A 68,623-nucleotide genomic window follows, 5' to 3' on the forward strand; every position below is an offset into this window, starting at 1 on the left:
TTGTGGGTGCTCAGTGAGCCCTGCAAAGGTGACAGCATGCCCCTCCTCCTCACCCCCAAGACCCCCGCCCGCAGCCCGGCCCCCCAGCCTCTTCCACAACAGGGTGAGCTGCTGTCCCTTGCTGTATCTTTGTCACCAGTTCCCCTTCCCGGGATGGCCCTTGTCACAGAGCGCTGCCGTCTGCCCGCCCACTCCCTAAATGCCTGCAGCAGCCAGCGCCCGCCAGGCTGAAGCCAGCAGCCTGGGCTCTGTGCAGGTCTCTTACAAGGGTGGCGGGGACCCAGGTACTTGAGTCTCCACCTGCTGCCTCCCAGGGCCTGCAGGAAGCTGGGATCGCGGATAGAGCCACGACTCGAACCCAGGCCCTCACTCTGATAAGGGTGGGGGTGTTTCAGCTGGCATCTCAAAGGCTATGCGGACACCAGCCGCTGCCCTGCAGCTCTGGGCATCTTTCTACTGAGCTGTCCACGTGCACAGGGAAGCGCGGAGTCCCTGCTGCCTACTTGTTCAGACGGCCGCGAAGCGCAGCTCCCCCGGGCTGGGTTCCGAGCCAGGCCTTCCTCTGGGGGAAAGGGAGCGTTGTGTCTGCGCCATTGCTCCACGAAAGAGCCTGCTGTGTCCCCAGCCCCAAGAACTGAGTGCCTGACGCTGCGTATCATAGAACCTTTATTATTGTTCCTCTAAATCCTTAGAAACTGACATAACGCCCGTGCTCTGGTTATGACACCATTTATAGACATTTAAAACGCATCTTCATTTATAAATATTTTACATTTGGTCCATAGAACAGATAATTTTACTAAATAATACTGTCTTTTTTTTTAAACAGGCTCTGTATATAGTTTGAATATGTATATATTACATATATTTTTATATAGAGATAGATTTACTTGGTGTTCTGAGAATAAATCCTTATTGCAAAAAAAAGCATATATGATAATACAGTATCTTTCCCTCCTCCTGGGCAAATACTAAAAAAAAAAAACCACACACACATATTCACAGTTCTCACAGCAAGTGTACGACACGGAGTATTGTGCTCTATGAAGTTGGCCTGGGCAGAGATCGGTTAGGGGATCCCTTGCCACATACCACAGTTAGAATCGCTCAGGGACGGGAGAAATACTGCATTTAGCGGAGAGAGACTGGACTTGTTTCACATGGAAGAACGAGGAGGAAGTGAGCAGTCTTCTTGCCCTTAGCCTAAAGGAATTCACACACGGGCGGGGAGGGGGACCAGGAGACACAGTGTGGGGTCTGCTGGAGACCCTGGCGTGGGACAGTCCACGTGTGCTTGGGTCCTGGCCTCTCCACGTGGCGGCTGGGGTGTCTTAGCGCTGAGACTACGGCACACACTTCCTACGCGGACCACATGGGGTCCCACACGCCACGCGTGGGGGCAAGCACGGCTGGGTGCACGTCGGTAGTAGACGCAGATTTTTTTCTCTACAATACTGTGCTTAATACTCTGAGGGTGATAGCTTATTGCAAGATCTGGTGTGCTGGTCACTTTCAGGTAGGACAAGTCACAGTTATTACCACACTTACTAGGGATTAATCATCGAACACAGTCTGAGCTACGCGCTAAGGAGCTACGGGGCACAAGGACGCGCTGCTGCACGGGAACCCCTGTCCCGGCACGCCAGCGGCCGCAGCTGCAGCACACGCACTCCGTGGATCCCAACTCCAGGAAGGAGCGCGGGGTGCGGCCTCAGGGTTGGCGGGGCTGGGGAGGTCTGAGTGCCAGCAGGAATCTGCAGGAAGGGGAGGAGGCAGCAGCTCGCCACGGGCTGGCAGTGAGTCCGCTCGTTTCCGACAGAAGCCGGGGTCGACGGCATGTGCCCCGACTCCCAGGCGGCGCCCTCCCCGGGGCTTCCTCCGCAGACCCTCCATGCTTGGCCAAACTGGGCATCGAAAGAGAAGCGGCTCCCCGAGGGGTGTGCTTGGGCGCCTGGGGAGAGGGGCGGAGCACCCAGCTGCAGAGCTGCGGTTCCTGCTGCTACTCATTCACGGGGTGGGGTGGGGTGGGGTGGGGAGGGCAGCGGCACTGCAGACCTGGACTGCGGTCTGCGGGGGCCTCGTGAAGCTGCCTCGGGAAGAAGGGGCCAGAAAATGGAGGTGAGAGCTGCGCCAGAGCCCGCGTGCACCAGACGCCGCTCACACGCGTGCAGGCCGAACCCCTCCAAGTCCGGGATAACAGTCATGGGTCTGGGCGGGGAGAGAACAGTCGGGAAAGCGCTGGAAGCCAGGAGGGCGTGGCCCGGCGGGCAGGCTCGCCGGCAGGACGGAAAGGATATGGCCGCAGCAGGTGCAACACAGCCACCTGATGCTTACAGGGGTCTCCGTGGGAAAGGATGCCAGCCTGCCAATTGCTGGAAGCCCAGGCGAGCCCCCCACTCCCACCCCGGGCTGGCTGTGCCCACCTCCCCTGCATGTGAGGGGATGGGTCCAGACTCGCCACCCGAGGTAGGTTCAGAGAGAAGGGATCCTCAGACGTCAAGTGGTGGTCACGCTCAGCCGGGCCGGGGGGAGAGCGTCGCTCGGCAGGCGGCCGCAGCCCTAGATGTAGGCCTCCTTGCTGGCAGAGCTGCTGGCCTGGGGCTGCTCGGGGCCATTCTCGGGGCGCACGAGGTCCTCGCTGGGCTGGATCATGACCTGGATGCGCTGTGGGCATCGCGGGCGGGCGTGAGGCTCAGCCCAGTAGCTCCGCCCCCACCCCGTCGTCTGCTCTGCCTTCAGCCACGCTGCAGCTCCAGCCAGCCCCCACATGCACATCCTCTGCCCTCCGCCCCTGGGTCCAGCCCAGCCCCCATCCCTTCCCACCCCTCCTCGTGCCCTGCTCCCGACACAGCAGCAGGGGGTCCCTGAGCCACCACTGAGAGACTGCGCCCTCCACCTGCCGGGACCCCTAAGAGCTGCTGTTTGACCACAAGAGCAATCTAGGCCCACAGGGCCTGCCACCAATCTGGGCGCTGTCCGTCACAGGCCTCCGCGTCACCGCCCCCGCCCATCAGGTACCAGGCAGGCTCCTGGCCAGGGCCTCTGCAGCTGCAGTGCCTCCTCTGGCCTCAGCTCAGCTGTGTCGCCTCCCCGCCGAGGCCCCAGCACACCCAAGCCTGCCCCCCACTGCTCAGAGCCCACGGCCCACCTCATGTGGCTTCACTGTGCTCAGGGCTCCTCTCCCCTCTGCAGCTGGCATTCCCGCTCACTCCCTCTGCAGCTGAGCCCCCAGCACGGACGACAGTGAGCGGCACACAGCAGGTACTGAGTGCTGAGTCCCAGTACCTCTGCTGCAGGCACCCCCTGCTCCTGCTCTGCCCACCACAGGCCTGGGCAAAGGCCGAGCCTGCCTCTGCACGGGCACCCCTCCTCCCTGAGCTCTGGACGCTCCACGGAAAACAAAAGCCTTGGACGCAGCGTTGCAGGAGCAGGATGCAAGCCCTGGCTCTTCAACAACAGACTGCGGGCCTGGGGAAGCAGCCCCCGCTCAGGGCCTCTGGTCCCATCGGGGGGGGGGGTGGGCCCCCACCTCAGACCTGAGCACGCCCCTCCTGGCCGCCAGTGGCAGGGGCACCACAACCAAGTGGGCGGTGACCCCGGGTTCTGGCTGTGGCCCTGCACATCCCGACCCCACCTGGCCTCAGGGAGGCCTCGCCCGAAGCATCGCCGACCATCGCCGACCAGCGGCCATCTCTTCTGCCCAGCACCTCCCTCCTGCCTCGGTTCCCTCTCAGCGTCAGCACAAGTCCACAGAGAGCGCGTGGACTCAGCACAGCCTGAGCAACCCTTACCCGAAAACCCAAATCCAAAATGCACCAACATCTGAAACTCTGGGGCATTCACGTGGAGCCACAAGTGGAGAATTCCACTCCTCCCCTCCCACGAGGTCACCTTCAAATCACAGGTGCACTGAGAATGCCGCACAGCGCCACCTTCAGACAGCGTGTGCAAAGTGCAGGGGAAACCTAAACAAGCTCCTTTTACACTGGGTCCCATCCCGCGTCTACGTGCAGAACTCCAACACCCCAAAGATCCCGGTCCCAACACGTCTGGTCTCAACCATTTCCAACAAGGGATCCTCAACCTGTGCCTCAGGGTGGGGCCCTGTGGGGGGAGTGTCTGTGTATGATGGTGGGGCCCTGTTGGGGGAGTGTCTGTGTAGGATGGTGGGGCCCTGGGGGGGGAGCATCCGGGTATGATGGTGGGGCCCTGGGGGGCAGTGTCTGTGTATGATGGTGGGGCCCTGGGGGGGAGTGTCTGTGTATGATGGTGGGGTCCTGGGGGGTGTGTCTGTATGATGGTGGGGCCCTGGGGGGGGGGAGTGTCAGTGTAGGATGGTGGGGCCCTGTGGAGGGAGTGTCCGTGTATGATAGTGGGGCCCCGTGTGGGGGAGCATCCGTGTATGATGGTGGGGCCCTGGGGGGGGGAGTGTCTGTGTATAATGGTGGGGCCCTGGTGGGGGAGCATCGTGTAGGATGGTGGGGCCCTGGGGGGGGGAGTGTCAGTGTATGATGGTGGGGCCCTGTGGGGGAGAGTCAGTGTATGATGGTGGGGCCCTGTGGGGGGGGAGTGTCCGGGTATGATGGTGGGGCCCTGTGTGTGGGGGGTGTCAGTGTATGATGGTGGAGCTGGGGGGGGAGTGTCTGTGTATGATGGTGGGGCCCTGGGGGGGGGAGTGTCCGCGTATGATGGTGGGGCCCTGGGGGGGAGTGTCTGTGTATGATGGTGGGGCCCTGGGGGGGAGTGTCTGTGTATGATGGTGGGGCCCTGGGGGGGGAGTGTCAGTGTATGATGGTGGAGCTGGGGGGGGAGTGTCTGTGTATGATGGTGGGGCCCTGTGTGTGGGGGGTGTCAGTGTATGATGGTGGAGCTGGGGGGGGAGTGTCTGTGTATGATGGTGGGGCCCTGGGGGGGGGTGTCAGTGTATGATGGTGGAGCCCTGGGGGGGAGTGTCAGTGTATGATGGTGGGGCCCTGGGGGGGGGGGGAGTGTCCGCGTATGATGGTGGGGCCCTGGGGGGGAGTGTCTGTGTATGATGGTGGGGCCCTGGGGGGGGGAGTGTCAGTGTATGATGGTGGGGCCCTGGGGGGGAGTGTCCGTGTAGGATGGTGGGCCCTGGGGGGGATGTCCTTGTATAATGGTGTGGCCCCGGAGGGGTGTCAGTGTATGATGGTGGGGCCCTGGGGGGGGAGTGTCAGTGTATGATGGTGGGGCCCTGTGTCGGAGGAGAGTCAGTGTATGATGGTGGGGCCCTGTGGAGGGAGTGTCTGTGTATGATGGTGGGGCCCTGGGGGGGGAGTGTCTGTGTATGATGGTGGGGCCCTGGGGGGGGAGTGTCTGTGTATGATGGTGGGGCCCTGGGGGGGAGTGTCCGTGTATAATGGTGGGGCCCTGTGGGGGGAGTGTCTGCATATGATGTGGAACCCTGTGTGGGGGGTGTCAGTGTAGGATGGTGGGGCCCTGGGGGGGAGTGTCCGTGTATGATGGTGGGGCCCTGGGGGGGAGTGTCTGTGTATGATGGTGGGGTCCTGGGAGGAGTGTCCGTGTATTTTGGTGGGTTTCCTGCTGGGGGCCACATATGGCACATGATGTGGGGCCCTGCACGGAGGTCAATGTGTCTTTCCTTGAGGAGAAAACATCTGGTCTACAGCAAGTCCGTAGGTGAGACACAGGGAAGTGACTTTGCTACTCCAGTCTCACCCCTCATGGGCTCAAACCCGCCTGCTCTCAGGCTGAGTCCCCCGTTCCTGTTCTGGCCTTCAAAAAACTCCTTCACAACCTTGCCTGACCTCTTCCCGCCCCTGCCCCATTTCTTATCACAAACCCTGAGCCCTCCCACCCTGACCTCACTCCCGCTCACCAAAGGCAGCTAACACCCCTGGGCCTTTGCATCCCCCCCTCCCCGCCCCCCGAAACATCCTTTCTGCATCTACTTTGAACTCTGGCTTTCCCCAGAGGCCTCCTCTGAGCTACCCCCTCCAAGGCTCCACAGAGACAGGAGCCTCCAACCCTGTCCCTGGCGGCCCCCTTCACGGTGCCATCGGCTCTGCAGCTGTCTCCCTGCTGGGCGGGGGCTGTGCCGGGCGTGCTGAGGCCTTACCTGCTTCAGGGAGCCCTTCAGGGTGAGGAACATGTAGGCCATGTAGCCGGGGATGAGGACCATGGAGGACAGAGCCATGAGCCAGCCCACTCCCTGGCCCCACTTGGGGAACACGTAGCTGCCCATGGTGAGAGGGGTCATCTGCACGGCGCTGAAGAGGAACACGCCCTGCGGAGGGGGAGGGGCGGGGTGGTCAGCCTCCCAGGCCAGCCACCAAGGCCCCGCAGCCTGGGCAGACCCTTCCCGGGGCTCGGCACCTGGGGCCCCCACACGCAAGGCCCCTTTCCACGAGGGCCTCGGAGAAAAGCCCCTCCAGCCTGTGGACTCCCCTTCCCCGGGGTAACCCACCCCGGCCCCAGGACCAGGGCCGACGTCAGCAGCCTGGCCTCCACCTCCCGGAGCCTGCCGGCCGCCTCGGACAGCTCAGCCCTTGCGGGCGGCACGGCAGGGGCGGGGCGAACCGAACCTGGGCCCGAGGGCCTCCCCTGCCTGCCCTCGATTCCAGAAGTTTCTCCCTGGGGGGAGCCGCCCCACCCCCAGGCGTGCAGCCCCAGCCTTACCGCCACGATGATGGGGGTGAAGAAGGACCAGCACAGCTTCCACCAGATGCAGGGCCTGGAGCCCACCATCTCCTGGATGTTGTCGTAGAAACGGTTCACACCTGCGACAGGGGCGCAAGGGCGGGGCACACGGCTGAGCCGTGGGGTCCGCAGGCCGCCGCCCCCAGCACCCTTCGAACCGTCAACCCCCATAGCACGTGTGCCAGGGAGAAAAGCCGCGCCCCTCCAGGTGGAGACATTCACTGGCCATGGACAGTCAGGGGTCGCAGGTCCCCTCCCACAGTCCCCGCCTCTCCTCAAAGGTAAGGCTAGGCGGGCCGGAAGTGCAGCCCACCGCGGAGATCTGCGCGTGTCTACGGAGAACCCTAAGCCTCGCGAGAGTGCTTCAAGAGCGCACTGCGCATGCGAAGTCCCAAGGGCAGGCGGTCTGGGTCTGGTCGGACGGAAACGGGGCAGGGCGAGGCCTGGGGGCTGCGGCGCCGCCCGTCTCCATCCACGCTCTGGGCTCTCTGGGTCCCAGCAGAGAGGCAGGGAAGTGCGGCCTCGGACCCTTGGGCCCTGGGCTCCGGAGATTTGGGCCAGGATGGAAAGGAAACCCTGATTCCTTCGCTTTTTGGCTCAGGGACGATGTACACTTCCCATCATGGCAGCTTTTGTCGAATGATGTCAGATCTATACTTCTGTCACCCCTTTTCCAGACCCAGCGTGAAACAAGCCTTTTTATCCCACAACGCATACTAGTTGGCTCCCAGCTTACGTGAAATTATTTGTTCTTTGTGGAGTCGTATGTATTTGAGACAGAGCGATGGACAGGAATCTTCCCTGTCCGCAGCAGCGGGGACAGGGCACCGCCTCAGCCAAGAACCTGGAACTCAGCAGAGGTCCCCACCGTGGCCAGCAGGGACCCAAGCCCCTGTGCCATCACCAGCTGTCTCCCTGAGGTGCACACTGGCAGGAAGCTAGAACTGGACGTGGAGCCCGGTCTTGAACCCTAACACGTACGGGTGCCCCACGCAGCCCCTTAGCCTCTCTGCCGCACGCCCACACCCTAACTGTTGCTCTGTCTTCTGCACACGGACCTCGTGCACCAACCGCACTGAGCTGTGGAGCACAGCGATTGAACAGTGCAGGGAGAGGGCCTGCTGTCCTGGCTGCTTCTGTTGAAGTACGAATGAGTGAATGAATGAATGAAGGAGGAGGGGTGGAGGCTCACCGTAGAACCAGGAGATGGAGACGCATTCGAAGAATACGAGGAACAGCAAGCTCATGCCGCTGGCGGAGTAGTAGTCGAAGAGTTTGAAGACGTAAATGCCCCCCTGTGAGAGGAAGGGAGGGAGCGTGAGAGTGGCCTCCCGCACCTGCACCTGCAACTGGGCCCCTGGCACCCAGCACCGCCTGGAGAACGGGCTCAGGGTAGGCTGCAGGTAGCCCCGGGGGCCTCATGAGCAGGCCAGGCCCGGGGGCCGCTCCCCAGTGCCGTCTGTCCATGCGTGACTCGGTCCTGCCTCTCCCCTGCTGTGAACCTCCCAGCACATACATAATAACATGGTATATAAGCAAGCAGGGAGACGTCAAATCAAGTCTAACTCAGATGGCCTGGCCTGCCAGGCTCTGCTCCGCTCCCCGCCACACTGGCTTCCTTTCTGCCCCTCGCCCTCGGGGCCTTAGTGCCTGCCATGCTCTCCTCCCCTCCCTGGCTGTCCCTCCTCATCTAGGTCTCCGCTCACCTGTCACTTCCTTAGAGACCTCCTCCACTATCCCCTGTCCCAGGTAGAGGCCTCCCGGGCCCCTGCTGGCCATTTCCCGTCCTGCTGTATCCACTCTGCTCCACTGCACCTGGCACCTCTTCTGTCAGCCTCGTCCCCACTGGAACTCAGGCTCCAAGAGGGCAGACTTGGCAGTGGCTGTCACACTGTTGCTGGATTCCCAGTGTCACACATGTGACCCACAGCAGGTGCTCCCAAGTGCGAGCGAGGGAACGAATCAACACCGTCAACACCCGGGATCACAGTGGTTCCTGGGCCCACAGGACGGTGAGTGCACAGGTCACAGATACGTGTTCATGGACGCAACAAGAGGCAGTGTTCACTTCGAAGGCCCGACTCCGGGTGGCTGCTGGGAGCAGAGGCCAGGCTGCCTGCTGCAGTCTCTGGCTCTGTCCGACGCTGTCTGGCTCAGCGTCTGTCTCTGACAGCCAGGGAACGCTCAGAAGGCAGGACGCCGTCTGCCTCAGCGCCGTGTGTCCTGGGCTCGGCAGAGAGACAGAGCTCCATGGAGCGGGGAAGGGCCGAGGAGAGGGGCCGTTGAAAGGGCCCCAGGGCAGCAGCGGAGCCCACCTGGGTGATGTTGGAGAGGCCGATCAGGTAGGAGACGATGCAGACGGCGGCGATGAAGAGCTCCCGGCGGTTGCGCAGCAGTCTGGGGTACTCGTCCACCAGGGCCGTGATGAAGCCCTCCACGGTGCAGAACTGCAGGGGGGCGGGGTCAGCTGCCCACCGCCCACAGCCTGAGCAGCACCCAGACGGCAGGGCTGGGGGGCGGGGGGAGGGTGGCCCAGGGTCCAGCCTGACGCTGCCCCTGCGGCCCTGGGGGCCTCAGCGGAGTCCCCTCCCTCTGGGTTTCCGTTTCCCATGCTGGACTTGGCCAGTCCACAGGGCTGCTTCGGGATATTCTAGGGGTCTGAGATTCTGAGTCCTCCTCCGGGGGGAGGGGTCCGGGGGAGGGGCGGTCACCTGGCTGTCGATGCCCAGCATCAGGAGCATGGAGAAGAAGAGGATGGCCCAGAGCGGAGAGATGGGCAGCTGGGTCACCGCCTCCGGGTACGCCAGGAATGCCAGCCCCGGGCCTGCGGGAACGAGGGGCAGCGTGGTGGGCATCCGTGGCAGCCCCAGCACAGCCCCCAGTCCCTAAGCCTCACATCAGAGTCACCGCTGGGCAGCCGGGCCGCGGTGCAGGCTGCAGGTGAGCGGCTCCCTGTCCAGGCGGGGACTGCAGCGGCCTGGCCAGCGGCAGGGGCGGGGCACGTGCAGAGGCGGCCCCTGCTGGGGATACTTGGGGGGCCAAAGGCTGCAGGCTGGGGGTGAGGGGAGAACACAGGGCAATGCTGAGGTTTCTGGCCCAGGCACTGGATGGGGACCCTTCTCACAAGGGGGACCACAGGCTGGGGGAAGGCATGGGAGGTGTGTCCAGGACAGGTGGTGTTTGAGGGTCTGGCCGGGGTGTCCAGGAGCAGGGGAAAGACAGAATGAGGAGCAAAGACATCGGAGCCACCTGGGTGTGGCTCTGTAGGGGCCGGGGAGGCCTGGGGGGGGGGGCTGCCATTGTCCAGGAGCTCAACGTCCTTTCCCCAGGCCCCGCCCAGTGCTCCGGGGGACAATCCCTGTCCCCTCCAGACGGCTCAGGGACGCCTTTGTGCACAAAGTGGCCCTCCTGCCTGCTGCTGGCCTGGCCCCTGGGTAGGGGGGCGGCTGTCTGCGGTTTCCCTGGGCCCTGGGGCACTGAGACTGTGGCGAGCTAAGTGGGCACAGCCCACCTGGAGAGACTGTTCTGGGAGCCAGGACAAAAGCAGACTTAGGGAGTTTGCATCATGGCTGGAAACCTGGCGCGGTTAGATCAAGCCTTAAAGGCCCAGGCACAGGAGTGGGTCTTTTCCCCTACAAAATCCAGGGCCGTGCAGGAAGCACCAGGGTGGCTGGGAGACAAAGAGCCCAGGTTTTACAGTCAAACCGATCTGGGCACAAACCCCTTTCGAGCTCTGAGCTTGGGCAGGCGGCTTTGGTGAGCCTTGGTTTTCCCACCTGTGACATGGGGACATAGCATCTACTGCAGAGCTGGGAAGATCAGGGGGCAGTGTCTGGCAGGCAGTGAGTGCTCTGCCACCCACAGGGTGAGGGGGACAATGCAAGCCCCACTGCCAACCCCGGGCCCCGAGCGGGGCAGCGCTGACCTGAGGCCGCCACGTCAGCAATGGACCGCTTGGTGACGTGGGCCATGAAGCCCACGATGGAGAAGATGACGAAGCCGGCGAACATGCTGGTGCAGGAGTTGATGCAGCAGACGATGATGGAGTCCCTGGAGGGAGGTGGGGCGGGGTCAGGGAGGGCAGAGGTCAGGGGGCGGGGCCAGGGAGAGCAGTGACAGGGACCCAGGGGAAAGCCAGGGAGGGCAGGGCCGGGAAGGAGGGGGCTCTGGGCTGCCGCTGGCACCTGTACACGTTGTTGTGGAACGAGTTGTAACTGCCCAGGGCAATCAGGGAGCCCAGGCCCAGCCCATAGGAGAAGAAGATCTGCGTAGCCGCGTCCAGCCACACCTACAGGCAGAAATGTCCAGTGGTCATCGCAGCCACGGGCCCCAAGGCCCCTGTCCGCACCAGTCGGCTGCCCCCGGCACACCCCAGGCTGCTCACCTCGGAGTCGGACAGCTTGCGGAAGTTGGGCGTGACGTAGAACAGGATGCCCTCCTTGGCGCCAGGCAGTGTGACTCCACGGAAGAACAGGATGATGAGCATGACGTAGGGGTACGTGGCCGAGAAGTAGACCACCTGGAGGGGACAGGGAGGGGCGCGTAAGCCTGCCCGCGGCCCCGCCCCTTGCACCCGCCTGTGCTGCCAGTGCCTCTTCCTCCAGGAAGCCTGCTCTGCTTGGCTGCCCGTGGAGTCTGAACCAAGCAGCTCAGCACCTGGTTTTACCTTCCCCGTTCCCTGTGATTCTTAACTGATGTCTAAATTATCCAAGCAATGCTTTTGTTGGCAGGAAACATTGAAAGTTACATAGGAACACACACATGTGCACAAACACACACACACACAGTTCCCTTCCATAGCCCCTAGGATCGACGTCACACAAGGCACAGGGTTTGGGTCTCTCACTTCTGCTTTCTGATGTCTAGAACAGTCCATGGTATACAGTAGACACTCAATCAATGTCTGAAAAATGCACAACCACAGGGCTGTGAGCATTTTACTGTTCCTTCTTAGACACCTTCTTCGGCATAGATGATCACGTCTCAGAAAACTGGGCTCCAGTCAGCCACTTGCTTTCTCAGTGGGCAGCTTTCAAGGTAAAAAACAGCGCGCTCGGTCTGCTCTCTGAAGACCGTCTGCCACCTGAACAGTGAGTTTTAATTCTACAAACGGTCCCCAGGGAGGGCCCCCACCCTCTCCCAGCAGCCCCGCTGTTAGCCATTTGGGTGACTTCCAATCTTCCGCGCCTCATTGAACACCCCTGTTTATAAACCTTTATCTACAGAATGGCTGTATCACTCCTGGGAGAGACGTCTGGATGTGGAATCATCAAGCAGAAAGCGATGGCTTCTCAAGGGCTTTTGATGCGTCTGAGCATCGCCCGATCCTTCCAGAATCGGCACTTCGGGGTGGCGGTGCTATTGTGGTGCACTGGGTTACACAGGCCGGGGTGACACCGGCATCCCACACTGCTCCACTCCTGGTCCAGCTCCCTGCCAATGTGTTCAAAAAAGCAGCAGGAGCTGGCCCAGTGCCACCCATGGGGGAGACTCAGATGGAGCTCCAGGCTCCTGGCTTCCGCCTGACCCAGCCCTGGCCATTACAGCCATTTGGGGAGTGAACCAGTGGCTCGACGACCTCTCTCTCTCTCTCTCTCTCTCTCTCTCTCTCTCTCTCTCTCTCTCCCTCTCCCTCTCTATCTCTCTCGCCCTCCTCTCTCTGTAATTATGCCTTTCATTTTTTTTAAAATCAATTTTGACAGATACAGTTGTAGACAGTGAGAAAGAGACAGAGAGAAAGGTCTTTCTTCTGTTGGTTCACTCCCCAAATGGCTGCTATGGCCGGAACTGCACCAATCTGAAGGCAGAAACCAGGAGCTTCCTCCTGGTCTCCCATGCGGGTGCAGGGCCCAAGCACTTGGGCCATCCTCCACTGCACTCCCGGGCCACAGCAGAGAGCTGGACTGGAAGAGGAGCAACCGGGACTAGAACCAGCGCCCATATGGGATGCCGGCGTTGCAGGCGGAGGATTAACCAAGGGAGCCACGGTGTCAGCCCCTCAATTTTTTCATTCTAAAGAAAGCAAATGGCACTTCCTCCAGCGTGGCACAGGGTGGCTCCCTTGCAGTGCCAACTCTGAGCATAATCATTTGAAAAACCCGTTTTTGCCAAATTGGTCATCAAAAGCCTGCAATGGTTTCTCTGCTCGCTGGTGTGGAACAGCGGTTTCAGACTCAATGTCAGGGCTCAGGGGCCCCTGGCTCCCGGCCAGCGTGGGTCTCCCTCGGGGCAGCTTTCTCTCCCTCCCTGCACTCTGGGCTTCTTCAGGACCAGGGAAGCTGCTTGCTGTCTGCACAAACCATTGTCCCTGAGATTGGGAAGAGGGGATAAAATGAAGCCGCTGGGTCAGTGTCTCAGTGCTCTGAGCCCCAGTTTCTCTCGTCTGGAAAATGGGTTCAATCAGCCCGGCTGCTCGGACAGGAGAGCTGTGATGAGCCCACAAGGTGCTGGCACAGGGAGCACACAGCAGTGCACAGCTGTACACGGGGGACAGCAGCTCCCAGGGGCTTCCACCGCCCTTCAAGCTACCCTTTCCTGCTCCCTGAAGCTGGAGCGGGAGACACCAGGCCCTGCCCAGCTCTCCCTCGTCCCAGGCACGGGTCCGAGACGTGGGCACCAGCCTTGGGTCTGGGTCTTCGGTTTTCAGTGCCTCTGCCCAGGCCCATGTGTCGGCTTTGTAAGGCTCTGTTTTGTCTCTTTCTGCACCTTCTTCTGGAAAGTTCTGCCAGCTTTTTGGCGGGTTCTGGCCCTGCCCCAACCTGTCCCTAGCCTTCTTCTGTTCCCGTCTCTCTGCTGCCCCTCTCCCTGCGAGACCTGGAGACCTCGGACAGCACACCTGCCCCTCCGCTTCCTGCAGGAAACGCAGGAATTTCGGGCCTCAGCCCCCAGCATAAGGCCTGAGAGGCAGGGAGGGGAGGGAGCTGCGGCCAGTTCTGTCCTGCCAGACGTCCCTGGACGGGGCACCCGGCTTGCAGTCGCTCTGTACTTGCTGACCTGATCATAAAGACAAAACAGCAACAGCCCCTTGCTAGGTGCTGAGAGCTGTCTAGAATCACCGGTGGCAGGGCCGGCACGGTGGGGGCCACTGTTTGTGACAGTGCCGGCTGTGGTCCTGACTGCTCTGCTTCCAATCCAGCTCCCTGCTCATGCGCCTGGGAAGGCAGCGGATGATAGCCCAGGTACACGGGAGACCCAGGTGGAGTTCCTGGCTCTGGAGTTTGGCCTGGTCTAGCCTTAGCCTTTGTGGCCATTTGGGGAGTGAGCCAGCAGATGGAAGATCCCTCTGTCTCTGCTGCTCTGCCTGTCAAGCAAATAAATAAATAAATAAATCTTTAAAACAAACCCAACAGGGTCCACCATTGTGGTGCAGAATGTTAAGCCAGATGCCGGCATCCCGTGTGGGCACCAGTGGGAGTCCTGGCTGCTCCAGTTCTCAGCCGGCTCCCTGCTAAGGCGCCTGGGAAAGCAGCAGGTCATGGCCCGAGTCTGTGGGAACCCGGGATGGAGTTCTCGCCTCCCGGCTCTGGCTCGGCCCAGCCTGGACCACTGTGGCCACTGGGGAGTGAACTGGCAGACAGAAAATCTCTCTCTCTCCCCCCCTCCCTCCCTTCCTCCTTTCTTCCCTCCCTCCTGCCCATCTCTATGTTACTTTCTGTCTCTTTTTCTCTCTCTCCCCTCTGCCTGTCTCTCTGTCACTCTTTTTGTCAAATAAACAAATCTTAAGAAAAGAGAAGCGAACAGCAACGGATGTATGTAAGCACCAGCCCCATCCTGCAGAGGGGAAGCGGAGCTTCGGAGAGAAACGGCTTCCTTCAGGTCACCCAGCCAGGAATCAGCCCCACTGGGGTCTGAACTCGGACCTGTTTGCAAACACGGCCTGAGGACTTCGTCACAACCTGCTCGCCTGTGTTCCTCATCGCAGGAGCCCCTGCGCCCGGAACTGAGGCCCTGTGCCTGGGGCAAGTTGGCTGAGTGGCCCATGAGCGGCACCTGCCCGGGGCTGCAGAACGCCAGGGTCCCACCGTGAGCTGAGCTGTGAGCCCGACCTGTGTCAGCTCCTGCATCCTCTCTGCTCTAGAAAGTAGGAGGCGCCCTTATGCCCACTGTGCAGGGGAGGGAGTTGAGGTCCAGAGAGCCTGCGCGTGCCCAGGTTGGAAGGGGCTCCAGGAGCTGTGGACTCCCTGCCTGAGCAGAGCTCCCTCGGCAGCCCAGGCCCTTACCTTTCCGGTCCAGCCCACACCTTTCCAGATGCAGAAGTACACCAGGACCCAGGCGATGGCCAGGGTGATGGCCAGCGGCCAGCGGATCTGGCCTGGCTTGTCCAGCCCGTCAGTCATCTGATGCATGTTGCGCCTGCTCAGAGAGGAGGGGGCAGAATGTCACAAGGGCCGCTGGGACTTGGGGGGGCTGGGGCATGGGCAGGGATGTGGTCTACCCCAGGGATCGTGTCGGAACCAGGGGCAACGACCAAGGAGAGCAGGTGCTGCAGCTGCCTCTGCTCTGCCCTGCGCCAGCCCAGGAGCCCTCTGGGCGCAGGTGGCTGGCGTGGTCCTGCCACGGACGGACAGCTCCCGCTCCTTTGCAGAATGAGGCTGCACTCCCTGGCTGGCCTCCTGAGCCGGCTCCGTGTCTGCAGTCTCAGGGCTCTGCCGTGCGGCCGGGCCACGTGCCACCCATCCACCTGTCCCTGGCCTGCTCTCACCTCCTCCATGCCTTGGTGCACTGCCTCCCACCAGCTGCCCAGCACAAGGGATCCCTCCACACCACAGAGACTTGGACCCCAGCACCTCGTTTGTTGTAAGGCCCCAACACACATCTGTGAGGTGCCCCCCTGGGAAACAGAATCAGCGCAGCCTTCCCAGAGACAGAATGTGTGTCTCTGTGTGTGCCTGCACATGAGCTGAACGTGCGTGTAGGCAGGTGTGCCAGTGTATGTCCATGTCATGTGTGAACATGTGTGTTCACATGTGTTCATGTGTGTTGGCGTGCAGGTGTCTGTGTGAATGTGTTTACATGTGCACTGTCTGCATCACGTGCATGTGTGTGTGCATGCATGAATGTGAACACAGGTGTATGTGTCTGCATGTGTGTGCACATGTGCTCACTCCAGGCGACCTGGGTTTATCAGTACACGCTCCCCCAGTGTCCGCAGGAGGCTGCTTCCGGAGCCTCTTGCAGATGAAAGCCCTGCAGGTGCCCAAGCTCCCACCAGAAAACAGTGCCCGTGTGCACAGAAGCTGCCCACGGCCTCCCGTGGGCGTGGAGTCACCTCTGCACGACGGCCTAGCTCCGTGTCCACACCACGGAAACAGCTGCGATACTGCACTGCTCCCCGAAAGACCACAAGAGGAAAGCCCGTGCGCACTCGGCACAGACGCAATTTTTTCTCAACTATCTTGGGTCCACTGTCCGCTGGACTGCCTATGGGACCCAGGACGCAGGGGCCAACTGGGCCTGGGCTGGTCCTCCAGACGGGTCCTCACTGGCCTCTCCAGGAGCCCCGCTCAGCGTGCTGGCTCCTCCCTGCCCTGCGGCCCCCTCTGTCCACGCACCACCTTCTCCACCCTGCACTGCGCCCCAGGAGGTGACTGCTCCGGCCACCTCACAGGTCCCTCGGCTTCTGGCTAGCACTGGGTGGCCACTGGGGGTGCTGGCAGGGGGCGAGAGGCAGAGGGCAGGATGCCACGGCCAGGTGTCCCCAGCTGCTGCACAGCTCGGTCTCCAGCTGGGCTTCTCTACCCGCGGCCATGGCTTGCATCAGGTGCCTGGTCCTCTGTCCAGCTCTCTTTAGGAAAGGGGAGGCGCCGCCCGTGCCGGTGCCCTGTCCATGCTGCACATAGTCCCCTCACCTGATCTGGAGGGCTGCAGTGTCCCCTGCAGGCCCCGCCCACCCTGGCACCCCATGCCACCGTACTCACTCCCAGAACTCCACCACGGCGCTGGTCATGTTGGTGGTGTTGACGATGCTGTAGTTGGAGAAGCAGCGGTCGGTGTTCCAGGGGTTGTCACACTGTTTCCATGGCAGCGTCTGCGAGGACACAGATGTGTGACCAAACCCCACTGGGGCCCCAGGGGCTGGCACACGGCCCGGCTCTCCCTGGCCGCCCTCAGGGTATCCCAAACCTCCTGGAAGCCACAGTCCCGCCTCTCGTTGCCAACGGCTTGGGTGGGCAGGTGGCACCGTGATCACAACGGGGCAGCATCTTGCTCCAGGTCACACAGCGGCTAGGGGAGCGCTCCCTGCTCACTCCAAGGCCCAGTCCTCCAAACTGCACCCCGGGCCTCCTGTGCCCTCCCTGGGGCCACTCTCCAGCTCTGCCGCCCTGACCAAGGGGCCTCGCCCGCTGCCTTCTGTGACACAGCCAGCACGGCCAGTACGGCCAGCATGGCCAGCCCCGGCATCTTGTCTGTCAGGCCCGGTTCTCAGCACTGTGAGATCCTGAGGACCCAGGGAGGCTGGTTTCACGTTTTTGTCTCTTTCCAAGTTTTTTTTTTTTTTAATTAAGATTTATCTTATTTATTTGAAAGGCAGAGAGAGAGAGAGAATAGATTGCCTATCTGCTGGTTCATTCCCCAAATGACTGCAACAACTGGAGCTGGGTCAGGCGAAAGCCAGGAACCCACACCTCAATCTGGGTCTCCCACGTGGGTGGCAGGGACCCAACTCCTTGAGCCATCACCCGCTGCCTTTGGGGTGCACGTGAGCAGGAAGGTGGAATTTGGTGCAGGGCTGGGATTCAAACCTCAGGACTCCCACAAGGGCCTGGGCACCGCGGTCGTGTCCTAAGTGCTGAGCCACGGGGACTCCGGGAAGGGAGTGCGGGGTTGGTGTTTAGTGGGCGCAGGGTCCCAGTTCTGTAGGCTGGAAGGCAGCTGGAGCTGGCTGGGGCGATGGCTGGGTGGCAGTGGGATGCACTTGGCACCCCCGCACTGTACACTCAGAAGTCTGGCTCGGGGCGGGGAACCCGAGGAGTCCCTCTTCCGGGACCAGCTTGTTTCGCCTGCACGTTGTCCTCGGGGCTCCCCTGTGCGGTGGCACGAGTCAGCCTCACCTGCCTCAAACGCTCACGTCCACTGGGCACACAGGCCCCGGCCCGCGTCCTCAGCCCTCCGTCCTCTCCCGGGCCTCAGCTACTGTGTAGAGCCGCTGTGCACACGTGTGTGCCGGCCCCTCTTCAAGACCCTGCTTTCCTCCTGGGGTGCTGACCCAGAGAGGGGACGGCTGGGTCACAGGGGGCTCCCGGTGTCCAGCTCCTGGGGAGCCGAGGTCGTCCCCATTTCGGAAAGAGGCCACGAAGGCCCCAAGAGGTGAAGTCTCTTAGCTGAGGCTACATGGCAGAGTGTGGACTCGGGATTTGAACCCAGGCCAGCAAGGCCAGTGCACCGTGGGTCAACCATACCCATCTTAGACGGGGTGTGGTGGGGGGCAGGTGTGCGCCCACAGAAGGTGCTCGGGGCTAGGACTGCTGTGGGAAACCCCACCCCGCTCTGCCCCCGGAGCGCTCGGGGGCCGCTCACCGTGGTGAAGGAGTTGTACAGGTAGTAGATGGCCCACGAGATGATCACGATGTAGTAGATGTTCAGCCAGAAGGAGAGCACGGCCGCCGCCAGGCCCACACCTGCGGGCGGGATGCAGCGTCAGCCACACGGCCGCTGCCCACTCGGCCGCGGCCCTGCCACCTCGCCAACCGGGACGGAGATGAAGGGCTGGGTGGTGACCGGCAGGTCACACATGCCCCCCAGGCGAGGGAGCCAGGACTCACGTCTGGTTCAGGCAGGGTAGGGCCCAAGGCCAGGACACCTGACGCCCCCGTGTCCCGGGAGCCTGCCAGGCTCCAAGCCCCACCAGGAAGTGAGCGCAGGGAGTCCCTCCTCTCCCCTGCCCCACCCAACTCCCTAGCCACTGCTGGCTTCAGGGGCCTGGCCGAACTCACCCTTGAACATGGGGGCCAGCTTCCAGACGCCCAGCCCCCCGATGGACGTGTACTGGCCCAGCGAGCACTCCAGCAGGAAGAGCGGGACTCCAGCGAAGATGAGTGTCAAGAAGTAGGGGATGAGGAAGGCCCCTGGGGGTGGAGAAGGCAAGGCTCATGCCGGGCCCCTACCTCTGGTCAGGGGAAGCACTCTGCTTCCAGGCTGCCCTCCAGGGTTTCCTCTCCCTCTGCCTGGAAAGCAGCACCCACAGCCAAACAAAGAGAGGCCCAGGGCACCCAGGAGGAGGCCCGTCCTCTGCCAAATGGGGAGATGAAAAACTTTAAAATTGAAAGGCAGAGAGACAGAGAAAGAGAGGCCTTCCATCCACCGTCCACCTGTTTACTCCGTCAAACGCCCACTGCAGCCGAAGCTGGGCCAGGCTGAAGCCACAGGATGGGAACTCCATCCAGGGCCCGAGTACCTGAGTCCCTGCTGCCTCCAAGGGTGCCCATTAGGAGGAGGCTAAACCCAGGGACATGGGTCACCCTGAGTGGCTTCTTTACCCCGAGCCAAATGCCTGCCCCGGGTACCGCTCACACACAAGCATCGTCCTAGGGGAACCCGTGAGAGAGGTGAGGAGCAAGTACGGGGCCTGGGGCTCCCCTGGGGTCTCCAGTGGCCCTATCCTGGTACAGCGCCCCAGAAAATGCCCAGGTCCGGCCTAGCGGGCAGCCACGGGGCCGGTACCTACCGCCTCCATTCTTCCCACACAGGTACGGGAACCTCCAGACATTGCCCAGGCCGATGGCGTAGCCCACACAGGACATGAGGAAGTCGAAGCGGCCCTTCCACGTGTCCCTGTCGGGAAGCTCCGCCCCCTTCTTCTGCACCTTGACCACCAGGGTCTTGGGCTTGTCATTGGCCACGGGGGCCTCGCTGACCTCCGTGGCGATCTGCCCGTCGGCCACCTTGCTGCCGTTGGCCGCCATGTCTCGGGGTTTGCACACAGGGGTCCTGGCAGGTGGGCGTGCAACGTCAGCCCCGGTCCACGTGGACAGCAGCTTTGCGGCTCAAGGTCACCCTGGAAGGACAGGGCCGGGGTTTAGGACAGAGAGGAGCGGGGGCTGCAGGGGCCTCGCCCTGAAATAACAAAAGTGGAGCAGCCGATGGGGGCCGGGGCAGGTGGGCTCCTGAAAGCCCTCTCGCTCCTGCTGCCCCTGCTTTGGAGCGAAGGAGAAGCTTCGGCTCCCAAAGCCAGAGGGGCGACGCGCTCCAGGGCTCCAGCCTCTGCATCCCGCCCCAGGGAGCAAGCCCAGGACCGCGACCTCCAAAGGCAAACGCCAGGGCTGTGAGGAAAGATCTCTTGGCCTCTGATGATGCGATAGGGGATTTGCCCTTCGTCAAGGCCATAATCAGTGTCCGGGCTGGCAGCAAAGGGGCTCCATCTGCGGCTGCAGACGGGGTGTCCCAGCCACGGGTGGTGCTGCAGCCCAGGGGTCCCGAGCTCCTCCCCCAAGTCCCTTCACCTCGTGGGAGCTGTGTGTGTCTTTTAGCAAGCGTCTCCACCGCTCCCGATCTCACACAACGCAGACGAGGACAGGACCCCCTCACTGCGCTGCTGGGGCCCCCAGCCCGCTCCTGCTTTTCACTTTGTTTAGATGAAAGGCAGACACAGCCCTCCTGTCTACTCCCCCAATGCCTGCAGGGGCTGGGGCTGGCAGCCCAGGCTCTCCACACATGGACGACCACTGCTGGCCACGGCCACCCTGAGGCTCGCCACAGGCAGCCTGCACCCTCCCGCCTCTTTACTTCCAGGGGACAGTGTGCAAAACTGGACGCTGAGCAGTCCTGAGTTCAAGCCTCTGGGCTGCCTTTGGCCAGCTGCATGCCTCAACCAACTCAGCTAAGGGCTCTGCGGATGGCTCTGAGCCTCAGTTTCCCCATCTGTGAAATGGGGTGATCCTCTATGGAGCTGTGGGTGTGCGTTCCTCCCCACACCTGGACTCACCTGATGATTGTCTGCGATGGGTCAGTTCTCACAGGGCTCTGGACGCGGCTCCTGGGTGACAGTCTGCAAGGCAGGGGAGGAGGCTGGTGAGCGGGCAGGTGGGGCTGGGGGACAGAGGGTGACAGGGCGGCAGGAAGCTGCTGGTGTCTGGGCTGTGCACGTGGCTGGCAGAGCGTCCCCAGCCAGGGTGACCGCAGCGAGTCCATGCAGCGTGGAGCCGGCCCTCAGGTGCGGGAACATGCTGGGGAGGGGCCGGCGGCCCGGGGACAGCCGTGGAGGGGAGGGCCACGGGGGCGCTAAGAGGCGGAGGCTCCGTGATTTTATCAGAGGACACAGGAACCCAGCAGAGTGGGGCTGCAGCCTCCCGGGCCCAACGCCACCGCAGCTGCGTCCTGTCCACTCCGCAGCCAAGGTGTGGGCACGCAGGCAAGAGCACCTTGCTTTGTGGAGAAAAGCAGGTTTCAGAACAGTTGCTTCCGAATGACCCCGCATCGGCCCTCTCCCTGCAAATCTGCTCACTTACAAACCAAAGCAAGAAGAACCCAGCAGCCCGTGACGTCAGCGGGGGTCAGGGGTCAGTTTGAGTGACTTCCGTGCCCTCTTTGCGCTTGGTTTTTATTTCCCTGACTTCTACAAAGGAGCTTTCCGTGAATAAAGCAACGCAAAACAGGCGCAGGGGACCCTCAGCACCAACTGGCAGGAGTGGGGACTGCACTGGCCCGGGGCTTCGCAGAGGTAGGAGCTGAGCCAAAGCAAAGCGCAGGGCGGGCCCGGCCCCGCCCGCCTCCCCGTGGCCTCCGCCAGGCCGCTGTGCCCGCAGCGCCCTCGCGTGCAGCCCCCGTTACCAAACACCACTGTCCACTCCCGGAGCTCCAGGGGAGCCGGACCGCCTTCGCACAGCCCAGCCTGGAACGCCGGTCCGCTCCTCGGCCCCAGGACGGCCCCCGCGGGGTCTGAGCTCCTGCACGGCCCACGGGCGGCTCCTGGATGCCCGTCCAGGTCCCGACGCGGGCGCTTGGGAGCCTCAGAGCTCCGGACTCCGCGAGAGGCCGCCGCCCAGCTCCAGTGCGGCAGGAAGTGGAAGGCGCCATGGCCTACCGGGCAGTCCTGGGGGACCTTAGGGGGCTGGGGGCAGCCTCTGGAAAGGGGCGGAGGCTATAGTGCACCCCTTTGGGGGTTCAGCTACCAAGTCCTTAACACTCCACGATGGGTTCAGAACGATCCAATCACCTCGGGCCATGGCTGATCACCTGACCCAGGCTAGCCAATCAAACTCCTTCCCGGGGAATCTGGTCTGGGACTGAGGAAGTGGGCGAGTCTTGCGAGCGACTTGGGGACTCCAAGGCAGCCTCCTCTGCCCATCGCGTCCCAAGGTAGCAGGCTCAGTGTGCGAGGAGGAAGCCCCCAGAGCCAGCGGGTGGACAGGGGGCTCCCTGCAGGCAGCCAGGTGGGTGCCCTGGGCTGGAAGTAGCCCCCAAAGTTCAGTTCAGCCCCTGGAAGCTCAATTCCTGGTGCAGCAGGGTTGAGAGGTGATCAGGCTATGGGAATTCTGCCCTCAGGAGTGGGTTGGTTATCTCAGGAGTGGGCTGGTTATCTCAGCAGTGGGCTGGTTATCCTGGGGATGGGTTGGTTATCAAGACTGGGCTGGTTACCTTGGGAGTGCATTGGTTATCTCGGGAGTGGGCTGGTTACCTCAGGAGTGTGCTGGTTATCTCAACACTGGGTTGTTTTCTCGGAACAGGATTGGTTATCCCAGGGCTTGGTTAGTTTTCCCAGGAGTGGGCTGGCTATCCAGGGGCTGGGTTGGCTATTCTGGGAATGAGCTGGTTATTCTGGGAGTGGGTTGGTTACCTCAGGAGTGGGTTGGTTATCCTGGGGATGAGTTGGTTATCAGGACTGGGCTGGTTACCTTGGGAGTACATTGGTTACCTTGGGAGCGGGCTGATTATCTCAGCAGTGGGTTGGTTATCCTGGGGGTGGGTTGGTTATCAGGACTGGGCTGGTTACCTTGGGAGTGCATTGGTTACCTCGGGAGCGGGCTGGTTATCTCAGCAGTGGGCTGGTTATCAATGGCACTTGCTCCCTTGCTCTCACCATGCCTTCCACCTCTGCCACGTTATGGCACAGCAAGAAGACCCCCGTCAGACAGGGAGACCCCCCCTTCCTGGCCACCCTAGCCTCCACAACCATGAGCCTGGAAATCTGTCTGTCACCCCCAAGCCAGTCCAGGGCACCTGGCTACTGCAGCCCCAACCCCCTTCCCCATCTTACACCGGCACGGAGGCTCCTGGTGCCGCCCAGCTCTCTGCCCACCCCCAGCAGGTGCTCCTCCCAGGAAGACACTGAACAGGGACCTCTTGGGTGTGCAAGGCCCAAGCACAGGAGCGCGTGGCCGGGTCCAGCGCAGGCCTGCAGCTTCCCTGTGAGGAGTCGCACGGCCCCAGTGGAGCGAGCCTTGCAGAAGGCGTGGAACGCACCAGGGAAGCTACAGGAAGCAGAGGCTGAGGGATGCAACTGGCGCTCCCGTGGGGTCCTGGACTCTCCCCGTGCTGTGTCAGACGGCCCCTGGCCGTGTCCGCCCACCACGAATGCTGGCTGACTTTTCCTCTCTGTGACGGGGAGATACAAGCAGCTCCCTCCTGGGGCTGTGCTGAGGATCAGAAGCGCTGAGGCCAAGAGGCGTCAGGCGGCCCCTGCCCAGGCAGCCACAGCGCTCACCCCGGCTCCGGGCCCCAGCAGTGATGACGAGGACGGCGAGGGACGTTGTCCGAGCGCCGAGCGCGTGCCATCCAGGTCCTCGGCACCTCTGCGCATCTTCGGAAGCCCGGTGGGAACGGGAGCCCAGCCTCTCTCTGGGAACGTGCAGCGGCCTCACCCGCCACCCTGGGCCCGATGGGGGCTGGGAGCGGCACATCTGCACGCTTGGTCAATCGCAGAAAAGTGATTCCACAATGAAGTGGAGCAGGGGAAAGCACCCCAACCAGCTCGTCCACGCGAGGACCCGGCAAGCCGGGGACCGGGTGCCCAACCCAGAGAGCTCCCAGGCAGCGGCACTCAGGCGCACACCTGGGACCCCGAATTCCTGGCATGGGCGTCTCCCCTGCCCCTCCCTCCCTGGTGGAAAGGACACACAGGGAGCAGGTGTGGGCAAGCTCGCGGCAGGGCCCCGCGTCCCAGTCATTCCTGCCTTTCTTGAGACGCAGCCCAGGGCCCGTGGCTTTTGGGGACAGCTTCCAAGGATGTGGCCACGCACGGGGAGCGCCGGCCTGAGACACTCCTTTACCTGCTGGTGGAGCAGGTGGGAGGAAGAGGCGTGGCCTCCTCCCAGCAGCTTTTGGCCCCATCTCATCAGGCGACAACATCCTGCAGGCCAAGAGTCCAGCCACACGGCCCTCTGGGCACTGAGTGGGCCCCACGAACTGAATTCCTCCAAAGCTCCGCAGATAAACGACCCTAGGAGGCGAGATCAGTCCTCTGGCCTCTGCCACTTGCTCATCACGCAGCGAGGACCTGGGGGGCGCACGCCAGGTGCTGGCAGGGCTGTGAGTCAGCTAGTGCTTGCTGGGTGCACCTGCTCTGTGCACGGAGCCGGGGCAGGCACAGGACACGAGGGGTGGAGAGGTGAGGGCCTTGCCCGGCCAGGTCACCATCTGGGGAACCACTTCTGCCGCAGCTGATCCACTGCGCTGTGGTGAACAAGGCTCTGAAGAGGAGAAGCAACGAGGCAGCTCGGCCCAGGAGGGGCCCAGGTGAGGGGCCACTCGCCCTGGGGTTTGAAGGTTGAACCGGTGCTCCTCAGGTTCGTGCAAATGGAAAAAGCACCCCAGGTCGGGGCAAACGCCAGAGCCAATGTAGAAAAGGGCTTTTCGCGCCGGGGTGAGGACTTAGGGCCCAGCTGCAGGTGCGCGGGCGGGGTGATCACGTGACCAGATCCAGATTCCAGAAAGAGACTCCATCGGGGCCTCCGGGAAGGATGGAGTTCAGGAGAAAGACGGAGGCGGGCAGGTGCACCCCCACTCCCAGACGACGCGCGTCCTGCACTGGGACCAAGTCCCCATGCCACTCATCACACGGGGCCCAACCAAGCAGCAAGAGGCCCCTCTGTCAGTCCCTGAGGGAGTCCACGCTTTGCAAGAGAAAGGAAACATGTGGAGGCCAGAGCCCTAGATCAGAAGCAGCAAAATGGGTCAGAACTGGCCCGTGGGCTTGTTTTCTTGGTTGGAAAGAAAAAAAATTCAGCTGGAATTTGGGGCTGTATCTGGGATACAGCATCTCTGGGAGCATGGGAAGAAGGTGCAAAGGCCCTGGGGCAGGATTGGGTCCGTGTGTCTGAGAGGCCAGGGTGGCAGCAGGCCAGCACGGGTGGGAATGGGGCCAGCTGGAGGCGGCGGGCAGGGACCTGGTAACGCAGGGCCTCGGGAGCCACGAGTTCAGATTTTATTCCACAAGGGCTGGGGGAGGCGGGTTCAAGCAGCAGGGCTGAGCTGACGGGGAGGCTGTGCATGGGCAAGGGGGCACGGCAGAGATGATGTGGCTGTGAACGGGGGCAGAGGGGGGAAGGGCAACTCCCGGGATCTGCTCTGGGGCTGCAGCCCGCGGGCCTCCCTGGTGGCTGGGCTGTCAGAGGCCAGCCCCGGGCTAGAGGACAGGCTGGGGGCGGGGACGTGCGGACGGCACCCTGGACAATCTCCCTCTGTGTCACTGCATCGGGGGGCGGGCGGCTGCGTGGGGTGTGGACCTCGGCAGGGCTGACAGGCCAGGGCGCAGTCTCAGGGCCGCCATTGTCTCTGGCCAGGCTGGGCACGCAGCAGATCTGGCTCGCGGGAGAAGGAGGCGGGAGAACCAGGGGCTTGGGCACGGGGTGGGGGGCTCCCTCCCAGACACGGCGCTCACTTGGGCTTTGTTCCGCTCCCGCTTCTCCCTGCAGAAATGGCAGAGGCAAGCGTGCCACTCGCTCTCCTTTCTCTTTGCCACACTGAGGTCCAAGAAAAAATTAATATTGGGTTTGGCTCCTCTCCGAAGAGGAACATAGCGCGGCTTGTTCTCTGTGTTGGGGAAGAAAGCTCAGCTCCACCAGTTGGGCCAGGCTTTCCCGAGCATCTGTTGTATACCGGGCGTCACGCCAGCTCCTATTGAGGGAGAAGAGCTAGCATCTATTGGGCGCCTACTGTGTGCCTGGCACTTCACAGGTGTGGGACCGCCCAGGCCTCGTTCCATGTCTGCAAAGCAAGGGCTACTTCCTCCACCTGCCAGCCTGGACCCAGCAGAGGGGAGAGCAAGGGAGGGCCTCGGCATCACGGGGGAGCCTGCAGGAGGGCAGAGCCCCGGGCCCCACACCAGACCTGCAGCGGTGGGCACAGATTCTAACAGGGTCCGGTGATCCAGGTGCACAGGGCAGCTTCCGAAGCCGTGAGCTGGGGGCGACCTGGATTATGTCACGGGGTGTGGTTCCGATCTTTCCAATCTGGCGGTCAACAGCTTGTCCGAGTCTCTGTGTTCTCGTTTGCACATGTGGACCCTCCTGCTGCATGGACTCGCATGAGAAGCTGAAGCCGGGGAGTGCATGGAGAAGAGGCCCGGTCCCCAGGAAGCATCCACACAGCTCGGCTGCCTTGGAAGGGGAGGGGGCCTCACATGCATCTGCCACGGAGGAGCTGCAGGTGCAGCGAGTGAGCGGCCAGCCTGGCACGGCTGGAGGACAACAGGTGCTACGGGTGGCTCTTGCTACGCTCTGCCCTGGAGGTCAGGGAGGGCTCCCTGGAAGAGGCGCTTCTCTGGTGAGAAGGAGCAGCTGGTGAGGGTCTCCTGGGCCTAGTGTTTCAAGAAGCCTCAGAAGCTGGCCGGGTCTGGGCTGGGGTACGGACTTCAGCTGACAGTCATGACAGCTGGGGTCTGGCTGTGGTCCCCAGGCAGCCTCTCTCCCAGTCCGGATTGTTCCACACCTCACCAGTGCACCTGCCTGCCTGCCGGCATCTACAGAGGAAGACGAGGCCGGAGCGGGCTGCAGGCGGGCCCAGTGTCGCGCAGCGGGAGTGGCCTGACCCTTCCTGACTCCCGTCTCTACACACCGCACTCTCACTGCCAGGAGACTGGCGAAAGCCTCCAGCTGCCGCCACGGAGCCGAGAGGTGCTCACTTCTCCGCCCCAGCGGTTACAGGGTGCCCCTCTGCACAGCACCCCGAGGCCCTTCGAGTCGATTCCGTACTCTCTTTCTGGGTCCTGGTCAGAAACCGGGGCCACCAGGAAGCACCCCACGCTGTGTGAGGCCCGGACAGTGCCCGGCACAGCAAGTGCTAAAAATATGGAAGCAATAACAATCGTTGGTCCAGAGAGGTCACGCGACCTTCCCAAGGTCACACGGGCCCACAGCAGGCGGCTTGTGCCCTTAGAGTGCTGACCCCATGACCTTGCTGACCTTGCCGGCAGGACACCCGGGGTAGGGAGCAACTTGCCTGGCCTCCCTGCCCTGAGCCAGAGGAGGAAACAGAAAATCCCAGCTCCAGGGCTTCCCTGGGAGCTGCCGTGCGGTTGTCCAGGGCACGTCCCGGACCACGGTGGCCCAGGGAACAGGCCACGGAGCAGCCCCACCCCGAGCCCCGTGGGCCACCGAGAGCAGCATCCACCGCAGCTGTGGTGGCTCCAGGAGTCCAGGCCCAGCTCTCCCGCGGCCGCACGCATGGAAGAAAAGCGGCCCAGCTTTCCACGGGCAAAGGAGGGGAGCGGAACGAACCGGACGAGCTCGGGATGCAGGGAGGCGGCGAGCCGGCCACGCTTGCAGCACGCCAGGGCCACGCTACACACGTGGTGGATCCCCACACCTTCCCCCATTGCACTGAAAGGTAAGCCAAGGCACGGAGCAGTAAAGTGACTTTGCAAAAGGCTTCCAGCCAGGGGCACCATGGCTTGAACCAGGGTCCTGTGCGCCGGCTCTCAGCCGCTGTCTGGCAGGTGCCCGCGGAAAAACAAGCCCCACATTGGGGATGTCCGGGAGCCACCCCTCCCCAGACACAGCTCCTCCAAGAAACCCCACACTGACCCCTAGGGAAACACCCCCAAGAGGCTGCTGCACGGGGCTTCAGTGGTCGCCCCACTAGGGCCACTGCAGCTCCCCGGCTGCGGCCACACGGTGTCCTGGGAGCCAGCAGAGAGCCCGTGATCCCAGCTGAGCAGCCCTCACCGGGCCTGTGGGGCTGGCGGCTCCAATGGGGTCCCCAAGGGGCAGCTCTCTCCACTTGGAGACCCAGCTCTCCTCCAACACAGCTGCCACTTGTGCCTTGCGGCAGCTGGGCACAGCCCCGGGGATGTGTCTTGGGGGCTGACCTGAGTGGCGAAGGCACAAGTTTGGCTCCTGGCACCGCACTGCACACACTATGTGGTCTCAAGCCAGCCCCCTGCCCGCCCCATGCCTGGGTTCCCTTCCCTGCACAGGCAGAGCGGTGGGGCTGGCTCCGGCGCCTGTGTTGGCTTCCCCCCTCAGTCTCATCTCATCCCACGTGCCTCGCTCACACCCCAGGGCCTCGTGAGCGTCTCTTCTGGCCCCTAACTCCCAGCAGCGCCCCACTGCACGCCTCATTTTCTCAAGGCCATTTCCAATCTGAGCCACCCAGCGGCGGGGAGGCAGGTCCCAGGCTGGGTGCAGGGGGAGAAGCTGCGAGCTGAGGCTGAGTCGGGAGAGCTGGGGGAGGCGGCCAGGCAGGGGTTCAGGCGGGTACGGGCTGCACCTCCCTCGGGCCGGCAGGGAGGGGGCAGGAGAAGCGAGAGCTCTCTTCCACCTTGGCCAGGGAAGCAGGAGCGAGTGCTCACGCCGGTGCACTCCAGGCAGAGAGGGAGCCATGGTCGCAACAGATCTGTGAAGCGCATAACGCGAAGGATGCCATTTAACTCTCGCGACGCCCCACGGCACAGACGAGGAACCAGGCACGGACAAAGCAAGCAGCACGCGCTCGCAGGCCCGGATCCGCGTGACAGCGGCCTGAGCAAGTGCAGCCCGTATTCCCGACGGCCCCTCTCCCACCGTGGGCCCCCGGTGGCCTCGTGGCTGCCAGCGCACCCTGGGAAGGGGGGGCCGTGATGGGACTGCGCTTTGGCAAGAGAGCCGGGCAACTGTGTGCAGAGAGAGGCAGGGAGGCGGGGTGCGCAGGCGGCGGCAAAGGGGCACGGGGCGGGGGGCACAGCGCATGCGCCCTCTGCCTCGCCGCGACCACAAGTCCTCCCGTCCCACCTCGCCAGCCGCTCTGCCGTCTTTGCATGGCTGGGGCCAGGGTCTCCCAGGTGCTGTTTCCCGCACGGAGCTCACACCAGGTAAGAGGTGCGCTCCTGGCCCTGCCCTCACAACAGAGGACACCGTGGGCCTCCTGGGCAGTGGCAGCAGCTGCTGGTTTCTGGGGTGTAAGGACCCCCCCACCCCCAGGGCAGGTCCCAGGTTCCACAACGCGGCCACGGATGGGGAAGAGATGGCCCGGCTGCGAGTGGCTGGCAAGGTGCCGCTTCACCACCTGTCTCTTCCCAGGTGAGGGGTCAGACAAGGAATCCAGGGAAAAGCATGGTGAGAGGGAGACAGGGCAGTGAGCCCCGGGGAGGGGGGACCGCGTGCTGCGGGTGCCCACGAGCAGTGCCAGGCTGCGTCTCCCACCGACCGACCCCTGTGACGAGGCCAGGAGGCAGGGGCTCGCCCTTTAGTGTGCAGAGGTCAAGGGCACAGGTGGCGGAGGAGCTGGGATTTGAACCCAGGCTGCAGGGCCTTTCCCACTGCCCTCCTTCTGCCGGGTCTGCTGCGAGCCAGCCCATTAACTTCCTCCTCGCCAAACCGGCTCAAGGCGCTGACTCAGAATGAACCTGCTCTGGGCACCACGGCAGCCCCCGGAGAACGGGAGAACATGTCCGGCCCTGCACCCCCACCGCATGTCCCAGGTTCCCTGCCGCTTCCAGCCTCTGGCCGGCGGAGCCCAGCCAGCCAGAAACCCTGAATTCCAATCGGGAAGGCAGAGCACCGTGAGGCCTGCTTGGCATTCCGGGCCACGGCTCTCCGCCTGTGCACACACACGTGCAGGAAACCGCTTGTTCTTGTTCAAGACATGCCTGAGGGGCTCCCAGGGGCACGGGGTCTGGACCTTTTAAGAGCTCAGATCCAAGCCGGCGCCGCGGCTCACTAGGCTAATCCTCCGCCTTGTGGCGCCGGCACACCGGGTTCTAGTCCCGGTCGGGGCGCCGGATTCTGTCCTGGTTGCCCCTCTTCCAGGCCAGCTCTCTGCTGTGGCCAGGGAGTGCAGTGGAGGATGGCCCAAGTCCTTGGGCCCTGCACCCCATGGGAGACCAGGAGAAGTACCTGGCTCCTGCCTTCGGATCAGCGCGGTACGCCGGCCGCAGCCCGCCGGCCGCGGTGGCCATTGGAGGGTGAACCAACGGCAAAGGAAGACCTTTCTCTCTGTCTCTCTCTCTCACTGTCCACTCTGCCTGTCAAAAAAAAAAAAAAAAAAAGAGCTCAGATCCGGGAAAGAGACATGGCAGCTGCTCCTGCCAGGGCCGGCCGCCGGCCACAGGAGCTGTCCCGAGTCATTATGGAGGCGCAGCCTGGCCGAGCGACCTCTCCGTGCCCTACGGTGGCGGCACACAGCTCCACGGCGTCCACCCAGCATCCACTTCCACCCCTCGACAGCTCTGCAGGTGTCGCCGGCCCCACTCTAGAGAACAACTCACCGAGGCCCCAGACAGAGCAAGACGGTGACACGTGGCCACACCAGACGTCTTAAAGGCAGCCAGCACCCACAGCTGAGAAATGTTTTTTTAAAGATTTACTTATTTATTTTGAGAGAGGTTGGGGAGGGTCTTCCATCTACTGGCTCATTTCCCAAGTGGCCACAACAGTGAGGGCTTAGCTAGGCCAAAGCCAGGAGCCAGGAGTTTCCTATGGGCCTCCACAAGGTGGCTGGGACCCAAACATGTGGGCCGTCCTCTGTTGCTTTTCCTAGGCCACTAGCAGGGAGCTGGATTGGACGCGGAGCAGGTGGGACACGGATCAGTGCCCACACGGGATGCTGGCGTCACAGGCAGTGGCTTCATCAGCTACGCCACAACACCGGCCCCCGGCTGACAGTTTTAAAGCTTGAACTGGCAGCCTGGACCAGGGGGCGTGGGGCAGCGCCACTTATCAAAGTCCCACGGGCACCGTCAGCCAGCCACCAACATCCCGCCTCATCGGGGAGTTTTGCCCGGTCCTCGACGGCTTTCAGTCTGCAGGCCCAGGACAGAGCCGCCTCCACCACTCAGGAGAGTGGGAGAATGACATGAGTGTGGCCCCTTTGTGGGGGGCCACAAGGCGAGGCACCCCCGAACGCAAGGGAAGATAACGCGCATTTCCTTGAACTTTGCGAAGCCGCCTATGTCACACACCTAGCGGTGATGAGGTTTGGAAACGCAGGTTCAGCATCACCAATTTTGTATCTGGAAAACAAAAACCCCTCCTGTTCTCTTAAGGAAAACTCCACCGGCTTAAGGAAAACATGAGAGGTGCAGCCCTAGGATATTTTGCGAGAACGGGAAGGGCGTGGGTTTCGGAGCTGCCGAAGGGTCACGCTCCAGGCGCGAACATATTTTCCCACGAGAGGAAGCCAATTTTATTTTTAAAAGACTCAAATGAATGCTCACTTCTGCCAGCGCAGCTGTTCTCGCTTCATTCACTGAGCTTTCGAGAATTCTACAGGGTGAGAGCCCCCCCTTACAGAGTGAAAAATCCTAGGTAGTAAGAAGCGAAACCGGACTTCTGCTGAGCAAATTCGAAGTCCCACGCCGGATGGACGAGCAAGCCTGGGCCAGCCTCCTGCTCAGCGGAATGTCAGGGGGATCAGCGGTTCCTCAGGAGCCCTGACATCGGCAGGGGAGGGCAGGGCCTGCAGACCTGGAGACCTGGGTTCGAATCCCAGCTCTGCCGGGAACAGAGATGATCACGATCTACCTTGAGAGCTACGAGGTCGAATGGGAGAACGTGCGTGGGGCTGCAGCAGCAGCTGGGCCCCGGCAGACCGCCTGACTGGTGCTAGCATCACTGCTTTTCAGACAGAGGTGGGGAAAAGCTGTGGGCAGAACGCCAGCTCCATCAAGACAGGCGACGGCAGAGTCCCGGGAGACGTTGATCGGCTCAGATTCTTAGAGCCAACCGCTCTTGACACGCGACCCCCAGGGCGCACACGTGTTCCTTCAAACCCCGGTGAAATGTCAGCTGCCTGCACGTGTCCACGCGGAGCTTCCCTGACCCCTGTCCTGCCCAGGGGGACGGCGGGGACAGCAGTGTCCCAGGAGGGAGGCTCCTCTTTGCTGCCTACCTGTCCTCAGCCTCAGAAGCGGCTGCTGCCCAGGGGACACTGGACCGGCTGTGGGGCGGGCCAGCACACAGAAATGGTTGCTTGCGTCTCAACTGCCAGGCCCCCGGCTCCCAGCACTGAGTCCTGCATCCTCCTTCTGCTTCCGAAACGGGGCCAGGGGTCGACAGCCAGCTGCCTCCCTGGCCAGCATGCAAATGATTCACTTTGGGGTTTCTCTGGGTGTTAACCCCACATCGTCCAGCCCCTGCCGAGGGCGCTGCCCACACTGGGCCAGCTGGGCAGGACCGGCACAGGGAGGGCCCGGGTGCGACGCTGTCTTCCACAAGGAAGGGTTCACAGCTAGGAAAGAGAAAATCCTGCTGCTGTGTGCAGCTGTGGGGGGGTTTGCGGGGACCACACACGTGCACTGAGACCCGCCCATCACAGGGACCTGCGTTTTTGTCCATCTTCTAGCCTCCTGCACTCGTCTAGCTGTGCCCATCACAAGCCCACTTGTGGCCGTGAGTGGATGCTTCTAGCTCCCCTCCTTCGTTAGCAACGAGATCCACTGCCCCTGAGTGACGGCCGTGACACGGCCTACGGGGCAGGTGCTGGTATCAACCCCACTGTGCAGATGTAAAGGACGAGGCCCCGGGCAGACAGTGACAGAGAGCGGGGAGGGCCGTGCCCTGGGCTCCGGAGTGCACGGTCTGGGCCACCAGGCCACGCTGCGTCCCCTCCTCTCTGGCTGGCCTCTTCCCTGCTCCCCAAGTCTTTCCAGAATTCGGGTGCTCCCAGTGCCAGCCCCACTGCACGGGTCCAGCCTCCTTCCAGGCCTTCCCTGCTGCAGGGGGAGCCCGGGCCCTGCGACCAGACAAGGCAAGCGTCCCACGGGCTGCCCACGCCGCGGGCCCCTGGCCTGCCCCTCGGGACACAGTCCCCTCCGCGTGCCAGCGGCTCGAACATCAGCATTCACGGTGCATCGCCCCGCCTGTGCAACGCCATTATCTCCGAGGACACAGGCTCCGTTGTCACGGCAACCAGAGTCCTTCCACCAACTCTATTTAATAATTTCTCAGCCGTGGAGCTGGGCTGCTGAGGGCCAGGGGTGAGACGCTCTGGGTCCTAGCACCTGCAGGGCCTGGGGCACCTCTGGAGGCCTCAGTTTACCCGTCTGCATCACAGGGGTGTGTGGGGGGGGGTTCTGTGACTTTCTCTAGCTTATGAAAACCCAAACAAATGGCTTCCTGCATCCAGCGAGACAGGGACAGAGTCAGGGCTGATAGAAGTGAGCGGGGGTCTGAGCGAGACTTTAACTCCCAGGACACACATGAGGCTGATGTGGGTTGCCACACTCACCCCTGCTGTGCGGCTTCCACAGGGTCTGTGCCATCTCCAGCTCTGGGCCTCGGGGGGGCGAGGAGGTGTGCTTTGCCTGCAGCATCACAGCCCTCAGTCTCCCCCATTTCACAGATGTGCACACTGAGGCTCACAGAAGGCAAGGGCGTTATCCGTGGTGACCCAGCCAATGGCAAGCCCAGCTCTTCCTCTGAGCCCAGCGACAAGCTGTCCAGGAAGGCCGGGCCACTGACGCTCAAGAAGAGCCTGCCTGCCCCCTGTCCCGGAGCCCACCTGGGTTTGCGCCCGGCTCACTGAAGCAATCATACTAAGCGGGAGGAAAGTGCCTACTGTGTGCCCCACTCCAAGCCAGGCACACCAGACTCCAGAAAACGCAGCAGCTGGGCTGTGACGGGTTTGTGGCTTTGACGCTGAGCTTACGCCCACAGCAGAGCCCGGCACACAGTAGGTTTACTGCGCCCGGTTGCTGCCCACACCTGGCCCTGGAGATGGCCCATCCAGACTGCCCAGAAAAGCCCCTAGAGCAGCCACCACAGAGCCCTGTCCAAAGAGCCGCTCGGCCAGAGCTGGGGTCGGGGGGGGCCCTTGGCCGTGTGGCTCCTGTCTGCCTCCCAGGTTGGGGAGGGAACGGCTGTGCTCTCGTCTGGGCCCCTGGCACCGCTCCTGAGCACACTGCTGCCAGCCCAGAGGCGCGGGGCCGGCGTCTCCGTTAGTCCCCGCGGCATAACCGACAGCGCTGCACCTGCTGTGCCAGCGCTGTGTGCATTCACTGCCATTTGCAGAAAGGGCTCTTACCCCACCCCCACCCCACCCCTGCTCTGGGGGAGCTGGAGGAGGAGCGGAGGAAGCGGGCATGCAACCCCCGCCCCCTGCCTGCAGGGCTGCTGCCTGGTGCGGGGAGCGGCCGGGGTCCTGCTCCACAGCCCAAATCCTTGGCTCTGGGGATGGAGAAAGCAAAGCCCAGAGAAGGCGGCCAGGGGCCAGGCAGGGAGCGATTTCCCGCCTCCTTCTCGAAGCTGGGAGCCCAGGCCCAGGGGTCCTGCAGACCCGGGTCTGAGCCCAGCTCTGCACGGCTGAAGGAGCCAACGGTCCAGCCTCGGGCAGCCCCCAGAGCTGCCTGAGCCTCGGCCTCCTTGTTGAGGGTCTGGGGCACTGCTTGCCAAGTGCTCAGCTCGGGGGCGCATGGCTGGACCGTTCCATGTCCCCTCGAGGCAGCCTGCTCAGAAGACACAACCCCCGCCCCCGTGCACTTGAACCCCATCTCCACAGAACGGCTCCTGCTTCTCCGGCCCCGAGCCCGATGTTTCTGTAAATCATAGGTGAGTCTCTGACCTCCAGCTCCAGGAACGGCCGTGCCGGTGGCTCCCTTAGCCAAGGTCTCCGAGGGAGCTCAGGCTGCAGCCCAGGTGGGCTGCCTGGGATACTGGGGGCTTCTGGCTTGGAGGCCTTTGCATTGTGTTTTCGCCCAGTCTCAGCCCTTTCCCGCACCGCTGGAAATGGCAGACACGGAGGAAAGACCCCCTTCGCTCCTCAGAGGCACAGAAAGAGAAAAGCGGGATGCAGCACACGGGTGCTGGCATGGGGAAGACCTGGCCCAAACCTGGGGCAAGCGACCCCGCTGCTCTGGCTGCGACCTCCTCTGGCCAAGGTGCACCCTAGCACCGGCCTTGCAGGGGGTGGGGTGAAGCCCACGGCCTTGGCACAGGCACCAGGCCTGGGAGGCGCCCGGTCCTCAGCATGCAGCCAGGGCACGTGGGACACCCTCAGGTCTCCTGCTCCCCTGTGCCCTGCAAGGAAGCTTCAAGAACTTGTGGGGTAGGTCCGTCTTCAGCATAGCGACTGTCCAGAGGCAGGGGAGTGTATTGTAGCCTGGGGGTTTCCATCCCACATCCCCCCTCCCACGCTCTTGGCTGGGCCGTCTTTCCCCGCACTGGTCCACGGGAACCCTTCTCCGTGCCCCCCTGGGTGCCAAGGCTGCGGGGCCTTCTATGCCAGCTCACGGCCGCCCTGCTGCGTTTCATCCAGTCTCACGCGGATGAGCGTGTGTGTGTCGGAGCCCCCCACCCCTTCCTCTCCACCCAGGGAGGAAAAAGCTCTCGCGGGGCTTTGTCTCCTGATCCCAGGCGAGCTACTCTCAACTCAGGCGTTGCTCGGAGGCGGTGAAACCGAGACTGAACGGGCCCCCGGCTGAACCGTCACGCTCGGCTCCAACACTGGGCATGGCCAAGGACTCCCCGGTCGGAGCTCAGCTATGGGAGAACGAGGAGACACAGGGCCCTTGGCTCCCAAAGTTCACGGCCGCGCCTCCCTGGGCCGCCATACAGACCCAGTCCCTGCCTCCCGCCAGATGTGGGCTGCTCCGGCTCCGGGGACTACCCGGCGAACTCAGAAGTGGCCTCAGAAGTGACCCCCCTACCCCGGTCTGGGAGACTGTAAGACAGAAACGCGAGTTCGGGACTCAGCCTCAGCTGCCCATCCAGTGCTGGGGAGAACATGGGTAGCGGCGACGCAATCATCTTCAGTTTACCGTGGGGCTACTGCAGGCGTCACGAGAGAAGACGCCTGGCACACTGTGAGATCTGACAGCAGCACGAAGCAAGTGTGCAAGTGTGCGTGTACGCACATTGTGTGCAAAGCAGCCTCCTCTGGGTCAAGGTCATCCTGACCTATGGATTCTTCTCCGGGACCTCACGGGTGCCCGCTGGCTTCCCCTGGCCCTGAAACCTAGCAGCCGCAAGAACACTTTCCGGGCCAGCTGTCTGGTGCTGTCCAGCGCAGCTCACAGCAGCCCTGTTGGAAATGTCTTCATTGCGGGGCTGCCCCTCCCCGCACAGAACCACCTCACCCAACAACAAGGCCGCCGAAGCAACCTGCTGCCCATGCCTCTCAGGGCATCTCTGACCTTCACCGTCCCTCTGGCCAGAGCTCAGCTAACTCAAGAGCTGGCAGGAGACACTGATCAGCAGACACCAGGGAGCCGACAGGTGGGCAGGGCTGCGGGCCACTGTCCCAGGCAGCCACTGACTCTCGCACTGCCTGGTCTGGCTTGCATGCCAGGGGCCCAGCCAGCCCCCCACCCGCACCCCAACACCCTACCGTGGTGTGTGTTCCACTGAGCTGCCCATCCCCGGTTCACGGAATGCCACAGCCAATCGCTCTCAAGATCCAGCCTCCTTGAAATTTCCAATTTGTGAGAAATGTAAAAATAGAAGGTCATTTGCCGAAGGCAGCTTGCACGGAATCGGATGCAGCTTTTGTGTCACGTCAGATCACAGTGCGCGAGCTGATGGCTTCCTCAGGCTGTGCTCTGCGGCTTCCCAAGCATCGAGACGCAGGCGACCGGCAGGGAGATGCCCCAAAGTTAGGACAAGGTGGTGGGGTGCACAGGTCACAGACAACGTGGGACCCGCTGGACGCCTCTGTCCAAACCAAGTCCAGCATCTGGGGACAAGTGCGTCTCCCTGCCCCCCCTGCCCCGCTCTGCTCCCCGGGGAGCCGGCAGTGCTCCCTGGTGGTGGTGGTGGTGGAGGAGGCGTGCTTTGTAGACCCTGTGGCTCCCTCAGTGGGGCCGTCAGGTCACTGGGGGCTGTGTGGCGGCAGAGAGCCAGGCCCCGGTGTGGATGGGCTTGGGCTCGAGCAGCAAGTTCTGGGACTGCCCTCCTCTGAGCTCTCTCTGGTCTAGGATCATCACACCAGCTGCCTCCCAGGGGCCTGACAAGGCACAAGGACTTCCGTGAACTACTCCCCGACAACTCGCCAAGGCCACCGGCCTTCCTGCTGCTGTCCTGGGACCGACACTGCTGGGTGTTAATGACTGCCCGTGAGCCCCGTGCACTCGTGTTCACACCTGAGCCTGGGCAGGCAGCTCCCACCTCAATCGCCGCCTTCCCCAGCCACGGGCTCTGCTCCGCAGGTCTGCGGGGGATTATGGGATGGAGGAAGGTACTCCACGGCCCCCAAACACCCTGAGATGCATCTCCCGGGAGGTCTGATTGTGTGGTCCACATCTGCTCTCCCTGCCTCTCTTCCTTCTAGAACGGCACAGTCTGCAGAAAGGTGTGCCCAACCTCCACGTGTGCCCGACCTCCATGTGTGCCCGACCCACGTGGGGAGTGGGCACAAGGCACACACCACAGAGCCATGCATCTCAGCTGGGGTGGGGCAGGGGTTGCAGCCCGCACCTGGAGTCAGTTCAAGGTTGTTTCCAGTGCAGCAGGGTCTGCGCCCTGCCCCCCTGCTCTCCAGCCGGCGGCTCTGCACGGCTGAAATGAAGGCGCAGCTCTGACACGGTGCGACAGGCCTGCCGACACTCACGTGTCAGTGCCCGTTTGGGGAGCCAGGCCACAGCGGGGCTGGGTTTGGCATCAGTGGAAGGGAGGCTCACCTGGGGCCAGCCCGCAGGGGCCGGCCTGGGCTCTCACCTGCCTGCCGGCACAGGCACAGGGAGGGCAGAGGCGGCGGGCAAGGCTGCAGCTTCTGGGGCTGGCTCTGTGCCTGTGTCTCCCGAAAGCAAGAGGAACGGCGTCTTTGTGGCACGGGCAAGAAGCCGCCCGACACTGGTGCTTGACTTGATGTGGCTCCTGCACATCTCGTGCCAGCAAAGGCAGAGGAACAAGGCAAACCCACGGGGCCTCACTGTCAACTCTAAATCCCATCCTCGGTGCCCCAAACCTACCTCCTCACTTCACAGAGGAGAAGCAAGGCCTGAGGCCTGCAAGCAAGCTCATCACAGCGCGGGGCAGATCCTGGCCCAGCCTCCTGCCAGCTATGCGCCCTTGGGCAAGTCACTTCCCGATCTCTCTCAGTCCTCCGCCTTCTGAAGTGGAGGCCAGAGCAGCATGGGCTGCGCCGGGTCACCGCAGGGATGAGGAGCCGGGCACCGTGGGGGATTTCACTGCTCCCTTCCCTCCGAGCGGAATGAGAACATATCCCCAAGGTCACCTAACCAAGAAATGGCAGTGCCCGTCTCAAAGCAAACCCTTGGCCAGAGCTCACTCGGCCCCAGCCAGGGACACAGAGGCCCCGGCCTGCGGCCCTCCTGGCTCGAGCAGACAGGAAGAAAGGCAGGTGGGTCCTTGCAAGCACCGTTTTCACTCTAAAGCATCTGTTGAGTTCCTGCTGCGTGCTGGGCCATGCGCAAACACACACACAGCATTCGACGTTCCGGGGCTGCCAGGCGTGTGAGCCCCGGGGTGCCCGGGGCAGCCAGGCTGTCGGGCGGCTCGCTTAGGTCAGATGAACGCGACTTGCCTCGTCTTCACCCTCTACCCTCCCACCCTCACCCGAGTTCCCGGGGACCCACTTCTCGGCAAACCTGCGGTCCTGGCGAGAGGAGGCCCTGATTTGCCTCCCTGTGTGGCACCCAGGGAAGCCCTGCACTCAGACGCCGCCTCTCCCTGGGACTCACTGTCTGCCCTCCGAGGACTGGCCACGGGGCCAGCGCTTGGCTGGAGACAGAGCGCTCCCTTTGTTTGCTGTGTGCCTGATGATTTATTTGAGGCCAGGGAGGCTCAGCCATTTTGCCCCGCTGCTCTGGGGCGGGGCCCTCCCTCTCCCCCTCTCCCCCTCTCCCTCCCCCAGGGACTCACACCTCTGAGGGCAAGTTCTCCTCCCGCCCTCCCTCCGCCTGGGAGGCGCTCCAACCGGATGGCCACTGGCTCAAGGCTTCCCAGAGTTCTACACAGAGAGAGAGCTGGAGCCAGCTCCCAGGATGCCTGTGGGTCCCCAGTCCCCATATTTGTTTTGTAACTGTTTGAAGGCATTCCCCCATGAATACATTGCCCCCAGGGGACCCTGAGAGAGAGTCTAAGCCTTGTCCAGCACCAGACATCCCCTCTCCTTCTCCAAACACCCACCTGCATGCCGCAGAAAAACAAAGGTTGGCCCCAAATTCCACGCAGGCGACATGGTCTGATCTGGGTTGTCACCAAAGCTCAGGCGTCATTTTATCCACCCCTTATGCCCCCCTCTCCTGCCTCTTAAGGATGAGCTTTCTGGGAGCCGGAGCAGGTGCTTCAGCCCCTCACTGGCAAGAGGGCTGTTATTTGGCTTTTTTTTTTTTTAATCCAATTTTCTCCTTCGGGGTTCACGTCTACAGGGGGAGGGTCTTAGCTCAGAGCCTCTGTGCAGGAGCTGCCAGGTCTGAGATCCTCACCTGAAGACCGAGCCAAGCGTAGCAAAGGACATCTGCGGGTGCCACCAGCGGAAACGGGCGCGCACAAGGGGTCTGCGCATGGACCGCTGCTGGTCAGGGCAACTAAGGCAGGCATCGTCGTCCCTTTTTCTCACGCCGGGGACGAAAGGCAAGATAGGGAGGGTGGCCTCCCGGGCTGGCAAGCGGACACAAGAACTCCAGCCCGCACGCAGGGAGCTCACAGCCCCAGGGGAAAGTAGGGCGGACGCGGCGCGCGCGCTGGTGCGCTCGGCTCCGGATTCCGGCGAGCTGGAGCTGTCCCAGAACGCAAAGGCGCTGCTCTGCCCGGCTGAAGCCCTCCCGGGATAAATGGCGCGCCCCCAGGTGGGCTCGGCCGGCCCGAGCCCCGGGCAGCGGCTCCCGGCCACCCGAACGCAGCTGCCACCTTCACTCCCCGCGCCCACCACCCCCTGGGACCGCGCAGGGCGCTTCGACGGCTGCAGCGGAATCCACGCCTGCTCGGCGGTCCGAGGGGTACCGCCACCGGGCGGGGGTATGCGGTCACCGCGCCCCTCGTGCGGGCACACGCTGGGTCACAAGCCAGGGGCGACGCGATGGGCCGGAGTCTTGGGGTGCCCGCCCCCCACCCGCCCAGCCCAGCCCGCGGCAGGGGCTCGGGGCTCGGGGCTCGGGCGCGTCCCGCCCGGGCAGTCCCTGCGTCCTCCGCGCCCCGACGCCGGCCGCGCGTTCCTACCTGCGGCCGGGGCTGCGCGGCCCGCGGCGGGCGCTGCGCGGGGAGCCTCGGCCGCTCCGGTGCGCGGGGCCGCTCCGGGCTCGGGACGCCTGCGTTCCCCGCTCCTCGGCTCCTGGGCTCGACACAGCTCGCCCGGAACCTCGCCGCTCGCTCGCTCTTCCGAGGGCGGGAGGAGGGACGCGGGGCAGCTAGGACGAAGGCGAGGCCGGCGCGGTGGGGGCGGGGCCGGCTCGGGGAGCCCGCCCCGCCGGGGGAGGGGCTTGCCCGCGCCGCCGCCGCCGCCGCCGCCTCAGAGCTTCCCAGCCTGCAACCGGTCCCTAGCCTCCCACCTCCCCCTCCTAGATCCTTCTCCTCCCACCTCCCCCTCCTCTCACTTCCACTCCCTTCCCTCTACCCCCACCTCCCCCCTCCTTCCCCTTATCTCTACCCCCTTCTCCCAACCCCTCCCCTCCCACCTCCTCTCACCTCCTCCTTCTCTTTCTCCCCCCTCCTCCCCTCCCCCCTCCTCCGTCTGCCGCTCCCCCCTTCTCCCTCTCGCTCCGCTCCCTCTCCTCCCTGGGCCCTCCTTGGATCACCTTCTAAGCTTTTCTTTTGCGGCCCCCTCCCCTCTCCCTGTGGTCCCTGTGACCAGGCAGCCGCCTGCCTGCCCCCTCCCTGCCTGCTGAGCTGGGGGCTGGGGGAGGGCTGCTCTACCTGAGGCCTGCTCCTGGGACAGGTGTGGTGGGCCACGGAGACCGTGGCCAGGGGGTGCATGGACAGATGGGGAACAGGTGACAGGGAAGCAGGATCTGCAGGCTGCTCCGGGCAGCAGCACAGCCCCAGTCTTCTTCCTCCTTCTAGGTCTGCAAGGATTTTTTTATTTTATGTATTTGATAGGCAGAGTTAAGAGAGATCTGCTATCCTCAGGTTCACTCCCCAGATGGCCGCAACACCAGGTCTGTTGAGCCAGGAGCTTCATGTGAGTCTCCCAGGGGCCCAAGCACTTGGGCCATCCTCCACTGCTTTCCCAGGCACGTTAGCAGGGAGCTGGATTAGAAGTGGAGCAGCCAGGATTGCAACCAGCACTCATATGGGATGTAGCCTTCACAGGCAGCAGCTTAACCCACTGCACCACAGCGCACCTGCAGACCCTGCCCGATCTGGAAATCTGAGGGCTGCCCCAGCGGCCTCCCCTACAGCCAACCCCAGCCCAGCCCTCAAGGACTTTCGCCTCCCCCTCCCCCACTGCCACGTGCTGGCCACCTGCCCTGTTTTGCAAAGGCCCTGCACTTGGGGCCCTGGCCACCTTCTCTCCAGCCCTGGCCTCTCCCCTCATCTCTCTGACCGCAGGGCTGCCACTCGCTGACTGTGGCACACCCCCATCCCCTTGCATCTATTCTGGGGTCCTGCAAAACACTGGTTGAGAGGGCCACACTAGCTTCTCTCTCGCCATGCTGCCTCCCACAAGCATGGAGTCCACCCGGCAGCAGGGCACCAAGTCCTGTGAGCTGTGAGCCAGGCACTGTCCTGGGCCACAGACCACAAGGTGAATAGGGGCCAGCAAGGGACAGGCTTTCCCAGACACGCCCACAAGCCCCCCCCCCCCCCCCGTGCCGGGAGTGCGTGCGCGCGTACACACACACACACACACACACACACACGGGCCAGCGGGGGACAGGCTGAGAAGGCTTCCTGGAGGAAGTGCCGCGTGGATCCGAGCTGTGTGCATGGAGGGGTGGCGCGCAGCTCCGGGCGGCAGCAAAGGATGTGTTTGCTGCCTGACCCCGGCTTCAGCTGCTTCAGGCCACGGCATCTGCACTTTCATGCGTGGGAGTGGGGACGCGTGACCTAGGGCAGGCAGAGCCCGCACCCTGGCTTCGGGGAGGGCATGCGGGACGGACGAATGTCTCAACAGCAGACCTCCACGTGGGACTTTTGCTAAAGCTCTTGTCAAAAGGGAGCCAGGTCTCCGCCAGGGTCCCCCGGGGCTGGCCCCACCTGAAATAACCCAGAAGGAAATGAGGGCCGGGCGGCAGGCTGAGTCCCTGGGTCCAGCTACGCCCGAGCGTGGTGTCCGTTATTTAAACCAGGGAGTTCCGTTTTGCTCATTGAGACCTGTGTGAGTTCAGTGATGTCCTCAGTAAGCCAGTGTTGGATTGCAAATTACTTCTACAAAGGAGTACAAATCCCCGTTTGCCTCCTTCGTGTTTCCTAGGTAACCCTGCTCATAATTGTTGCCTTTGCCCTTACAGTCCTGATCGGAAGTCGATTCCGCTCTCTCTTTGTTGCTCTCAATTTCTTTTCCTACATCCAAAAGCCGGCTGGGGTGTGAGGCCGGTTTCTGAGGGGCCCTTCTGACGGTCGGGTGGTCTCTCCAGTCCCCCACACTGTCGGGCGTCTGTGCACCCGTCTCGAGGGATGGGGAGCCCGTGACTGCACCCGGCATGTGGTCTCAAACAGCAGACCACGCTGGGGGCTCGGGGCGCTCCCTAACATGCAGGAGTGTTGCGCTTTGAACCGGAGGCTGCTGTGGGCTTGGGTTAGAAGCTTAGGGAGAACTAGCACGCACCCCCGTGAGCTAGGGTGGTGGGCCCTGCGGAGCGGCGTTCCCAGCCAGGCAGCGAGGAGGCCTGGCACGGAGTGGAGCAGCTCCCTGTGCCCTTGCTCTGCCAGTGCCGAGTCCCTGGGTGGCGCTCCGTGAGCGAGCCGTGTGCCCTTGTGTTCACGTCCCTGGAGACCTATTTCTGGCAAGTCGTACTGGTCTTCCAGTTCCACGATGATGCAAAGTTTCCTTCTGAGATGCACTTATTTAATCTAAAAAAGGAAAATATTTAAGTAAATAAAAATAGATGTAGGCACAGATTTTTGCAAAAACTCTTGTGGCTGGTTTGCAAATGACTAAAGTTTGAGTAGCCTCATTTAAGGAACTGTTTCATCCATGTGTTCTTTCACTCCACAAATGCACACGGAGCACCTGCTGGGTGCGAGACAGACAACACAGTCTGTGAGAGACACCGTGGGGAGCCTGGGGATGGGCCTGCCGGGCTTGCCTGTGGGTCTATGGCCCGGCCTTGACCTTCAGGGCACTGGGGAGCTGCCGAGTGTTCCGGAGCAGAACAAGGTCATGCTGGCCAGGTGTAGGCTGGAGGCTGCTCTCCTGCCTGCTGCCCAAGACCCTCATCTGCTGCTGCTGGCAGACTCTGTCTCCATGACAACACAGAATTGCACCTTCCAGGCTTGCCAGAACTTGTGAGACCCAGCGGTCCGCCTGCAGCCTCCGTGTTTGTTTTCAGAAGGGCTGCTGTTGCTTTCTCTACACCTCTCACGCCACAGGTTCCCCCATTAGCTGAAGAGCCATTACGTCGTGCGGCTGTTTGAGAAACCACAACAGACCCCGCGGGGGACCGCAGGACTGAGATCCTTTCCTCTTCCGGTCCCCGAGTCAGACTGGGCAGATGGCTCTCCCAGCGGCCTCCTTGCTGAATGGGCAAATATTTATGCGCGTGGTTGTCCGTGCTGAGATCTCAACCCTCCCCCCGCTGACCCCTGCCCAGGGGCCCACTTCCTCGCACCTGCCCCTCCCTGCCCACGCCTTCCCAGCAGGTGGCCTGGGGCATCCTCCCCTTTGGAGCCAGACAGACCCGTGCACCAGTGGCCTCACCTCTTTGGGCCTTATCTGCAAAATGTGAAACGCAGGTAGGGTGCCCCTTGCGAGGGTGCTAGGAGGAAGCCAGCTAGTGCCCTGATGGGGGGCCACTGCTCCCCAGTTACCAGGATTCTAGTGTGGGGTCAAGGCCGCCTGCACGCCTCATTGCCTCTGTGAACCCCCTCTGATTCTGGCCCGGCTGCCCTGGACTCCCCTCCCGGGCCTTGCCCCGCCTCCCTTTGGGTCCTCATTCTCCCTCTGGTGGGGAGAGAGCCCTGCACACTGTAGGGCTCTATACTTGTTGACACTACCCCATCACCCTGGATTCTCTTCCACACTCGGGGTTTGCATCCGGCCCTTCAGTGCCGCTCAAGGTTCCCGGCTCTGGCCCTTACATATGCACCTCCTTCTTCCCCTCTGCTGGGCTCTTGACTCTGCAGGTCCCAGGATGGGAGCCACCGGGACACCTGCAGCACCCCCTGCCTGGCCCACTCCCCCAGCTACGTTGGCCTGCCTGGCGCCTGGCTCTGAGCTTGGGGAGGTCAGGAAGGCAGATGCAGTCTGCCCCTGCAGGAGCACCCCTGCTGGGCCCCACCAGACTCCCAGCCGCCCCCGCGGGGGATGGGGATGTCAGTCACCTGCCCCTGTGGGCACCTGACAAGCAACCAGACTAGGTCCCTGGAGCAGGAGCTCCTGTGGGAACCGAGGAGGGTAGGAGGTGAGCGAGGCCAAGGCGTGCCTGAGCAGAAGCCTGGGGGGCAGGCATGGGGGGAACAGGTGTCATGGAAACATTGGGGAGACTGGCTTCGCCTCCTGGGTTGTCCAGGAGCTCCCCCCACCCAGGCCACCCTATGCCTCTGAGACAGTGAGGGTACGCGGGGTCCAGGGTTACCAGCTCCTGTGTGTGGAGCTGTCACATCACCCTTGGTTCAGCCAGAACAGCTCCACCTCTGCCAGCTCAGCACCAGCTCCTGACGGCTTCAGCCACCTGTGTAGCTGGAGAGAGAGAAGCTCAGAGTCACTGCTCAAAGGTGTCCAAGGGCCACCCGGCTCGCTCGCTCTTTTCCTGACCGGAGCAGCTTCCTTCCCCCACCTTCCTCCAGCTGCAGGGATTGGAGATGGAGTCGAACACCTTGCACAGCTGGGAGGCCAGGGCTCTCTGTCGTCAGCGGCATTGGGTCCGCCTTCCCCTGTCCTCAGGGTTTCATTCACCCCGAGTGTTGACAGGATGGCTGCCAGCGCTCCTCACACACATCCTTCTCCCATCACAGGATGAAGTCAAAGGCATTGATGCAGCGTTGACTGAGCCTGAGTCATACGCACCCCATCTCCTCAGATCCTAGGGTGGAACCAACCACCTGCGTCACACGTCGGATCCAAGCTCAGCCCTCTGTGTGGATGAATTCACTCACTGCACACAGGGTTCACAGGCAGCCTGTCCCTGTGGGAACAGAGGCTCAGGGAAGTGGGAGTTCCCTGGGCCCTACAGGTGGGGCATCCTTAACCACGCTGTCCACCACCCTCTGTGTGCACACTGAGGGGCTTTACCAGGTCAGGGGAAACTGCTCTGTGTCCAAACACCGTGGAATGACATTGAACTTGACCTAGCAGAGGACTGCAACCAGATCTGAACCCTAGGATGTTCCAGAAGATGTGCCGCGGCTAGCGTCCAGACCTCGGTGTTGCAGGGGTCTCGTTTGGGGCTCCTTTGGGAGCACTGCTGGGGCGGGGAAGGGGGAGTCACGTTCAGCCCATGTGTTCCAGAGGTGCGGGAAGGGGAGGCGACCCACAGGGAGGGGCTTCAGGAGGTTCATGGGCAGTGACATTAAGACCACGTGCATTTCCCATGCGCACGCCAGGAGGCGGGCGAGCCAGCTGCCCGGGTTGGGGGACAACTGGAGTGCCAACCCCAGGGGCTGACTCCGGGAGAGCAGCAGTTCATGCTAGGACTTCCTGGTCAGGTGTCAGTGGGCAGGCCAGACCCGGCCCGGGGCGACTGTCCCCCAGGGCCGAGGTGTGGGAGCAGGCGCTGGAGCAGCGCGAGCCCGCGCGGTTTTCCTTATTTGCCATCCGCAGAGCAGCTAATCCCAGGACCATTCTTGATGAGAAAACGCGGACTCGGCGTTTTCATCCCAGGCGGAAGCTGTTGACTTCCTAGAATAGATCCGGGAGAGGGAAGCCCAGCGGGAAGCGCGCCTGCGGAAACAATGGGCAATCAGGGCCAGGCGCGGGGCCAGCGGTGAGGTCCTTTCTGGCTCTGCCTGACAAGGGGGGCAGGACGCGCAGCAGGGGCAGGCGGCACCAGGACGGGAACTGCAATCCGCCAGAGAGAAAACCACCAGCCCGGGTCTCGGCGTTTGGGGCCCCGGGCTGATGGCGGCTAGGGAGATACTGGCAGGTGCGGGAAGAGGGGACCACCTGTCCCCTCCCTTCCTCTCCCACCCACTCCTCCTGCCTCTGTGGTCTTTCTCCCTCCCTCTCTCCCCTCTTCAGAATACTCAGAATCACCGAGCCAGTCAGGGGTCCACCTGTGGGAACGCTCACAGTCCTTAGGGCAGCAATCCTCTCGTCCTCACCCCACAGCGGGAACAGCGTGCTGTGTATGTGAGTGTGCACAGACGGGCAGCCAGGCTCGCTGCTGTGTGTGTGTGCGGACGGCCCCACAGTCCTGGGTCCTTGAGCCCCCTGCTCGTCCCACTCAGCAGCTCCTCAGAGAAGCCCTGCTCTGTCACAGCACGCCCAGACCCACGCATTCTTCCAAACTGCGTGGGCCGCACATGTGCCACGGGGAGCTTCTAGGCACTCAGGGGCTTCCGACTCTTAAATCCTTCTATCATCTATCTATGGCTGTCTATCTATGTATCTATGTATGTATGTATGTATGTATCTATCTATGTATCTTATCTATCTATGTATCTATCTATCCATGTATCTATCTATGTATCTCTATATCTAGTCATTTAGTCTACTTGAAAGGCAGAGAGGGAGAGACAGAGAGAGAGATCCATCATCTAACCACCAGTTCACTCCCCAAATGCAAGCAAAAGCCAGGACTGGGCCAAGCCAAAGCCAGAAGCCTGGAACTCAACCCAAGTCTCCCATGTGGGTGGCAGGGACCCAACTACTTGAGCCATCACCTATGACCCACAAGCTCAGTTCCCTTAGCAGGAACTGAGCTTGGAAGCAGAGCAGCCAGGACTGGAACCAGACACTTCCGTACAGGATGTTGGCATCCCAAGCAGCGACTTCACCACTGTGCCCACTGCCCAGATACCCAGGTTCTCTCTTTCCCCTGAACCCTCAGCCCCCACCAGTATCCTCTGTGCTGTGCTCCAAAGCCACATGTCTCAGAGCGGACCTCTGCATGCACTCCTGGCTGCTCGTGGAGACGGAGAGAGGCTGCAAGTGTCCCAGAGGCTGCACGCCCTGTCTCGGGGCCGGGGCTGCTGGGTTCTAGGCCAGCTCCCCTGCAGAGACCAGAGGGAGGCAAAGGTTGGGCTTCTCCTGTGGTCCTTGTCCTTCCCAGGTGGGTGAGCCACAGGTGCTTCCCAGGGAACCACCCTGCATGCTTGGTGGGAGGTGTGGGACCTGCACGGACACCCAGTGCCCCAGTCCTGCTGAACTGAGAGGGGGGCGGGCGGCAGGGCCTGTTCCCACTGGACCCAGTGGCCCCCTGCTTTGTACTTCCAGAAGCACCAGGACAGGGCTGGCAAGGACCATGGCGTGAGCGTGGCTGGTCCCCCTAGCTGCATGCAGCGGGTGGGGAGGTGAGTGGAGGAGAGCTGGGGGAATACTGCCGTCTAACTGACCTCACTGACCTGGGTGCCGTGGACACTTCTGTGTGCTCACGTGAGGCTTGGCCCCGCTCAGAACCAGGCTCTCACGCCGAGATCCCAAGGTGAGGACAGAACAGCTACGAATATGCACTGTGGGTGGACATCGTGCCCTAGATGTGCAGACGCTTCTGCGTGAGCGAAGCCGATGGCAGGAGCCAGGGCTGGCTGTGGTCACCACGGCTTTGAAGCCACCATGGACGGAGACGGCGCTGGAGGGACTTCCACGGCAGCCATGAGGTGATGGGAAAACACACGTGACCTCTGTTGGCCGCAGGCTCACAGGTGACAGCGGTTCGCTGCTTGGTTCACATGGGGAGAAAATGAATGGGACTCAAAACACAGAGGAAGGGTGACCCTGGCTGGCCACAGGGGACAGGTGCACTGGAAAGGGAGAGAGGACATTCCTCAGCACTGGCCCAGCAGCAGGAGGGTCACCTGGGGACAGCCGGGGACAATCCCTCAGGTAGCAGCAAGTGTGGGAGCAGGAGACAAAGCAGGGTGGGTGTGGCACCTGGAGCTGGGCCCTGGGGCTGCCACGCCTATCTGGGTGGGGCCTGTGGAAGGAGAGGGCAGAGCCGCTGGAGCAGGAATTGTGACTGCAGCCTGGTGGAAGGCGTGGCTCGAGGTACAGGGACACCCGTGTTTCTGTGGGATTTTGTACTTTAGAAGTGACCCAGGTTTCTTAGGATCCGCAAGTTCCAGGTGAGGAGGCTGAGGGCACAGAGATGGATGGGGATTTGCTGTAGGTCACACAGCTTTGAACGTCCCTGTTAACTCGGACTCTGTCTAGCAAGTCCAGGCTGAGGAGACACTGTGGGGCCCCAGGTGCTCATGGAGCCCTAGGACCTGGAGGCTGGTGGGTGACGGAGCACAGTGTGGGCTACACAGGGAGTGCGTGGGCCTGGGAGGTATGAGGAGGCTGCGATGACCCAGGGAGGAGCAGGGACACCAGGAAGAGCGCCGACTGTCTACCTGGGGGCCACGTGGACTTCCGAGGCGTCCAGTGCCAGGGCTGCTCCGACTACCGTGGTACACACAGGTGCCTGTCCCAAGAGGGCTGGGGAGTCCCAAACCCAGGCAATGAGGCACCAGTCCCATGAGGGCAAACCAAAGGGCGACATTGACCCTGGGGAGGGTGCTGCTGTGAGGTGGGCACAAGCCTCAGGCCTGGCCAGTCCGGGTGATCCTGGGACTTCCACTACTCACAGCTATGTCGTCCTTGCGACAGGAGGGCCTGAACCCAGTGAGGCTAAAACAGGGACACATGTGGTAGGGGTGTGGCAAGCATGAAACCCGGGCATGGTGGGTCTCAATACAACCACTAGAGCTCCTGGATCCAGCCGTGCCTGAAGTCCTGGTGGCACTTCTTCCTTCCAAGGCCCAATAAGCCCTTTTGCCCTTGGGGAGGCTGAGCCTGAAGCCAGCTGGGACAGGGATTCTGGTGCTTGGTGACCTCAGGTATCCTGACCAATACCATGGCCAGGTCGCCTAGATCAGGGGTAGCCCAGTTCTGCCTACCACCATTGGGACGGGCCACATCACGTACTGTCCATGGCTGCTTTGGCCCAGGGGGCAGAGACCACGTGGCCTACAAACGTACACGCTGATTATACGGCCTCTTACAAGTACCCTGTCCCTGACCCAGATTACTGCCTCCTACCTCAGTGAGGTGAAAACTGGGTTCCCTATGTTGGGCACAGCCAAGCCAGGAGCCTGGATGCCGCGCCGGGCCCCACGCAGCAGGCAGTTCTGGGCCTGCACGGAGTCAGTCTCAGCCTCCCCACCATGCGCCAGGGAGACACAGGAGCTGGGGAAACAGAAACCTACAAACCAGAGGCTCACGGCCCAGCCCGGCCAGCCGTGGCTGCTGGTGTCCCAGACCCTAAAACCTGAGGACCAGAGGAAGGCCTGGCAGCCAAACTGCTTTCTCCAGCCCCTGAGTGAGACAGGGAGCTGAGACCTGGGGGATGGCCAGGGACGTCTGGAGCAGGGAGCCGAGACCTGGGGGATGGCCAGGGACGTCTGGAGCAGGGAGCTGAGACCTGGGGGATGGCCAGGGACGTCTGGAGCAGGGAGCTGAGACCTGGGGGATGGCCAGGGACGTCTGGAGCAGGGAGCCGAGACCTGGGGGATGGCCAGGGACGTCTGGAGCAGGGAGCTGAGACCTGGGGGATGGGCAGGGACGTCTGGAGCAGGTGGCCTGGAGCTCTGCATGATGGGGAACACACAGGAAGCCCCCGTGACCTTGCAGAGCCCCTCTGGCCTCCCACCCCACCCCACCCCCTGCACCCTGCAGCCATGTGGGCGTGTCCTGCCAATCCCAGCCCCTTCCTACCCCAGGGCCTCTGCACTTGCTGCTCCCCACCTGTGGGGAGCAACTGGGAGCAACTCGGACTAGACTAAGTTACTGGAATTAAGACTTATTTTATGCATCTGCTCTCCCACAATATGGCACTGAGAAGGGAAACAGCTTCTACACAGCTGCCTCCAGTTCAACCAATAAACTGTGGGACCTGCTCCTGATTGGAGGAGAGCAGCGTACTCGGCGTGTGGGTAGCAGAGTTGGGATTGGTGGAAGAGGACTATAAAGGAGGAGAGAGACGGCATGCACCAGGAACATCTAAGGGGAACACCTGTGCAGCCCCCGAGAGAGCCGGCCGGCGGTGTGCCGCTCCCCCGCGGAAGTGGGGAATGTGGCAGGGGGAACCGCCCTTCCACGGAGGTGGAAGGGATGGTAGCCAACCCGGGAAGAACCAGCAGCAAACCCGGGAAGGGCCGAGCAGACAGAAGAACAGTGCAGGGTCCTGTGTCGTTCCTCCACGAAGACGAGGAGCGACATAATGGTGCCGTGACTCAGATATGAAGCCTAGGCAGGGCTTAGTGTCGTTCCTCCACGAAGAGGGGGAGCGACACCCACCCCCTCCATGGAGCTGGCATGGCTGCTTCCTTCTCATTGGTCAGCAAAGAAGATGGGGTGGCCCCAGACTCCCTGCTCTGCCTGCCCCAGCACCCATATGCATGCCTGAGGCCAGGGCCTTCCAGGCTGTTTGCCAAGAGGGCTTCCTGGAGGAGGTGACCCCTCTAATAGGGCTGGACAGGGAAGCCTCAACCCAAGGATTAGGCGGCTGTAAGTGCCTGGTGCAGGGTGGGCTGCCCTGTGAACCTCAGTTTACTTATCTGTCAAAGGCAGGAGCAGAAAACAGCTCTGTGTGGGGTGTGTGGAGGCTGAGCAGCGGCCGGGGCAGTCCCAGCACTGGTCAGGGACCGGCCCATTCTGGCTGGAGGCCCCTGCAGGGCCGGGGGCACAGCCTGGGAGGGGGTGCTGCTGGAGACCCCCAAATCCTCTTTGGAAGAGAGCGATCCTGGGTCATGAACTCAGAAAGGCGCTGTTCTCCCCTCCCCTGCCCCAGGGCTCCTGGCCCTCAGGGAGCCTGGCAGCCCCCCGCCCCCACCCCCCACTCTGGAGCTGGTGGCTGAGCGAGGAGCTGATCACCACCTGACCCCCGCCGCCCTGCCGCCATTCCTTTGCAAGGCAGCAGTGCCAGGCCAGGTGCAGCCGGGAAGGTGGCAGATGGCCACAAATGAGGGGTGAATGAGCTGCTAAACCATCAGCGGGGAAATTGAGCATCTCAGCTCCCAGGGGCCAGGGCTGTGCAAGGAGTGATGCTGGGGGAGGGGCTGTGCGAGTGTGCGGCGTTCAGCGTGTGTCAGGCAGCCCCGGCAGCGCTGTGGCCAGGTGAGTGCGCACACAGATGTGCACACACGAACACCCACACACCCACATGCGTCGCTCCCCATGCTCCCCGGCACATGCGTTCACCCCCAGGCTTTCAACAAGCCCACATTCACTGTGCACAGACAGAAACAGCAGCCTGCTGTGTCCCCACCCGGGGGCCGGGCTCCCCGGCGGCTGGGGCACTGTCCTTATGCACACAGCCCCATGCCAGGGGCCTCTGCTTGCCCCCCGCATAGGCACAACCAGGCATCTGAGTGGCTTCTAAGGTGCACAGAATCCCTGTGGGTGGTGCAGGCTGCTCCCTGGAGGCCCACACTTCCTTTCCTGCGGAAGTGAGGTGGGCGGGGGTCAGAGCTGCCCACAGGACAAGTGGGCAGCTGTGTGTCCTCAGGGCAAGGGCTTTGTGTGTCTCTCTGCTGCTTGCTCTGGTGGGCAGGTGCGCCCAGGTAGAGGCAGCCCTGTTCCTGTGGGTCCCTGGGGTGCAGCCGGCAGGGGGCAGGGTGCTGGATGTCAGCCAAGTTCACTGGCGGATGCTCAGGACAACTCCTCCACCCCCTGAGCTGCTGAGGCTGCGGCCAGGGCTCCTGCAGCTGCCCTACACCAGAGCTCACACTCCACACACTAGTATTCACACTGGGTATGCACAAGCTGACCTACAGACTCACCCCAGGCATGTGCACACGCTCTGGGCGCTCTGGGCACACACGCACCACGGCCTCTGGCACTGGGTGCACACGCAGGCACCCATACTCCCCAGGGAAGGCGCAGGGACCCTGCCCCCGACACAGGATCATCCCCATTGGTGGATCATCAGAGGGGACTGTGGTGACAATGAAGGTCGAAGGCCAGGGACACAGAGGACAAGGGGGCTCCCTGGGGGCCAGCAGTGGGAAGGCTGGCCGGAGACTGTCCCCGTCTGCCCCCTTCGGGGACAGGAAGGACTCTGAATCCACACCACACCAGGTGGCTGGTCACATGACGAGCAGCCTGCGGCAGCCGAGTACAGAGTAAGGCCCGGCTTCCCACGCATCCACCCTGGGATCTTTGCACCAATGTCCCCTTGCACACATGCGTGCAGCTCCAGGCGGCGGAGCCCAGGGCCCCCACAGGCATACCTGACAGGAGGGGCAAAGGTGCTCCCGGGAGGGGCGACATGGGGGCCCTGAGCAGCGAGTGGGTACACCCTGGGAGCTTGGGAAGACGTCCTTGGCATGGCCACCTGAATCAAGTCCCAGCTCCCGGCTCTGGGACCTTGGGTAAAAGGCGTAACCTGATTGGGCCTCGGTGGCCTCGTCTGTGAGATGGGTGTAATCATTAGAACCATTGCTGAGTTGTCACAAGGATGAAATGACAAGACGCTCAGAGCTGGCCCCAGGCAGGACCAGTCTGTGCCTTTCTCCTGGATGGCCTACTCCCGCTGCCCCTTCCTCCAGGAAGCCTTCCTTGATCTGTTCTTCTTCCAAGCTCACAGAGCACTTGGCACCCGACAGAAACACCTGTTCCCATCCTGGCATTTATGGGTTTGTTCCGCACTTTATCAAGTGCTGCTCTGAGCTGGCTGCGAGCCCAGGGGCTGCCGTAGAGCTGCCCGCCCAGATAGGAGCCCTTCTCTCCATCCTCCCTTCAGCCTGTGCACTGACGGGCACACGGGGGAGGCCCAGAGCCCACCCCTCCTCCCCTCCCCAGGCCCTGTCTCCCAGCTTTAAATAGCGTGTGAGGCCCAGAGAGGCTGAGCATTAACGAGCCACTGAGTCAGAGCCAGTTTTCCAGTGCGCTGCGTTTCTGATGAATTAATCATTTGTGACAGCTCCAAACGCCGATTCCACGCTCTCCTGGCGAGCTGGAGGTGCCCACTGGCTGTGCTGGCCCCACCACCCCATCGGCATGTCCACCCCCCCACCCCGCGCACTCCTGGCCTTTCTCACGGGGATCCAGCCCCTTCCCATCATGCCTTTCCCTGCTCCCAAGCCAAGCTCACCACATCCGAATCCTTCAGCCTCAGCCAGAGCCGTGGCCTCCTTGGCTCTGCCCTCTGACGGGAGGGAGCTGCCCCTCTGTCGGGAAAAAGCAGAGGGGCACCGGCCCTCGCAGCTGCTCTCCCTGCCATCTATGTGGCTGTACCTTTGTGATACTTGGGGACAATGCCTCCAGGGGAGATGCAAGCTGGGGGCTGAGCAGAATTGCTTCAGCAGCTTGGGGGGGGGGGCTTTGCAGAGACAGTGGGCGCTCTGCCTGCTCCTGCCCCTCGGCCCCCAGCCAGTCCCCTGGTCACCCTGTGACCTTGTGACCTTCAGGCCCACCACGGGGCCAGGCTGTTCCCTGCACCCTGAGGGCCCTGGCATCTCTTCTCGGCTTGCACAGCTTCTAAACTCGCTCTGAAGAGGTTGCAGGGAGAATGTGACGGTGCTCGGCATCCGTGGCGGGTGCTGTCCCCAGCCTGGCCAGAGCTCCTGGGGAGCAGGGACCTTGTCTCCGCTGCCTCAGCCACAGGCTCAGGTCCAGACCCTGGAGACGCTGGGCTACTTGGGGGAAGCTGGCGAAGTTACCCCTGTGGTCAAAAGCCTCTAGCAGACCCGGCGGGCGCTTTGGGGGTGACCCCAGGGCAGAAGGTGTCTGAGTGCTCACAGGGCCCCGCCTGGACCTGTTCATGGCATCGCTGAGCAGGGAAACCAGGGTCCTCAGAGCTAAACCAGGCCTGGCCGCTGGACCCCGAGGGAGTTCTGGGGTCAGACAGGAGCAGCCCAGGCTCCTTCACCCACAGCCGTCCCTCTCCCAGGTGTCAGGGACCTCAGGCCGCCCCACACTGACCCTGCTGGGCCCCGACTGCTGCACACAGCCCTGGCCAGCCTGGGGACGCTCAGCCCGGCCACCACGAGGACACACAGGCATGGCTGGTGCACACGGGGACGCACAGTTCAGCTCTGTGATTTCTCTGCTGACGGAGCCCAAGAAGAGCAGCAGTCGGAGGCCCTCCACCAGGCTCAGGCCTCCGACACCATGTCCCGGTTCCCTACCAGCACGCACACACGGAACAAAACAGGATGCCAGTCCAGTCATCACAGTGTTTGCCAATGGACTGCAAGACAGAATTTCACCACCAACAACTTAGAAGGAATTCCGTTGAAATCCCTGTTCTCTTAGTAGCCGATGTGTGAGCACTGTTTGCTGCTTGGAGAGGAGGCACAGGATATGCAAAGACCCCTGGACTGCCTTCCACCGGCCGCTCGCTCTCCAGCACCCCTGGCCCCTACTCAAATAAAGCTTTGCACCTCCTCTTCTCGCCACTGCAGCTGCTCTCGCAAACCAATGCTCCTCATCTCCTGGACACCAACTTGGCCTCGGCTCACAGGCCCAGGGCAGGTGACACGATCTCTCTGAGCCTCCCTGTCCAATTCTTCAAAGTGAGCCTGTAGCTAGCACCTGCCGTGCAGGACCCTTGTGACGTCCAGGGAGACGCTGACCGGAAGCGTGGGCAGGGCCACTGGCCCTCCCCTGGCTGCCCAGCTTCCATGCCTTCTGCCTCCCTCCACCTTCTCAGTTTGCAATTCAAAGAGGGAGAGGTGAGAAGAGGACTGGGGAGAGGAAGAGAGGGATGGAGGGAGAGAGACAGGGAAAGAGGGAAAGAGGGAGGGAGGGAGGTGGAGGGAGAGGGAGAAGCAGACAAGGAGCAGGTGCCAGAGCCAGGGCGGGAGAGGGAGCAGGCACTTAGTCCACAGGAACAAACGCTCCGGCCTCGTGGGAGCTCACAGGCACCTGCAGGCCAGGCCCTGCCTCACCTCCAAGGGGTGCTGATCTCCAGTGCCTGCTCTCTTCCCTGCGGGGTCAGCTGCTGGGAGCCTGCTGTGGCCTGGGGTGGGGGCGGCGGCCAGGGGCTGCAGATGATCAGAGGGGCTGGCTGGGGACCCCCTCATAGGGAAGACAGCGCCACCGACTCTGATCCTCTCCTGGTGGCTGTGATCACAGCGGCTCCCTGGGGCTGTGCTGGCAGCAGAGCAGGCCCGTCTGCCTGCCCGCTGGGCTCCCGCTCCACACTGCCGGCCTCTCCTCCTCCTCCTCCCTCTCTCCACGGAAGGGAGCGGTCAAGACAAAGTCATGAAAAGGTCTGAGGACGCTCGCTCATTCATTCATTCCTCACTCATCCATTCATCCCCGCCTGACTTGATTCTCTTTTCTGGAAGATGTATCTATTCATGTGAGAGGCAGAATGACAGAGAGGGAGAGACAGGCTCCATCCGTGTCTCTCTCGAGGGGAGCAGGGACCCAAGTACGTGAGCCATCACCTGCTGCCTGGCAAGCGCATTAGCAGGGAGCCTGGTTCAAAGCTCAGGCAGCCGAGACTCAGAGCAGGCACTCTGATATGGGACGTGGGGGTGCCATGCGGCGGCTTAGCCTGCTGTGCCACAACACCCGCGGCCCGGTCTCCCCTTCCCTGGTGGCCAGAGTGATTCTGCAGTGGAGAGCGAGGCTCTGTCTGGCCCCATCCCTGAGCCCACCTTGTCTCAGTGGCACCAGCCCTCCACGCACTCCTGTTCGGGGCACAGAACCAGCGTGGAGCCACGCGGGCCCTCCTGCCTCAGCCCCTTCAGGTCTGGGCTTAGATGCTCGGGGAACCTGCTCTGAGGGGAGGCAACCTCCACAGACAGCTGGCTGCCTGCATCCCCCGGGCTGGAGGCCAGAAGCTGGGGAGCAACTCGGCTCCACATCTCACTCCCAAAGCCAGAGGCCCCAGCTAGAGCTCTCTGGTTGTCTGAACTTCTCCAAGAGAACTGTCAGCCAAGGGGCAGTGTGTGTGTGTGTGTGTGTGTGTGTGTGTGTAAACACGCATGGGTGCACACGCACATGTGCATATACATGGATGTGTATACGTGTGCACATGTACATCTGTGTGTGCATGTGCGGGCAGGCCTGTGGCAGCCTAGGATACCAGTTAAAAGCAATTGGCCTGGCCAGCGCCACAGCTCACTTGGCTAATCCTCTGCCTGCGGTGCCGGCACACCGGGTTCTAGTCTCGGTCGGGGCACCGGATTCTGTCCCGGTTGCTCCTCTTCCAGTCCAGCTCTCTGCTGTGGCCAGGGAGTGCAGTGGAGGATGGCCCAAGTGCTTGGGCCCTGCACCCCATGGGAGACCAGGAGAAGCACCTGGCTGGGGCTAGGATTCTTGCACGACCTAGCCCAGAGGGAGCTGGGGGAGGGGAGGCCACCCTTGGACTTCAGTGCCCACTCTTCTCCTGCCAGGTCTCCCACTGGCTGAACCCCATAGGACACAGAGGACAAGGGCTCCTGTACGTGTGGCCCTCCCTGGAAAGGGGAGAGCTGGAGCCACCAGGCCCCGGGGAGAGGGAGGGCCTGGAAGGGGGAACAGAGCCGCCGGCAGGCAGGGAGTGCTGCTGTGGTTCCCACACCCAGTGCATGACGGAGGTGCCAGGCCTCTTGTTCAAAGGTGACCAAGGATGGCAGGGCAGTGACAGAAGAGCTGCAAACCAAGCGGACAGAGCAGGTGAGGTGGGTTTACGCCAGGCAGGGCTTCAGGAGCTGTCCAAGGTGCCAACACCGCTCTGTGCTCACTGGGCCCTGTGCGCCCAGGGCTGCTGAGGTTGGCAGGGACTTGGGCAGCCATCAGCTGCCACCCCGGCTGTCCTGGGTATGCTGAGCACCAGGGCTGTGTTTCTGGAGTGTTCTTGTCTGGGGTCTGAGAGGGGAAAGCTGAGCACAGGAATGAGCATCAGGGAACCTGGCAACCAAAGGCAGGGCTGCCATCGCCTCCCTTCACCCTCACCAGCGGCACGACCGATCACCTCGGCCACGTCACCTCTGCCTTGCTGAGCACTCACTGTGGGCCAGGGGAACCGCTGCATGGTTCCTCTGCCAGGCAAGGGCTGGCACCTCCCTGACAGCCCAGGAAACGGGGGCCAGAGTGAGGCTGCCCGCCACAGGCACCACCTGTCAAGACTGCTGTGTGCACAGGGCAAGCTGAACATGCGGCATGAATGCCCGTGGAGGCGCCCTGGGCCACTGCAGGTAAGTGCTGCATGGGAACCAGCTCTGGCATCCTCACTTGTGGACGGGGGCAGCTCTAAGGTGTACCCGGGCTCCAGGGCCCCCTGGGCTCCCCACCCTACTGCCCACAGGGGCCCTGGCTCAGTAACCCCACCTCCTTGCATTCATGCCCTCGCGGTCCCTCCCACACTGTCAGGATTGGTCAGCATGGCCAACAGAGCAGGGCCGAGGTGGCTGGTAGGTGTCACTCCTGAGGTTACGTCACAGAAGACACTGTAGCTGCTGTTGGGAAGCCTCTCCCGCCCTGGCCCCACATCACAGGGAGCCCTCCAGGGAGGTCCACATGGTGTGGGACCAAGGCCAAGGCGAGCTGGGGAGGAGATCCCCCCGGTCTCAGTGGAGCCTCATGAGAGACCCTTAGCCAGGACCACCCAGCCAAGCCCCCTGCAGATCTCCTGTCTTCAGAAGCTTCAAGTTAGAAAATTATGGGCTCCTGCTCTTGAGTCGCTACATGTAGGGATCATTTGTTATACAGGAGACAATGAACACAAAGTCCACTTCATTTGCTGTTTTTGTTTGAAGTTGAATCTCTGTTTCCAAGGCAGCTTACAGGGAGCCCACATTCAGACCCTTGGCCAAGGGTACCCACCTGAAAAGAGCAGCATTTGAACCCAGAGCCCAGGAGCCGCTCCAGCCTGCAGGGGCCTCAGTGGCAGGGGCTGGGTCTTGTTGCCACCCAGCCTTGGTGCTCAGGCCAGGGCCCTGCACACACCAGTGCTGACTACCCATCCCTCTCCTTCTCTCGTGCTCTGTGGTTCATCGCAAGTACGTCTCCAGTGTTACACGGAAGCTTAAGCACATGAACCCTGGATGTGGCTTCCAGCATTTGAATCCTTGCTCTGCAACTTGCTAGCAGGGGGATGCTCAACCAAGTATGAACCTCAGTTTCTCCGTCTATACAATGGGGCCAATAAAAGTGGGAGTGTGAGGAGTCTTGGAAAGCTGCCAGTGAACAGCTAGGGCTGTTTCCCTCTCCCCAGCCCCCTGAACCCACCAGGAGCAGACACTGCCACCAACCGTGACTCTGAGCCACCTAACAAATGAGTTCTGCAGTGCCCGGAGCCTGAAGGTCCCCCATCCCGGTGCATGGAACTGAGGACAAGCTCTCATCCTGCCCTTTGGCAGTAGGGACGGGTGGGCGCATGGGAGGGAGGAGTATGCTCTGCAAACTTCAATACAAATTTTTTTTTGGCTGAGAACACATGCTGGCTGCCTTCCCAGCAGGTGCTCTGTAAACACACATCAAAGGGTGGCTGGAAAGCTGCCAAGATGAACAGTCCAACAGTCCCTGCCGGAAAATGGGGGTGCATTGTGCATAAACTGACATCTCCCGGGCGCACCCACACCGTGCCTCCCCCACCTGCTCCATCTTCCTTTTGACCTGGGGACCCCAGCCCCTGGCTGAGTGTGACTCTGCCAGAGACCCAGAACGCACCTTCAGGCAATGCACCCCCATGTTGGGAGAGGAATATGGCCCTTTTATTCCCGATTATGCTAATTAGCTAGTTTTTTTGTTTTTAAGGAGACAATTACTCCCTTCAGTTTGACACTTTCTAACTCCATTAGCCGTCCCAGCTGCCAGCATCGGCGGTGCTGATTAGTTACTGGGAGTCGCTTGGAGAAAGACAATTATCAGCAGCTCCTCCAGCCGCTTGCGGTGGAGGCAGAGGAGGTGAAGGGGCCACAGAGCTGGGGATTTCTGCAGCCGGTGGCTCCGACCGTGGCACAGACAAAGGCACTGGAGCAGGAGGCCCCCAGGCTGGGCCTGCCAGCAGCTGTGCCTGCTGCCTCTGAATAACGGGAGGCCAGCAAGTTCAAGGCCACCACGCTGGCCCTCTCGGGGGTACCCCGTGTGGTCCCAGGACCCAGGTAAAGCCTGGCCTGGAGCCCAGGGCCTCTGCCCCATCCAGGTAGATTTTTGTGGTCCTGAAATGCCATGCACAAGGGACCCAGGGTTTCTCTGAATTTTTGGCCCCTGGGTCCTGGAAATGCATCACCAACTATTGCTGCAGTTCACGGCACTGACTTGTTTTTAATTTTTAGAATCTCTCGCTGTGACACAGCAGGTTAAGCTGCTGCCTGTGATGCCAGCATCCCATTTGGGCACCAGATCAAGTCCTAGCTGCTCCACTTTCAATCCAGCTCCCTGCTAATGTGCCTGGAAAAGCAATGGTAGATGGCCCAAGTGCTTGGGCCCCTGCACCCAGGTGGGAGACCTGGAATAAGCTCCTGGCTCCTGGCTTTAGCCTGGCCCAGCTTTGGCTGTTGCAGCCATTTGGGGAGTAAACCAGTGGGTTAAGTCACTCTCTCTCATTCTGCCTTTCAAATAAATAAAATAAACCTTTAAGAAGAAGTATTTTAGGCCGGCGCCGCAGCTCACTAGGCTAATCCTCCGCCTTGCGGCGCCGGCACACCGGGTTCTAGTCCCGGTCGGGGCGCCGGATTCTGTCCCGGTTGCCCCTCTTCCAGGCCAGCTCTCTGCTGTGGCCAGGGAGTGCAGTGGAGGATGGCCCAAGTGCTTGGGCCCTGCACCCCATGGGAGACCAGGAGAAGCACCTGGCTCCTGCCATTGGATCAGCGCGGTGTGCCGGCCGCGGCGGCCATTGGAGGGTGAACCAACGGCAAAGGAAGACCTTCCTCTCTGTCTCTCTCACTGTCCACTCTGCCTGTCAAAAAAAAAAAAAAAAAAAGAAGAAGTATTTTAAGAATCTCTGGATGACCAATTTTGCATTTACAAAATCCTATCCCCAAATAGTGAGACCTTTGGCTTATGAAGGACCCACGGGGAGGGGTGCAGGCGCCTTCAACAGTTGCTCCACACTCAGTGCTGCACTCTTTTCTTGTCTAGGAGAGGCTCAGAGGGCGTGAGAGCCCACCTACCCCCACAGCTGTGCACCTGTGAGCTCACACATTCCAGCTCAAACACCTGGGCACCCGACACACACGCATGGGGCATGCACCTTGAGTGATGGCAGCCCCCAAGTGAAGAAGAAGCCCCCCACCCGGAAGGCTGTCTCCGACCTCAGAACCAGAGCTCATCAGTGCCACCAATGGGACAGAACCCTGACACCCAAGTTGTCATCCTGAGTCGTATCTAGAAGCCCTCCCTGTGCACCTGACAGCCTGATGTCCCGCGGAGCCCCAGGAGGGAGGAGGCACAGGCCCTGTTTTACAGATGAGGGCACTGAGATCAGACATCAAGGTCCTTTCACAAGGCTGGGTTTAAACTTTGGGGTCTGAGCTCCTCCCCTGCACCCCACCCTCTGGTCTCTAAGGTGGGCTGACAGCCCGCCCCCCACAGTTGTGGGGACAGAGGAGGTGTCTGCCACTCACTTCCAGCATCTGACTTCCTGTCTTCCTCCGCACACCAAGTGCCTGAGATTGTGAGCCTCTCCAGGAGGGATATGTGGCCCGCGTTGCTCCCTGCAGGCCCCAGGTTCCTGGTGTCCCTGTGCCCCTTTGTCACTGTGTAAACGAGAGCCCCCCGGCCACGTCTGGCTGCAGCCTGGAAGGTGAGCAAAGCGTGTGCACCTGTGTGCACTTGGCACCCAATGCACATGCACTCGAGCTCTCCTGTGGACACACACTCCTGGGCCCCTCTGGGGAAGAAGAAGGCAGGAGGAGAGGGGGAGTCACGGAGCAGGAGGGAGGGGTGTGGCTGAGGTCAGGGAGGTGAGGCTCACCCAAGCAATGTCCACACACCATCCCTCATCACCTGTGCCCCAGCCACAGAGCCCCAGCCACGCCAGGAGCACATGAAGGACCCAGGACCCAGAGGGGCAGGCACATGGACCCATGCAAGGTCAGTCTGTGGGGAAATGGCAGGGCCAGGCCTGGAACTCGGAGCCCTGAGCCCGGCTCAGGCCCCTGACATCAGAATGGGAGGCCAGGACTTGCTTTGTGTGAAAGGTGGCGGCCAGAGGGGGCAGGAAGTGTGAGATATTGAAGGAGGGCAGCTGATACAAGGGTTGTGGCCAAGGTTGCCACTGTGGCACCAGGGACTCGAATCTGCTGGGACCTCTGAGGGTGGCCCAGAGGCCTCCCAGGACTGCCCATCAGCTCTGCTCCCCGCAACTGGGGTCCTCACTTCCTGACTTCTGGGGCGCACTTGCCCGAGAGCCCAGAGGGCTCCTATGGCACCCCGGCACTGTCCTAGGCACACACTCGATGCAGGCTTCAGCACAAGCCATGGGTGCAGAGTAGGAGCGCACAGTGCTGGCGGCTCAGACAGAGGGGTCATGGCGTAAGTTGGGGCAGAGCTGTCAGCCGAGGCGCTGCAGCATAGCCGCTTTAGCCCCCGTCTGCAACACCAGCATCCCATACGGACACTGGTTCGAGTCCTTGTCGATGCGCTTCTGATCCAGCTCCCTACCTATGGCTTGGGAAAAGCAGTGAAAGGTGACCCAGCTAGCTCCTGGAGTGAACCAACAGATGGAAGATCTCTCTCCCTCCCTCTGCCTTTAAAATAAATGAATCCTAAACAACAAAAACCCTGCTGTTGATCTTGGCCTCCATGAGGTCACTGCCTGGGCACCCAGCTCCTCTGTGCTGCCGGCCGCTGGCAGGCCCCTCCCTCTGGACAGCAATTCCTGGGCACACCCCTCTCCCTCACTCTCCCGACAGCCCTGTGGGGTCCTGGCTGCTGTGGAGACGGCTTCCACTCTGCAGGTGAGAAAGCTGACACACAAGCAGCCAGGGATGATGGTCAGCTACACAGCTGGCTCCAGAGGCCGGGTCTAATTACCTCCAGCACTCCTCCGACCCCAAGTTACCTGGCTCCCTGACCCCCGCCGCCAGCGGAGTTCCCGCAAGTTCCCAGCTCGGCAGCTCGAGGCCAGCGGCTGGCTCAGGTCACTGCCTGGGTTGGGTACTGGATGTGTTTGCAGCACTGGGGGGCTGGGGAGCCTGGAGGCCCCGGGGACTGGCCCTGTGGACCCCTCCTGGCCCTTCTGCCCCCAGGCTGGGTCTCAGCAGAGCCCTATATCTCGAGCTGGAGGGAAAAGGTGCTTACCTTCCCATGGCCTCGATGGTTTGATTGCAAGCAGCTGTGGCAGCAGAGCTGCTAGGTCGGGGAGCTGGGCCACTGGCCAAGCCACAGAAGCCACTGCCTGCGCTGAGTGAGTGCCTCCAGCGCACAGCTGGGCTCATCAATGGGGCAGGTGGGACGCGGAGGCAGCAGCCCCCTCTCTGGGTGAACCAGGCCCAGCTCCCTCCTTTGGGCCTGCCTGCTGAGCAGAGGGATTGGACTGCACAGGCGCCCCTCAGGGTGCCAAGCAGAGTGAGCCCTGGGACCTGGCACCGCTGCGTCCTCCTCCCAGCCCGATCCCCGCACCTTGCACGCAGCCCGAGTTCTCAATCAAAACACCTGGCTCCCATTCCCCAGGTCGCTGTTTTCAGAGGGCCAGGCGGTCCTCTGTGCCCGGCTCTGCCGACATTAACGTCCCCGGTCCTCACAGCTGGCCTGGGAGGCACCCATGTCACAGGCAGGGACACAGAGGCACAGCGGAGTCCCATGGCTAGGAAGGGCAGAGCCAGGCTTCCAGCCTGGGCCTGGCCCCAAGACCTCTGCTCTTTGAGGGTAAGATTGCATGCACCTGGTAAGGGTGGGGGCCAGCAGCTTCTCCCTGAAGAACCGCCTTGTGGGTGGACGAGGAGACAGAGGCTGGGGAAGACAAGGAAGCCGACTGCACACGGCCCACAGCCTAGATGTGGGGGCAGAACCTCACCTGGTTGCCCAGGCCTCTGTCTCCCGGCTGGAGAGACAGACTGCAGAGGGGAGAGGGCAGGAAGGAGGGGCAGCCCTGACTGACCCACTCTGGGGCTGTAAGCCGCCCCCCCCCCACATCAGACTGGGGGAGTGAGCTTGTGCCCCCGCCCCAAGGGAGCCAGGACACTGGGGCCATCCTTCCTCCTCTGCCCTTTTGCCTTGGTGGGGTGGGGTGGGGTGGGGGTGGAGGCACAGGCCTGGCGCCCGGGGAGATGGGGAGATTCCTGCATGCCTGTCTGAGCAGGAACAAGGAGCAGCTCTGCTGAGCGGCCTGGAAGTTGCTGGCGTTCTCTGCCCACCGCCCACGAGAGGCACTAGAAGCCCACTGTGACATCACCTGGCACTGATTAAACGCCTGCTGTGTACCAGGAGCTTGGCACACTTTCTACAGTGTTTTTGGTGGACAGAGGGCTGGCCGTGAGAGCCAGTTCCCCAGGGAAGACAGGGAGCGGGCAGCTCTGGCTTTCCCAGGTCACACGGGCCTCCCACTAGGGCTCCAGCTGGGGCCAGGTTTCCCCTCTGGGCTCGGTGAGGCACCCCAGCATGGAAGGCTTGAATGGCACGACAGGGTGGGCGGGGAGCCGGGAGTCTGGAGAGGCTTGAGGAGATGCCGTCCCCTAAGGGTGCGGACAATGGATTCAGGGTTATGGGGGTTCCTAGTAACCAGGACCAGGTGTCTGTCCGTCCAGCCCCCTCTGGGAATGCAGGGAACAAAAGGGTAGGCGTCTCGGGGGAATTTGTGTCCTGGGCCCAGCCCAGCAGGTGCCCTCAGGTGACGGCCAGCCAGGCGCAGGCACTTGAGGATGCTTTCACAGCTGCTGCTGTGACCACGGGGCTGAGGCCCAGCTTGGCTGGTCCACTGCATCCTGGGAAGGGCGCAGCACGCTGAGGACTTGGGATCTGGGGTTTGGTGGGTCCCCAACAACAAGCCCCAGACGTGGCCACCAGATGCCCAAGGCAGAAACAGACCGCACCCTGCTGCTGCCCGCCCGCTTCCTGCACCCCCCGGCCACCAGGTCCCGCTGCCCGTGCCCACCCTCCCAGTCAGCTGGTCTGACCACTGTCTCCTGCCCTTCTCCCAGAATGCTGTTCTCTGCACGCTGCTGGCCTGGTTCCTTCTCTGCCTGACTCCCACCCCTGTACTGCCCCCGGCACACACCACCGCGGCTGTTTCCTGTGCTGACCGGTGAACGCGTGCCTTTCCTCTCCTGCTTGCTCCTGCGTATTCTCCACAGCCAAGAAACAGGCAGCTGGCTGGGGGCTGGCTCAGGGCAGGTGCTGAATAAGATTTTGGTTAGTGAATTCACGAATGGCCGGTGAATAAGCTCACTGGGGACCACCCCTGGCCTTGGTTCAGTGCGGTTTCTGATCCTTTGAAAGGGGAAGAGGCAGAGGGACTGAGTGGAACAGCACGCAAAGAAATCGTGCGGATGTGGTTCTCGTGAGTGGCCCTGTGTCCATCAGATATGCAGGCTGCGAGGAGCCCTCTGTCCTGATCAGGAGCCATGCAAACCGGTGCAGCCAGGGGGAACACCCACAGCCACAGCAGCCGCGGGGCAACCATGCTCCCGTAGGAGGGACCTCGCTGACAAATGCACCTAGGCCTGGGCCACGCAATGCCGACTGGAGGCAGCCCCAGCACCTGCTCCCCTGCTCCCAGCTGCTGGCATCCACAGGACCCCTGGTTGTCACTGCCCAACAGCAGAGTGGCCGTGACTCTGGCTGGGTCAGGATCGCATTTCAAGGGGAGAAGCCAAGTGCTTGGCCAGGAAAATCTGCATGTGTGTGGTGTGTGCATGCACACGCATGCAGGTATGTGCACATGTGGTGTGTGCATGTGCACAACACATTTATATTTTCCCCAGACCTTTGCATTTTAAATCCCACCTTCCTGTTTAGAAAATCTTTGCAGGATGCTCTGTCCAGCACCACTGTCCTCCCAAAAGCTCTTCAACCTCGCTCTGCAGCCCACGAGGCACGCAGCACCGTGAGCCCTTCCGGACCCAGTCCCCCAGCCCCTCCTCTCCCCGCATCAGCTGCAGGGGCTGGTGCAGGCACAGTGAAGCACGCACAGGGGCTCTAATCTGTAGCACCTCCTCCCCGGGCAGGTGAGCAGCCTAAGGCCTGGCACGGGAGGGCAGCCCCAGCCTGCAGTCAGTCAGCAACTGACTCCGCCTCTCGGTTCTGGGTTCCGTGCCTGCGCCATCACCACCCTGCCGTCTTTCAGGGGACCCAGCAGGCACAGGGCTGTGTCTGTTCACTCCTTCACTCTCATGCACTTGTTCATCCGTTCATGCAGTAACACTGAGCACCAGCTCCAGGCCCTTCAACAAAGCACCAAGTGTGCGCTCTGGGTGAACGGAGCCACCTAAGCTACAACCTGTCTGCAGGGGCTCCCACCCACTGGGCAGACTATAGGAGCCCCGCGGCAGGGCTGGGCTGATGCCTGGAGCAGGCGAGAGCGGGAGGCTCAGCGCAAGGCTCTGGAGCAGGTACAGGCGCCCTCCAGCATGGGCGGGGCCCTGGCTGCATTCTCCCTTGCACAAGGAGGGAGGCAGAGCTGGAGGAGGGCAGGAGAGGGGAGACGGAGAGGGTGAGAAGGACGCAGACTGGGGCTGGCTCCTTCCCACTCCTGCCGGGACCTGTCCGCCCCACCAGCCACCACCTTTCCCTCTTGCCACAGGATGAAGCTGTTCAGGGCAAACATCTGCCCCAGGAATGCAGAGACCCTAGGAACGGCCGAGCTGGAACCGAGGCAGGTGTGCTGGGGCTGTCAAGCGCAGGGGATGCAGGGAGAATCTGTGCGGAGCCTGCCCCCACTTCACCTTCAGGGGCAGGGCTCGTGACACCAAAGCCAGCCTGCATGTGTGCAGCTACGCAGTAGGACAATCCAGAGCTAAACCCCAGAGTTAACTGACTCAGCTCAACCCCAACATCTCTCCCAGGGCCTCCGTCTCTGCTTCGGTGAAGTGAGGGTTGGAGCAGACGAGAAAAGAGCAGTCCCTTCTTGCACACCAGCTGTGATCAACTGTGTGAGCGGCCCGCACTGACAGTTCTGAGGCCAGGGCTGTGCTCAGTGGAGTGCACGGTCATCGCTTAGCCCTGTCTGCCCTGGGCTTGGTGGAGTGCATGGTCATCGTTTAGCAATGTCTGCCCTGGGCTTGGTGGAGAGCATGGTCATTGCTTAGCCATGTCTGCCCTGGGCTCGGGTATTCAGGACACAGCCTGTGTGCTGGGTGCCTGCCGGCTTTCTGAGGGTCCTGTCAGCTCTGGTACTGCGGCACCTGGCTGTGTTTAGTCGCACCTCAGTGACCTTGGACAGACCCGCTCTTGGAGGCTGCAATTCCCTAGTGACTCGGGAGTGGCTCCCACAACATATCTTGGAGGAACGGAGCCAGCTGCTGCAGCCCCTCCTGCGCAGCCCTGGCTGCTACCTCAGAAGCGAGCAGCTGTTGCCTAGCAACGGGGGAGGGGGCTGCTGAATCCTGGGTGTGGGCACACATCCTGCCTCTCCCCCTATGCCAACACCCACGAGGGTGCTCAGAGCTGGGGCCCAGTGCCGGGAATGCAAGGGGCCACGCCTGAGCTCCAGCCCTGGCCTGCTGGGCATGTGTGAGGCCTGGGGCGAGGGCACTCCTCCTGTGGGTCATGAGGAATAGGTAACCCCAACCCTGCCGAGAGTGGGAGGGGAGGAAGAGGAGGCAGTGAAGGTGCCCTGGGTGTCCAAACCCCAGGGACTGCCTCCTCCCCACACACCTGCACCTCCTGTTACACCGACCACGCCGCCGTGTGCCCACTCAGGTGCTAACTACTTCACACTGAGCCCCTTGAATCCTCACAGCAACCGTGGGGGCAGGAATTAGCCCGATCCCTGTTCTACAGAGGGGAACTGAGGTCCTGCCACAAGCCAGGTGGGGCACAGCCAAGCTTCGAACCCAGGCCTGTGCTCTTGCACCTGGGCCAGGGAGGCCTCCTCTGAGACCCCGCCCTGCCCTGCAAGCCTGCATCCCCTTCTACCCTCCTCAGGACTGTGACACTGGAACACAGCCCCATCCCCAGGGGGGCGTCAGGGGCCTTCAACACTCGACGGCTGCAAAGCCACAGGGTTCCCACCTGGACAAAATCATTGCCTTGATCCACGCAGACAGCCCTGTCTGGCCTGGCACCTGCCGCCCTCCTGGCCTGGCAGGGAGGCGGTGCGGGGAGGGGCAGACAGAGAGGGAGGATGCCAGTGGGGGTGGGAGCCAAGGCCAGCAGTGTGTGGGGAGGCGAGGGGCTTCTGGGAATGGGAGTGGGGGTGGGGGGAGAGGGAGGGGGGCTGGGAGAAATGTGGGAGTGGAGAAGAGGGCAAGAGGCAGAGGAAGGGGTGCGGGGAGTGGTGGGGGATCCGGGGCGGGGGTCTCAGAGCAGCAGAGGGGAAGAGACCCAGAGCAGGAGCTCCTGGGAGCCATGAGATTCTGCAACCAGGGACCCCAGGTGGACGACTGTTCCCCTTCCAGACTGCCCGGCCCCGGGGCCAAACAGAAAACCCACGGAGAATCGTCTCTGAGCCAGGCCCCGGAAGCCCCGCTGCTGCCAGCAGGCCTTGGCTGAGGCTGCGGTGGTGCTGGGGACGGGGGCCAGGTCTCCACTGCCCATGCTCCCCACGCTCACGGGGGTCTCCGGGTAGGGAGAGAAGTGGGACTCCGGTCCGAAGCACGTGCTCCCTCCAAGCTCTTCCCAGGTGGATGCACAGGATTTCCTTGCCTTCCTCTTTGCACAGGGAGCTCACCACCTTCAAGGTGGTTCCGGGAAGGGAGGCCTGAGTCCTGGCTAACGAATGGTGGGGGTTATTAGAAAGGAGAGGTGCCCCACCCAGGATGCAGGGGCCGTGAGATGGAGTTGGTGGCACACAGTGAGGCTGGACGGGGCAGGGGACAGAGCCGCAGAGTCTCGTGGGCCCAGGTGCAAGGCTTCCCCTGGATGTTTCGGCTGGGAGCAGGGCAGGCTGTGTTCTGTTTGCACTTCGAGATTTTTCTGTCTGCTGTGCAGAAGTGGGGCGGCTCCTGCTGTGGTCCAGGCACGGCTGATGGGGGGCTCAGGCTGGGGGGCTGCCAGCGAGGGGCCCCACTGGACAGCAAATAGGTCAGATGGCGGCAGCTGGGTGGGGAGTGGGGAGCCTGGGGCAGGACTGACTGATGTCTGGGTTTATTGCTTGGGGGGCAAGCAAGGAGGAGGGGGCTTCCCCCAAGGAGAACCACTGACCCCGTCACCTAGTGAGCGACTGCCCCCGCAGGACTGCTGATTCTGACCTCTGCGCATCGAGTCCAGAAGCACGCGCCTCCCGGTTATCTCGAGTCCCTCCACCAGGGCACTGGGGTGCCCTGAGCCGCCCCCATGTCACAGAGCAGATGCAGGGCCCCAGGGGTCACCAAGGCAAGCACAGGAGGATCCACAGCACGGCTGCCGACAGACTCTC

General features: G+C 62.3%; 1 protein-coding gene across 3 annotated transcripts; it reads right to left on the reverse strand.

Annotated features, from left to right (window-relative positions):
• Positions 1–653: 653 nt before the first annotated feature.
• Positions 654–40,356, reverse strand: SLC6A1 (solute carrier family 6 member 1). Of its 3 annotated transcripts, none has more exons than XM_051851708.3 (16): positions 40,146–40,356; positions 20,603–20,665; positions 19,346–19,675; positions 18,615–18,746; positions 18,199–18,299; positions 16,599–16,708; positions 14,901–15,033; positions 11,066–11,200; positions 10,866–10,969; positions 10,607–10,731; positions 9,393–9,505; positions 8,997–9,128; positions 7,874–7,976; positions 6,661–6,761; positions 6,101–6,268; positions 654–2,664 (listed from the first exon to the last, which is right to left on the reverse strand). In XM_051851708.3, exons 3-16 carry the CDS (start codon positions 19,581–19,583, stop codon positions 2,560–2,562), a joined length of 1,800 nt encoding a protein of 599 aa, XP_051707668.2. In that variant the 5' UTR covers positions 19,584–19,675; positions 20,603–20,665; positions 40,146–40,356; the 3' UTR covers positions 654–2,559. The 3 variants fall into 3 exon arrangements, with proteins under 3 accessions (XP_051707668.2, XP_089161758.1, XP_089161759.1); XM_089305632.1 differs by lacking the exon at positions 40,146–40,356 and adding an exon at positions 39,413–39,594; XM_089305633.1 differs by lacking the exon at positions 40,146–40,356 and adding an exon at positions 38,573–38,596.
• Positions 40,357–68,623: the final 28,267 nt, after the last annotated feature.

Source organism: Oryctolagus cuniculus, chromosome 10 (assembly GCF_051225735.1).
Source record: "Oryctolagus cuniculus isolate XC-2025 breed Fujian yellow rabbit chromosome 10, ASM5122573v1, whole genome shotgun sequence".
In the NCBI taxonomy this organism is placed as follows: Eukaryota; Metazoa; Chordata; class Mammalia; order Lagomorpha; family Leporidae; genus Oryctolagus; species Oryctolagus cuniculus.

What these genes read in the sequence shown, in the direction of transcription:
- SLC6A1 (XM_051851708.3), bottom strand. Translation starts at nt 19,583, where the DNA reads ATGGCGGCCAACGGCAGCAAGGTGGCCGACGGGCAGATCGCCACGGAG. An exon ending in TGTACAACTCCTTCACCACG is followed by an intron (nt 16,709 to 18,198) that starts GTGAGCGGCCCC and finishes GTGTCCTCGCAG; the next exon opens with ACGCTGCCATGGAAACAGTG. An exon ending in TCACCCCCATCATCGTGGCG is followed by an intron (nt 6,269 to 6,660) that starts GTAAGGCTGGGG and finishes CCCCCTCCGCAG; the next exon opens with GGCGTGTTCCTCTTCAGCGC.